This window comes from Cololabis saira, chromosome 21 (genome assembly GCF_033807715.1).
Source record: "Cololabis saira isolate AMF1-May2022 chromosome 21, fColSai1.1, whole genome shotgun sequence".
Classification (NCBI taxonomy): domain Eukaryota; kingdom Metazoa; phylum Chordata; class Actinopteri; order Beloniformes; family Belonidae; genus Cololabis; species Cololabis saira.
The window spans coordinates 5,717,546-5,789,634 of record NC_084607.1 but is presented as its reverse complement, the minus strand read 5'-3'; the positions used below and the strand labels follow the sequence as shown (position 1 = coordinate 5,789,634).

Sequence of the window (72,089 nt, the reverse complement as noted above, 5' to 3'; positions counted from 1 at the left end):
TTATAAAATAGCAGTTCAAATGTGTTTAGCAGCTTCATCAGCCAACCGGACTGAGAACGGCCCTCTTGTTGTGTCGTCTGCCCTCTCACCCGATTCACCTGGATACTCCTCGTTGCACATTTCCCGGAGAGAACCACAACTGCACAGTTTGAGCCTCCTTGGTCAAATATTTCAAACAAAAGCTCTCGGGTCCGACCCGGAACCACCGGCCGTCGCTGGAAAAGTTCTGAAAGTTTGGCCCTGCAGGCAGTACTCGAGTTGTAAAATAAATTCAGGGGGGATGGTGGATTTTATCATATGGGGACAGATAATTTGTGCTGATTACAAATAATATAATATATTACAAATAATAGCAGTGACCAAAACACCTGCAGAAATACTGCAGGAATGACATAGCAGCAGTTAAATGCAGCCTTCTGTAAGCTTTAAATATCCACTGGGCTTACATCAAATACATCAAAACACCACAATAAAAAACACTTTTCTGAACTTATCAATATGACTCTGTCCTTCACAGGATAAGTAAAATGGATCACTGCAAAAACTCAAAATCTTAACAAGAATATTTGTCTTATTTCTAGTTAAAATGTCTCACTTTAGTAAAAAAAATCTCATTACACTTAAAACAAGACTCATCACTGGAAAAAAACAACAATTTTCACCTGTTTCAAGTAGATTTTCACTTGAAATAAGTAGAAAAATCTGCCAGTGGAACAAGATTTTTTTGCTTGTAATGAGAAGATAAATCTTGTCCCACTGGCAGATTTTTCTACTTATTTCAAGTGAAAATTTACTTGAAACAAGTGAAAATTGTCAAATAAGTTATTTTTCTGGTGTTATTTTTCTGGTGATGACTCTAAATGTTGAAATAGCAGTAAAACCACATTCATTGATGAAATGACATAAGGGATGGAAAGGAGGGATGGCAGTTTTACAGGGGGGATGATTTTGACTGTTTTTATTTCAGGGGGGGATGCCATCCCCCCTCATCCCCCTCAACTCCAGTACTGCCTGTAGGACCGACCCAACTAGAGTTGGTTATGTGTTTATTCTTTAACGCTCCTGTGATTATCATAATGAAAATGAGTGTTTTTGATGCAATAAAAAGCTGTTTAACTTCCCTGTTGGCAGCAGTTCTGCTCCAGACTCGCCTGAGGACGTGTTTTATGTTTATTTAGTTCTTCTGTCATCCTTCCTCACAAAAGAGCTGCTTTTGTGTCATAAAACAGACGACACAGCGGTGTCTTTTTCTGTTTGTTTTTATTGTTTACAACTCTACTTTTCCACTTTTCTCTGAATATTGAGTCTGAATCCAGAAACGACACAAAAGCGTTTCCTCGGACGTTTCAGGATCATTATCCGGTTTTTCCTACGGGCTTCATTTTCTTCCCAGCTGACAAGGAGAGGAGAAACTGCAAGTCATGTTTGCTGTTTGCTGTCAAAGCAAGAGCCGCGCCGGTCGGACTGGTTTTCACGTAGTGGCGTGTTTCAACACACGTGAAGCTCCTCAAACACAACGCTGTGTGTCTGCAGAGGAAACGCTAATAAAGCTGAACCTGATACATGTACGGATGCTACAGTCCAAGCGTCTGACGGTGGTGATGCACGCTGCAAACATCGTCTCCTGGAATAGTCAGGGCTGATTGACGGACAGAGGTGTCAAGTAACGAAGTACAAATACTTTGTTACCTTACTTAAGTAGAAATTTTGGTTATCTATACTTCACTGGAGTAATTATTTTTCAGACGACTTTTTACTTTTACTCCTTACATTTCCACGCAATTATCTGTACTTTTTACTCCTTACATTTTAAAAACAGCCTTGTTACTCTATTTCATTTCGGCCTTTAAAAAAAAATCCTAAACACACCCGAAAATAAACCCGAAAAAAAAAACAGAAAATAAACCCGAAAATAATCCCGAAAAAAAACGAAACACACCCGAAAAAACCCGAAAAAACCCGAAGAAATCTCAAAAATAAACCCGAAACACACCCGAAAAAAACCCGAAAAAATCCCGAACATAAACCCGAAACACACCCGAAAAAAACAGAAAAAAAACAGAAAAAAAACAGAAAAAATCCCGAACATAATCCCGAAACACACCCGAAAAAAACCCGAAAAAACCCGAAAAGATCCCGAAAATAAACCCGAAACACACCCGAAAATAAACCCGAAACACCCCGAAAATAAACCCGAAAAAACCCGAAAATAATCCCGAAAAAACCCGAAACACACCCGAAAAACCCGAAAAAAACCAGAAAAAATCCCGAACATAAACACGAAAAAACCCGAAACACACCCGAAAATAAACCCGAAAAAACCCGAAAAAATCCCGAACATAAACCCGAAACACACCCAAAAAAAAACAGAAAAAACCCGAAAAAACCCTCTCGAAATCCAAATCCACCAAATCCAGTTAAATTGCTCCATCCGGATAGAGTGAATTTGGTTGTGGTTGTTTCAGATGTTCTTGTCCAGTTTTGTTCTTACATCCGTTCCCTCAGATTCCTGCAACTAAACTTGGATGTACATTCCAATAAAGGTTAGGATAAAGATTCAGTTTAAATAACGAAGATAGTCGCAGAAAATTTAATTTTAAACATTTATTTGCCCGAACAACCTTAAAGCAGATGAGCACTTCAATTGTTGGAATTAAGTTATGGAATTCATTAAATTATGATTTGAAGTGCTGTATAAACATATTTCAGTTTAAATATAAATTTAAAGAGAAGAAAATAGCAATGTATGTATGAAATAGTCTAAATATATAATATATGCGTATGGAGACAGACAATTTATTTTCTTGTTTTTCTTTTCTTTTCTTGTGATATTAATTAAGTAATTGTGCAGACCATCTGTTATTATTGTTCAGTTTTGTTTTGAGGGAGGGGCAGGTATAATAAGATTTTCTTCTTCCTGCTCCTTTCTGGTTCTGGAATATGTTTTTGATTGTGTTGTCATTTTACTTGCTTGCTTTTTTCTTTGCATATTTCCATGACCAGAATAAATAAAAATGAAATGAAATGAAATGAAATGAAATAAATGATAACATGCCTCTGAAGTTTGACTTTTTGCACCATTACAATACTTATAGGCAACTAGTCATCATATCTCCTGCTCTCTGAAACACATGTTAATGCTCAATAGTACACATATATGGTTCTTTAATATATTTGCATTATACTAAGATGCATTCATTTTCAATGGCTTTTGTCCTTAATGGCTTTTTTCCCCCTTACATTACTTTTACCTTTATACTTTAAGTAGTTTTGAAACCAGTACTTTTATACTTTTACTTGAGTAAAAAACTTGAGTTGATACTTCAACGTCTACATGAGTATTTTTAAACTCTAGTATCTATACTTCTACCTGAGTAATGAATGTAAATACTGAAGACACCTCTGTTACGGCTCATTTACATCAAAGACTAAACAAAATTGCAGCCGGAGAAGCCGCGTCGTCCTCCACCGTGAACTATTATGTCATGAAAAACCAGGACGGGCGGAGAGGATAAATACTGGCGGCTCAGCTGGTCAAACAAGATGCTCGTGGAGGAGTTTCCATTACGTCTGTTTCCTCTCTGCAACTTCACAATAGATGATGTTATTGTGGCGCCTGAGCGGTGAATTATCAGCCTCTGGGGAACAAATACAAACCTCAAAAGCAAAATCCTCCCTTTGTGCTGAACTCACGCTGATGTCAAAGATAAATATGACAAGAAAACCCAATGAATAAAAGGTTTAGTGGTTTAGAGCTACTTTGATTAATGAATGACCCCCCAATAATCTCTGAAGACGTACGATCAACAGGAGAGAGATATAACATCGTCTCGGGGCGTTGAAGCGTCCACCGGTGTAAAATTAAACTGTCTAGAAATACAGATGGTTTAGTTCTGTAACCAGTACTCGAGTTGTAAAAAAAAAATCAGGGGGGATGGTGGATTTGATCATATGGGGACAGATAATTTGTGCTGATTACAAATAATATAATATATTACAAATAATAGCAGTGACCAAAACACCTGCAGAAATACTGCAGGAATGACATAGCAGCAGTTAAATGCAGCCTTCTGTAAGCTTTAAATATCCACTGGGCTTACATCAAATACATCAAAACACAACAATAAAAAACACTTTTCTGAACTTATCAATATGACTCTGTCCTTCACAGGATAAGTAAAATGGATCACTGCAAAAACTCAAAATCTTAACAAGAATATTTGTCTTATTTCTAGTTAAAATGTCTCGTTTTAGTAAAAAAATCTCATTATACAAGACTCATCACTGGAAAAAACAACAATTTTCACCTGTTTCAAGTAGATTTTCACTTAAAATAAGTAGAAAAATCTGGATGTGGAACAAGATTTTTTTGCTTGTAATAAGAAGATAAACTTGCAGAAAACTGGCAGATTTTCCTACTTATTTCAAGTGAAAATGTACTTGAAACAGGTGAAAATTGTCAAATAAGTTATTTTTCTAGTGTTATTTTTCTGGTGATGACCCTAAATGTTGAAATAGCAGTAAAACCACATTCATTGATGAAATGACATAAGGGATGGAAAGGAGGGATGGCAGTTTTACAGGGGGGATGATTTGGACCGTTTTTATTTCAGGGGGGATGCCATCCCCCTCATCCCCAAAACTGTTGTTGTCTCCATCGATGGACTCCACATCACTGACAGCTGTGCAGGGGAGAACTTTAGGGTCAAATTAAATAGACCCAGAAAGCCACAAATAAGGCAACCGGGCTACTCTATGGTCACCTAGGCTACTATATGGTCCGCTAGGCTACTATAATATAGTAGCCTAGCGGCTAGGCTACTATATTGTCCACTGGCTGCTATATGGTCACCTAGGCTACTATATTGTCAGTTAGGCTACTATATGGTCACCTAGGCTACTATATGGTCCGCTAGGCATTCAGAATTCAATTTAAAATTGTATTACTTGCGTATAAAGCCCAAAACGGTTTAGCTCCGCAGTATTTACAAGATTTGATAGTGCCTTATGTTCCTGGCAGAGCTCTCCGTTCTCAGAGTGCAGGTTTACTCGTAGTTCCTAGAGTATCTAAATGTAGATTTGGAGGGCGGGCGTTCTGCTATCAGGCACCATTACTATGGAACCAACTTCCAATCTGGGTTAAGGAGGCTGACACCACCTCCACCTTTAAAACTAAACTTAAAACATTTCTGTTTAGTAAAGCCTATAGTTAGTGTTTAGTAAACCTCTAGCTGGTGTTGGTAAATCTCTAGGTAGTGTAAACTTTAGTGTGTCAGAGTCAGTAGTCATAGTTGCAGCTATAGAACAAGACTATAATAGTTAGTCTCAAATATAGCTTCGTGGTAGATATGCTGCTATAGGCTTATGCTGCAGGGGGGACCGACATGATCCGCTGGGCGGTGCCTCTCACCCTTCTTCTCCTCTCCTTTTTCCCTGCCTCTCTTCTCCATTTCCATTTTTATTTATTATAAATATCTCATAGCTATCAAGTTTGTCCATTGCTCCTGTAGTTTCTTGGGCCGGCCCCCCTTTTTTCTCTTTTGTGCATGTTTGCAGGCCGGAGCCTCAGGAGCTGCGTTCTGGCCTGTGTTCCCGGCCCCCTCCCCCCCATCCCCGGTCATCCCGTTGCTGCTTCCACCTGCCTACGTGGATGTCTGCTGTTGCTGCTTCCACCTGCCTGCAACCCCAACTGTGGGAGCAATTATTAGAAAATAGAAGACATACAAGACACTGATAATCTCCCTCCATCTGGGGCTCCAAGCAAGATCTCAGCCCGGGGGGTAAAAATGATCAAGAACGGTGAGTAAAGATCCCAGAACCACACAGGGGGGGGGACTAGTGAATGAAAGGTGTGGGCAGGTTTAGGTTCAAGTATGAGGTGGGTTTAGGTTTAAGTATGAGGTGGGTGCTGAACCTCCAGAACTCCCGGCTGAGTAAACACCACCAGCTAATAATAACCTGCTTCAATCTGCCACGCTGCTCTCAGACAATGAGGCCGGGTTGCGTCACACTGACGACCAGAAAAAGGTGTCAAACAAGTCGGTCCTGTGCAGGAATGAGGTTGGACCTCCAGCTGAGGGAAGCTCAGCCCTCTGGTCCGACACCAGTCCTGCCGAGACTTCAGCTACGAAGGAAATGTGAGGCGCGCTGCGGTTGGAAAAGCCTTTCTGCAGGAACCAGGTCCCCCGGTCCCCAGATCCATGGCCAAGGCCACGGAGCAGGGGAGGTGCACCATCATCTTCCTGTCCATCGCCGTCATCCTGGACGTCCTGGGCATCCTGCTCTTCCTGGTCGGGATCTTCGCCCCGCTGAGTTTCTGGGACTTCTTCGTCCTGTCGGGGCCCCTGCTCATCTTCCTCAGCCTGGTGCCCTGGATCTTCTGGTACATGGGGAACCTCACGGTGTCGGAGGACGAGCTCAACCTGCCCAGCCACGACTATCTCTGACCACCGTCCGGACCCAAGCGGGATTAGAGGCGCCGGACTCCCTGGAAATGGAAATTGAAGTGGCGGATATTACGACTGGAACCCTTAAATCTGTCACCCTGCGTGATGAATCCCTGTCCAGACCCAGAACCAGGAGCACCAGTGACGAATCCTTGGGCCGGAGGTTTAAAGGTCACCTGGATCTGGTTTGTTGTGGTTCCCAAGAACCAGAACCAAGCAAGGTGAGCAGGGGCGTCAATTGGGTACGGCAAGGTATGGCAGCCGCCACATCTTTGCTTCAAGGGTTAAATGTAAATGTTTGTTTTTTAAATACATTTATGGAATAACTACAATCAGAATCAGAATCAGAATCAGAAAAGGGTTTATTGCCAAGTTTTCACACGAGGAATTTGTTATGGGGATTGATGCAACACAATACAAATATAAAAAACAAATATATAGATATAAAAACAAATATATAAGAGATAAAATAAAATGAAATGTATAAACAATAAAAAGTATAAACAGTAAAATAAAATGTAGACCGGAAATGTACAAAATGAGGTTTTAAAGTGCCGGGTGAGTCTGTACAAGAGTGACTTACAAATGCAAATAAGAGCAACATGATCGATTTCACTAGTTATTATACACTGCAAAAACTCAAAATCTTAACAAGAATATTTGTCTTATTTCTAGTTAAAATGGCTAATTTTTAGTCTCGTTTTTTTTTTTTTTTTTTTTAATCTCATTACATTTAAGACAAGACTCAAAAACAACCATTTTCACCTGTTTCAAGTAGATTTTCACTTAAAATAAGTAGAAAAATCTGCCAATGGAACAAGATTGTTTTGCTTGTAATGAGAAGATTAATCTTGTCCCACTGGCAGATTTTTCTACTTATTTCAAGTGAAAATTTACTTGAAAATGGTCAAATAACAAATTATTTTTCTGGTAATGACTCTTGTTTTAAGTGTAATGAGATTTTTTGACTAAAAATGAGACATTTTAACTAGAAATAAGACAAATATTCCTGGTAAGATTTTGAGTTTTTGCAGTGAGCGAGACTGCATTTGAAAAAGTTCCAGTTTTCTTGACCACACAGATAAGCTACATAAACTTCTGTGAGGAGTATTTGCTGGACGTGTTGATTGATACTCTAGTTAAGTTCTGTGACTCGTAACCTTGCCATACCTTAGCTTCCACTGAATTGCAGTTATTCTGCTCCTCACCGGTGGAACAAACTTCCTGTAGACCTGAGGTCTGCTCCAACTGTAGATCCTTTAAATCAGGATAAAAACATCACTGTTTAATTAAATACTTACCTGCTGGACTCAGAACTCAGACCTGGGTAGAGGAGCCAAAAATTGTACTCAAGTAAAAGTACTGTTCTTCAGAATAATATGACTCAAGTAGAAGTAAAAAGTAGTCATCCAAATAATTACTTGAGTAAAAGTATCTGGTGAAAAAACTACTCAAGTACTGAGTAACTGTTGAGTAACGTCTGATTTATTTTTTTAACACAACCATTCAAACAGACAAAAGTACAAAATAATCATCTTCAGGCAAATTAAATTAATAAAATAATGAAATAAATTAAAATTAATAAAAAATAAAAAAAGCTTTAATTAAAATTAGTAAGTAAATTCAAGTACTTTACTAAATAATAAAATAATAACAGAATAAAAAAATAAATTAAGCACAAGTAGCACAAAATTTCAAGCCTTTGTACTTTTCTTTTTTAACCAGGCAGAACTAGAACAAACATGAACTCATAGAAACTCTGTGTGTGTTTGAGTCTGTGTAAATGTGACAAAACATGCAAAAACAAACATTTTTCCCAAAGAATCACCCAGTGATGTCATGAGATTGACGCGTACGTGGATAAAAGGGATAAAAGAAAAGTAACAGCTCAACGTAGCTTAATGTAGCGGAGTAAGAGGAACAGTTTCTTCTTCACAAATCTACTCAAGTAAAAGGTATAGTGATTCAAAACTACTCCTAAAAGTACAACATTTCCCAAAACTTACTCAAGTAAATGTAATGGAGTAAATGTAACTCGTTACTACCCAACTCTGCCTGGACTCTACTGCCCTTACTGCCTAACAACTTGTGCTTTTTTATTATTTTACCTCTTTTCTCATCGTTTTATTTGTTATTTACTGTTTAATTGTGTCTTGCCGCTTTTAATGTTGATGCAGGGGCGTCAATTGGGTATGAACTGATATGAACTGCCACACCTTTGCTTCAAGGGAAAATGTAAATGTTTGTTTTTTAAATACATTTATGGAATTACTCTGTGTCTATGTGTATTGATTATTCTATTACTTAATACATATAGAATAACTACAAATGCAAATCAGAACAACATGATTTCACTAGTTATTAAACACTGCAAAAACTTAAAATCTTAACAAGAATATTTGTCTTATTTCTAGTTAAAATGTCTCATTTTTAGTTAAAAAAAATCTCATTACATTTAAGACAAGACTCAAAAACAACAATTTTCACCTGTTTCAAGTAGATTTTCACTTAAAATAAGTGGAAAAATCTGCCAGTGGAACAAGATTGTTTTGCTTGTAATGAGAAGATAAATCATGTCCCACTGGCAGATTTTTCTACTTATTTCAAGTGAAAATCTACTTGAAACAGGTGAAAATTGTCAAATAACAAGTTATTTTTCTGGTAATGACTCTTGTTTTAAGTGTAATGAGATTTTTTGACTAAAAATGAGACATTTTAAGTAGAAATAAGACAAATATTCCTGGTAAGATGTTGAGTTTTTGCAGTGAGCGAGACTGCATTTGAAAAAGTTCCAGTTTTCTTGACCACACAGATAAGCTACATAAACTTCTGTGATGAGTATTTGCTGGACGTGTTGATTGATACTCTAGTTAAGTTCTGTGACTCGTAACCTTGCCATACCTTAACTTTGACTGAATTGACGCCACTGTGTTGATGTAAAGCACTTTGGATTACCTTGTGTTGAATTGTGCTTTACAAATAAACTTTCCTTTCCTTGCAGAAAACTGATCAGCACTGATTCCTGGACTTTGGTGGAGGGAAACGTGTCATTTCTCTAAACTTTAACAGGAATTAAGCTGTTTATAAACTCCAGCAGGACTTGTTGTGTTTGGATCTCTCCGTTCTGAGCAACTCGGCATGTTTTTAATGTTGGAGCTTGAGAAATGTGTGACTAAGCATTCCTTTGACGTGACTGCGGCCAGTTCTTTTATGAGGCTTTTCCGCTCCAGACTGAACCAGCCCGGCCGGTACTGTCGGTTTTTGCCGAGGTTATGGGAGCGGGATCCACCGGTGCCTGGAAACGCAGGACTCAAGGACTCAAGGACTCAAGGATCCAAGGATCCAAGGATCCAGGCGGCGGTTTCTGCCTCAGGAGTCGGCAGAGAGGATGAAACCAATCCTCCTCCTCCACACCCAGATCCTCCCGCCTTAATCAGCACTCAAGGCCCCATTAGGACCTGGGGGGGGGGGTTGGTAATGCACCATTTGCCCCAGAGGGAGGAAATGGAGAAGAGGCGTAATGGGTTTCTCTTCAAAGGGATGATGCTGCTCTCTCTGAAGTCGTCTTGATGCGATATGTCATTTCAATCTTAATCACAGTCGCCGTGGAAACGTGAAACTCCGGCTCGTTCACGCGGCCCCGGCTGCAAGAGAGCTGCAGGATCAGATGGGAGATAAATAAACGAGCCTTCCTCTTTTCAAGTGCAAGTGCGCGACTATCTTCAAGGATGCTTTTAATCAACTCGCCATCGCTGTCAGATCATATCAGTGATCAGATTACAGGCCTCTTAGCTCGATTATCGTGCTGATAATCTGCACTCTGCCTCTAATGTGCAGATAAACGCGCCCGTATCGCGGCTGCAGACGGATAAGTGTCCCTTTTGGCAGGTGATGAAGTGATGACACCGACACTCACGCCCTGATCCAGCAGAGAGGCTGAAATGGCCGATGGATTCATGATGTCATCGTGGAGCCTCTGGAAAGGTGGATGTCTCCCTCTAGTGGTGGGAACCAGTTCCCTCCAGTGGTGGGAACCGGGTTCCCCTGCAGCCCCTGCTCTGCTCCGACTTCAGGGGGCAAACTAATGTTTTATTTATCCCCAATTCCAAATATTGTTTTTCCCATCATTCTTCTGAAACCAAAGGGGCCCTAGTACTAGGGATGGGCGGTATGGACTAAAAAATGTATCATGATAATTTCTGGCATTTATCCCGATAACGATAAAAATGACGATAAAAAAAAAATACCAATTCTACTCCACCTTTTTAACTATAAATCTATCACCACATTCAGTCATTGGAACCCCCAAAACAAGTTTTCTTAGCTTATAAAATCACAAAGTAGAAAAAAATACAACTTGATAAATAAAGAAACAGGACAAATAAATAAAATTTCACTGAAAATAAAACCCAATCAGTGATGACCTCTTCTAATATAAATAAAATGTGCAAATTAACCTGTGGTTGGAACATGCCACAGATTAGATACTATTGCAATTTTTTTTCGTAATAGCCAAACGTTATATCAAAATGTAACAACCATTTCCTTCTGTTTTTGCAGACTATGCACATAATAGATGATGTTTGCTCCTCATCTTTCTTTTTAAATCCAAACCAGTTCCAGATAACGGAGCTGGAGCCTCGTTTAACAACGAGCTCCTCGCTCTCAGATCCGCCATGTTTGTTAAGCCTGATTTATGGTTCTGCGTTAAATCAACGCAGAACCATAAATCAGCTTTACACAAAAACATCATCAACAGGAATTTATCCTTTTTACCGCGAGATGACAAATTCTTACCGTGGGGAATTTTTTTGACGGTTTATCGTGAACGGTAAAATATCACCCATTCCTACCTAGTTCACATCCCAGAAGGTTAAGGAGGGGTTACAGTCTAATTTGTTTGTGAGTATATTAAATCCAATTCCTAATATCTTCCTAATCTGATTTATTGCATTACAATTTATATAATAACAATTTGTGAACAAAAGCCAACAGAACTAACTTTTAGTCAGTTCATCTCACAAAAAGGCCCAATTAACAAGATGAAAAAGGTAGTTTTATGTAAAAAGGTGTAATATACAGGACTGTCTCAGAAAATTAGAATATTGTGATAAAGTTCTTTATTTTCTGTAATGCAATTAAAAAAACAAAAATGCCATACATTCTGGATTCATTACAAATCAACTGAAATATTGCAAGTCTTTTATTATTTTAATATTGCTGATTATGGTTTACAGTTTAAGATTAAGATTCCCAGAATATTCACATTTTTTGAGAAAGGATATTTGAGTTTTCTTAAACTGTAAGCCATGATCAGCAATATTAAAATAATAAAAGGCTTGCAATATTTCAGTTGATTTGTAATGAATCCACAATGTATGACATTTTTTTTTGTAATTGCATTACAGAAAATTACAATATTCTAATTTTCTGAGACAGTCCTGTGTGTGTGTGTGTGTGTGTGTGTGTGTGTGTGTGTGTGTGTGTGTGTGTGTGTGTGTGTGTGTGTGTGTGTAAATAGTGCAGTTTGACTCCAGCTGACCCCGTGACCCCGAACAGGAAGCAGCAGGTTCACACCACAGATTACATTTTCCAATTTCTTTTTATAAAGTTTATGGTTAAAATCAAACTGGGTGAAAGGTCTTTCCGTCATTGTGGCCCCCCCTCCTGTTGGAATGAAGCCAACGGAGCTTAAATTGGGTATTTGATTCAATTTAATTGGTGCAGCATCTCATTTATCTGCGTTTAAGATTGTTTTATGAGACGTGCCTGCACATGAATCTAATTAATCATTAATAATAATAATTCATTGCACGATTCTTATTTTTGTTTCCTTGTTTTTTTTTTCTTTTAATATTCAGGGGTAGTTGTTTTCTTGTTTTTAATGCATTTTGAGAGGAGTTCTGACTTGATATGTGCTGCACAAATGAACCGCTTTGGCTTTATATCCATGAAGCAGAAATATGAGCCACATAAAAGAAGTAAACTGTGTAGAACCTGCATGAAGTGGTTGATGTTTTGTATTTTATGTAATTTATAAAATAAAAGGGAACAGAAACAGATTGATTTTTGTTTTATTTTTTATTTTTTTATTGAAACATAGATACAAACAAACAAGGCACATAAACGTCGTATCAGAATTACAAACTTTTGCCTTGGGTTGAGCAACATCAGTATTACAAAATATACACTGAGAATCTAATTATCGTATAAAATAAAATAAAAAAAAATAAATAAATAAAAAACTCACAAGGGCCATCTCATATTAAATCATATCTTTCAAGTAAAGAAAACCAGTTTAAGGCCTTTCTTTTCTTTACCAAGACTCAAGGACTTACTCAAGAGCTTTAGCTCATTTCTCCAATGGGTCAAACACGGTTTGGTCTTAAAACTATATTGTGAATGAAGAACTTTCGCCAATAACATCAAATTATTAAGGACAAGGTCCAAATTCTTGTCTTCAAGAAAAACATGAAATATAACTGTTAAATGTAGCTGAATGTCCCTGGACTGCAGCAGCTCTGCATCTCACTCCACAAATACTGCACTGAATCACAATGAAAGAAAAGATGTTGCAAAGTTTCAATTTCCCTTTCACAAAAAAACACAATTATTCTATTCAAAATTAAATTTGAATCCTAAAAACTCATTTGTTGGGTAAATTTAATTTACAATTCTGAAGTTTACCTCTTTTATTTTCGGTGGAAGTGATTTGATTTTGATTTGAAGATTTTATTTCGAACATGTAAATACAAATATATATATATACAAGTATATATATATATATATATATATATATATATATATATGAGTAGATATGCTATATATACATTGGTTCATATATTTATCTCCAATTATATACATAGAAATGACTATAAATCTATATATCGACGTATCTACATGTAACTATAAATCAATTAACAGAGATATAGATATATAAATACTGTACGTATAATACAACTCAATATATCCATATACTTACATATAACATATCTATATGTATAATATAAATCTATATATCTACGTATATTAATAAATATACATATCTACATGTTTATTCGCATTTGCATTTTGAATAAAATGTTTCTTTGTATCTTTTTTTAAATTGTGATATGTTTTGACTTTGTTTTAGCTCCGTGTTCAGGCTGTTCCACAGTTTCACTCCGCAGGTCGACACACAGAAGCTCTTCAGTGTTGAGAACTTTAAAATTAAACTGACCCTTGAGGTTGTAGCTCCCTCTCTTCCAAAAAATATCCCCTGTATACAGGACTGTCTGAGAAAATTAGAATATTGTGATAAAGTTCTTTATTTTCTGTAATGCAATTAAAAAAACTAAAATGTCATACATTCTGGATTCATTACAAATCAACTGAAATATTGCAAGCCTTTTATTATTTTAATATTGCTGATTATGGTTTACAGTTTAAGATTAAGATTCCCAGAATATTCTAATTTTTTGAGATATGATATTTGAGTTTTCTTAAGCTGTAAGCCATGATCAGCAATATTAAAATAATAAAAGACTTGCAATATGAGTTTTGATTCCTGGTGAAATAAAGGTTAAATAAAAATATATATATATATATAATTTCAGTTGATTTGTAATGAATCCAGAATGTATGACATTTTTGTTTTTGTAATTGCATTACAGAAAATCACAATATTCTAATTTTCTGAGACAGTCCTGTATGTCCCGTAATGAATTATTCTTTTTTTTGAACATTCGTTGTGCTGTATTGACACTGACAAGATCCAGAAATGTTAGTGATTTGGATTGTAGAAATAATTGATTAGTGGAAATGAAATATAATTTTTTCTTATTTTCCTAATCTTTTCCATTTCTAATTCCTTTAGGATATGCCATCTTTTTCTTGGTTTTAGGGGATTTTGGTTGTATTTATCTTAAAGAGCTGCACAATAGTGCGTCTGTCACTAACGTGGTAAGAGAAGCCGGAAGAAGCTGGCTGCACGTGTGCGCATGCGCAGTCACGCCACTGGGACAAGGACGGTCCCTCCGTGTTTACAAACAAGCGGCCCACTGATGGTGGACCCTGCGGGTCCAGGGGGCCCGGGGTCCGGCCCAGGGGCCAGCGGGGCCCGGTGCGTCCCCTTCAGGGCGCGAGGGGGGTCCCAACACCCGAAACTGTTCATAAAGGTCACGGAAAAGATATCTAAAAACATAATTACAAAGTAAAAACCCTGCTGCAAAGAAAGCAGCGTGGAAAACCCGGACTGGATTCCGTAGTGGAGCCGGAGCAGGCGCTGCAGCGGCCCCACGTGGCCCCCCCGGATCATCTTTTTATTCTTTATTTGAGCTAAACTGAACAAGTTTACAAACAGTAATGGAATGGTACAATGTAGAAAGGATGTACATGACTGTCTCCGAAAATTAGAATATTGTGATAAAGTCCTTTATTTTCTGTAATGCAAAAATGTCATACATTCTGGATGCATTACAAATCAACTGAAATATTGCAAGCCTTTTATTATTTTAATATTGCTGATCATGGCTTACAGCTTAAGAAAACTCAAATATCCTATCTCAAAAAATTAGAATATTCTGGGAATCTTAATCTTAAACTGTAAACCATAATCAGCAATATTTTTGTTTTTTCAATTGCATTACAGAAAATAAAGAACTTTATCACAATATTCTAATTTTCTGAGACAGTCCTGTAGGTAGCCAACAGACAGTACACAAAGTAAGCTAGAGAGTGAAAGGAAATATGGATATTAAATGATGAAATTAAATAATACAAATTAAAAGAAAATGTTATTTTATTTTTTATTGTTTTTGTATATTTAAAAGACAACAATTAAAGAGAAGATAAGAAAACAAAACAAAGCAAACAAACAACAAAACAAAGAATGTCATACTTTAACCCTTAATATCTTAATTTACATGTGCAAAAATGAGTAGGAAGAAGTGTAAACTTATTTAATCCTACCCCCATTCACTACTCATTTATAAATATTTATAATAACCAACTATACTATAATTATACTCACACACTTACCTATACATACATACACATAGTTGAGTATTTCTACATATTTGTACACACATGCCCATGTAAATATTTATATAAATATACTTATTTACACCATATTATTTCTATATTAACTCCCTCTGCTCTATATCTATATATATCTACATACACACATATATACATATACATACACCCATACACATATATATATATATATATATATATATATATATATATATACACACACATACACATATATATACACACATGCATACATACACATAATTAGCTGTCCATTTCAGTACATAAATAAAAGCAAATCTACCCATACACCCAAATACATTAAAGGGGTACTTTGCAAGATTAAGTTCCTCTTCTAAATTGCAAAAGTTTCACAGCTTTCTTCTTCTCCATACACTTTGAAGATGAAAAATAGTGACATAGCTCCTTATGAAAAATATAACAGTTTGTTTTTTTTCAATTTCAATTCAATTCTATTTATATAGCGTCTATTACACCAGTTGTCTCTAGGCGCTTTCCAGAGACCCAGAACGTGACCCCCAAGCAATTATTACATAAACATTACATAAACAATGAATAAATATGAATTTATTTTTATTTATAAAAAATATAAAATAAAAAACTTCCCAATAATTATTTTCGTGTTAATTGCCAAATCACGTGTTTGGTCTTCCACAAATATACCGAATTAAACATTTCCTTTTGTTAGATTAGAGAAATTGACACATTTAGGGAATAACCAGTCATACAAATCTTCCCAAAAAGCATTAGAAAATTTACAAATCATAAAATAAACGTTTAGTTGTTTCAATATGTTTCATCACACAAAGAACAGTTGTTGTCGTCAAAATTAAAAATTCAGCAGAGGGGTATATTCATCCAAAATATCCATTTAGAATTTGTTGAGTTTGTTTTAGTTTAATTTTGTTTAAATTGTTATTTTATTTAGCCTACTCTATACATATCATTATTATTATGGCACTGCACTTTTTATTTCTATTTTTATCTTTATTTTTTTTATCTTTTTATCTTCATATGGGTGTTTTGGCTTTTGGGGCGTTTGATTTGTAAATGACAGTGCTGTGTGAGTGAGATGGAGATGTCCATTTCCCTGAGGGAACCTCCCAAAAGGATTAATAAAGTCATCTGAATCTGAATCTGTTGTGCTATGCATTGATTGAGTATGATCTTGGCATTGTTTTTACTTTGATATTTACAGATTTATTTATTTGCTTTTTAAGTGTTGAAGTGAATCTCCCAACGTTTTAATGTATCCAGGGAAAATTCAATAAAAATAATTATATTTAATATATTATTATTATTATTATTATTATTATTATATATAATGTATTTAATTATATTTCTTTCAAATGGTTATTTTATTTAGCCTACATTGTTCTGGTATGATTTGATTCTGTATGATCTTGGCATTTGTTTTTATATTTACAGATTGATTTATTTATTTACTTTTTAAGTGTTGAAGTGAATCTCCCACTGTTGTAATGCATCCAGGGAAAATTCAATAAAAATAATTATATTATATAATATTAGATTAGATTCAACTTTATTATCATTGCACATGTTAAGGTACAGGGCAACGGAATGCAGTTAGCATTGAATATATATATATATATATATATATATATATATATATATATATATATATATATATATATATATATATATATTTTTTATATTATGTTATGTTATGTTATTATATATAATGTATTTAATTATATTTCTTTTAATTGTTCTGGTATGATTTGATTCCGTATGATCTTGATTTAGCCTACTTTATTTATTCACTGTTGTAATGCAATCAGGGAAAAATCAATTAAAATAATTAAAAATAAAGAATCTTAAATTGAATCCCGGTCATCTTTACCGGCGCTGATCCGCGTTCCTGTCGCCGGGTCTTCCGTCCTCCCGGGCCGCATCGTGCGCGTCCTGCTACCGGGGCAACCGACCTTGATTGTGTCCTCTGCTCGACTCTCGCTCCCCATTGGCCAACACGCCTCGTCGCCGTAACCAACGCGGCCGCTGATTGGCCCTCAGCAGCCGTCACTCTCATCCTTGGCCCCGCCCCCCTCGCTGCTCAGCTCCCCGCTCCTCTTTCTGTCGGCGGCGGCGGCGACGGGTGAATCTCCCCCTCATCTCCTTCCGACGGGCTCCAAAACCCCCCGTTTTTCCACCAGTTCCCCCCCCTGTATTTATCATTTCCAGCATGGCCGCGGTCGCCCGGCTCGAGGGCCGGGAGTTCGAGTACCTGATGAAGAAGCGGGCGGTGACGGTGGGCCGGAACTCGTCGCAGGGCTCGGTGGACGTCAGCATGGGCCACTCCAGCTTCATCTCCCGGCGGCACCTGGAGATCTTCACCACCGGGGACGACGGCGCGGCCGGCGCGGGCGGTGCCGGCGGGGGGGACTTCTACCTGCGCTGCCTGGGCAAAAACGGCGTGTTCGTGGACGGCGTGTTCCTGCGCCGGGGCGCCGCTCCTCTGCAGCTGCCGCGGGTGTGAGTGGACCACGCGGCCGCCGGCCCGAGCAGTCTCCGCCCGCCTAGCGGGACCACGTGTTGTAGCATGTTAGCGGAGAAAGATCCGCATCCGCATGGGGTTTTTCGGTTTTTTAAATACAAATGTGGCTTTTTTTGTTGATATTGTTGTGATTGTTTATGGGGGTGTAAATAGTGTCGGTATTTTTGTGAATGAAGCCGTTCCTCGACCCCCACACGAACGTAAACAAACCGACGCAATCCCCGCCCTGCTGGCTCACCCGCCGGCACGAGCCGTGACCTCTAATCAAACACCCCCATCAGTGAAGGAGAAGAAGCTTCACTTGATCTGTTGATGAATAATAGTAAACTTGGCCCAGATGTGACCAGGGGCCTGTACTACGAAGCGGGATTTGGGGTTAGCGAGGTAACTTCAGGTTTAACCCTGGGTTTTCAGGACTACGACGGTGGTTCACTTCTTATCGGGGCACATCGCCATGGTAACTTATGCTGAACCGCTAACCTGCTCCGGAGCAGGTTATGTTCGAGATACAGATCGCCGGGTATAAAAGCACCGCCCACTGACCAATCAGCTCTCTTGGAAAATGACATGCCCTTTCGAAGAGAATCCAGTGGAGCTTGGAGCGCGGATCGTGAGAGGATCCCTCCGAAGAGAACGCGTATTCAGGGACCACCAAAACCCCTTTGCTTTCCCTGATGAGTACCTGTATGAACGATCCAGAAAAAAAGGAAAAAAAGAAAAAAGAGGTGGAGGAGAAAATAAAAAATAAATCAATCAATGAATAAATAAAACAAATCATCACCCAAAATCCGATGTACAGTCAATCCAAAACTAATACCAATTAAATAAATAAATCAAGAAGAAATGAAAAAGAAGATGCATTTGTAAGGGGATAGCAAAAAAGGGATTTTCAATTTCGTCCCTCGAACATTCTGAGAAGTCACTTTAAAATACTAAATACCCCCCTCCTGAAAAAATAAAAAATTAAATAAAATAAATAAAAAAACCCAATTCTTTGGTACAGCATCAGCACAAGTTATCGGTCAACAACAATAGTTATAGAACCAATATATACAGGACTGTCTCAGAAAATTAGAATATTGTGATTTTCTGTAATGCAAACACAAAAACAAAAAAAATGTCATACATTCTGGATTCATTACAAATCAACTGAAATATTGCAAGCCTTTTATTATTTTAATATTGCTGATCATGGTTTACAGTTTAAGATTAAGATTCCCAGAATATTCAAATATATGTTTATATCCCTATGAATTTACGCATTTATACAGTCAGCGATCTTTTGCCAGCTGTCTTTCCTGCATTTTGCAGCTGCAACTGTGTTGCTTTTTGCCTGTATTATATGCCTATACTCATCATATTTCCGTAAAATTATTGTTTGCTCTTCGCTACTGAAATAAGCGGCTCTGACAGCGGACTTCTCCATGCTTGCGATTGGTCATGCGCTGAAAACACCGCCCCTTTTATGTGCACGCGCTCATATCCAGATTGGAGAAACCTGGGTTGATATACCGAGTTGATAACCACCGTCGTGTGACCGCTTAGCGTGATTGCAATTGTCCCGCTTAGTGAATCTGGATAAGGAAAAGATATCCTGGATATGTTGAACTTGCTTCGTAGTACAGGCCCCTGGTTTTGCTCTCTAGACGAGTTTGTGACACATTAGTCCGTCATCAATGATAGTAGATGTTGAGTTTTGATGAATAAATAATAGTTAATGAACTATTGATGAATAATAGTAAATAATAATAGTAAAATTGGCTGTGTTTACCCCCAGATGTGACCTGGTTCTGCTCTTTAAATGTATTTGTGACACATTGATGACGTTTTAGTCCGTCATCAAGGATAGTATATGTTGAGTTTTTGGTAAATAAAGAATAATTAATGAACTATTGATAAATAATAGTAAAATTTGATAAATAATAGTAAAATTGGCTGTGTTTCCCCCCAGATGTGACCTGGTTTTGCTCTCTAAATCTATTTGTGACACATTGTTGACATCTTAGTCCGTCATCAAGGATAGTAGATGTTGAGTTTTGGTAAATGAGTAATAGTTAATGATCTATTGATGAATAATAGTAGTAAAATTGGCTGTGTTTCCCCCCCAGATTTGACCTGGTTCTGCTCTCTAGACGTATTTGTGACACATTGATGACGTTTTAGATGTTGAGTTTTGATAAATATATAATAGTTAATGATCTATTGGTAAATAATAGTAAATATTAATAGTAAAATTGGCTTTGTTTCCCCCCCCCAGATGTGACCTGGTTTTGCTTTCTGAACGTGTTTGTGACACATTAATGACACATTAGTCCGTCATCAAGGATAGTACATGTTGAGTTTTGGTGAATAAATAATAGTATGTAAACTTGGCTGTGTTTACCCCCCATATATCAGAATCAGAATCAGCTTTATTGGCCAAGTATGAACATGCCAGACCCAGACATGCTCACTGTACCCAGATTTAAATAGTTACAAACAGTAACCAGATGTGACCTGGTTCTGCTCTTTAAACGTGTTTGTGACACATTAGTCCGTCATCAAGGACAGTAGATGTTGAGTTTTGGTAAATACATAATAGTTAATGAACTATTGATGAATAATAGTAAATAATAATAGTAAAATTGGCTGTGTTTCCCCCCCAGATGTGACCGGGTTCTGCTCTCTAAACGTGTTTGTGACACATTGATGACGTTTTAGTCCGTCATCAAGGATCTTAGATGATGAGTTTTGGTAAATAGATAATAGTTTGTAAACTTGTCTGTGTTTACCCCCCATATATCAGAATCAGAAGAATCAGAATCAGGTTTATTGGCCAAGTATGAACATGCCAGACAGGGAATTTGACTCCGGTTGTTTCGCTCACTGTACCCAGATTTAAATAGTTGCAAACAGTAACCAGATGTGACCTGGTTTTGCTCTCTAAACGTGTTTGTGACACATTGATGACCTCTTAGTCCGTCATCAATGATAGTAGATGTTGAGTTTTGATAAATACATAATAGTTAATGAACTATTGACGAATAATAATTGTAAAATTGGCTGTGTTTCCCCCCTGATTTGACCTGGTTCTGCTCTTTACACGTATTTGTGACACATTGATGACATCTTAGTCCATCAAGGATCTTAGATGTTGAGTTTTGGTAAATAAATAATAGTTAATGAACTATTGATGAATAATAGTAAGTAATAATAGTAAAATTGACTGTTTCCCCCCCAGAAGTGACCTGGTTCTGCTCTCTAAATGTGTTTGTGACAAATTGATGATATATCTGAATCAGAAGAATCAAAATCAGCTTTATTGGCCAAGTATGAACATGCCAGACAGAGAATTTGACTCCGGTTGTTTCGCTCACTGAACCCAGATTTAAATAGTTGCAAACAGTAACCAGATGTGACCCGGATCTGCTCTAAACGGGGGAAAAGGAAGTGGTTTAGGGAGTAAAACACAGTAAAATTGTAGCTCTACAAAGGTAGAAAACCATTAGGGAGCATTTTTTGGCAAAGCAGCAGAAATCAGCACAACACCGGCCCGAACAGCCAGCAGTCTCGCCCGGCTAGCGGCACCACGTGTTGTAGCATGTTAGAAAGATCCGCATCCTGTTGGGTTTTTAGTTTTTTTCCCAAATGTGTCTTTCTTTTGTTGACATTGTTGTGATTGTTTACGGTCCGCCCCGGTCGTGCCGTAAACAGGCTGCCGGTATTTTTGTGAATGAAGCCGTTCCTCGACCCCCACACGAACGTAAACAAACCGACGCAATCCCCGCCCGGCTGGCTCACCCGCCGGCACGAGCCGGGACCTCGAATCAAACATCCCCATCATGTTCCAGACCAGATATCACAACCACTCATGGTGACAGAACTTGCTTTTAATGTTTGAAAAGATCCATGTCTGTAGATTATATTTTGGTATGAAAACCTTCCTGAGTGGCAGCTGGATCATATTTATCAGCTCATGAAGTTCAGAAAATTATATTTCAGATGCTGCTGCATATCCTGGTTTAGACTCATGTAGGAAATCTGTCAATGTTTCACAATATTGTCTTTGGTCTCATTTTAAAGGAGACCTTTTAACCCTTGTGCTTTTTTTGGGTCAAAATGACCCAATTCTTCTATCCTTCTTTCCTCCTGCTCTCTTCTTCCTTTCCTCTTTTCCTCCTTTTTTACCCACTTTTACTCCTTTTTCTTCCTACCTCCCTTTCGTCATTCGTTCCTTTATTACCTTATTTGCTTTTACTTCCTTCTTTCCTTATTTTCTCCATTCCTTCCTTCTTCCCTCCCTTCTTTCTTTCCTTTTCTCCAGTCTTCCCTTCCTTCTAGGGCTGTTCGATTAATCGATTTTAAATCGTAATCGCGATTATGTAATTAGAACGATGTTAAAACGCGAAACTCGTAAAATCGATTTTTCACTTTTTTTTATTTTTTTTTTATTTTATTTTTTTAATTGGAAATATAACTTACTGTATGTTTGCAAGTGCTGATTTGCTGATTTTTTTTTTTCAGAGATAAAACTTTATATTTTATTATATTTTTTAAAACTTTTTTTCAACTTATTTTACAGAGTTTTGCACTTTATTCATTCATTTTGGGGCAAATGTTCAATAAAAAAACAGCATATTTGAAATAATTTCTTTGCTTTTTGTCAATTCACAAAATAATCGTAAACGAAAATCGGATTTTGAGAGAAAAAAATCGAGATTTTATTTTTGGGAAAAATCGAACAGCCCTACTTCCTTCCATCTTTTCTCCCTTTCTTCCTTACTTCCTTCTTTCCTTCATTCCTTCTTTTCTCCCCTCACCCTCCCTTGACCCAAAGAACACAAGGGTTAAGCATTCATTCAAGCTAAGATGTGAATCTTTCTGACCAACATAGAGGTCACTGCAGCTCTTTAAACTATAAACAACACACATTTTTACACCATTTTCACCTAAATTATATACTATCTTTTATCCCTGTGTCATCGAGGAACAATAGAGACACAAAATACAAAAATTGGAATACTCATAGGACCATAAGGATTCAGGAAATGTATCACGTCTTAGCTTGAATGAATGCTTTAAAGGTCCCTTTAAAATGATAGCAAAGACAATATTGTGAAACATTGACAGATTTCCTACATGAGTCTAAACCAGGATGTGCAGCAGCATCTAAAATGTATTTTCTGAAGGGGAAGGGTAAGATCATGAGCTGATAACTATGATCCAGCTGTAGGGATGGGCGGTATGGACTAAAAAATGTATCACGATAATTTCTGGCATTTATCCCGATAACGATAAAAATGACGATTTAAAAAAAAAAAAAAAAAAAATACCAATTCAACTCCACCTTTTAACTATAAATCTATCACCACATTCAGTCTTTGGAGCCAAAACACTGCTCTAAAAAATACTAAATACTAAACTACACCAATTACATGTATCAACAGGAATTCTTTCTTTCTTTCTTTCTTTCTTTCTTTCTTTCTTTCTTTCTTTCTTTCTTTCTTTCTTTCTTTCTTTCTTTCTTTCTTTCTTTCTTTCTTTCTTTCTTTCTTTCTTTCTTTCTTTCTTTCTTTCTTTCTTTCTTTCTTTCTTTCTTTCTTTCTTTCTTTCTTTCTTTCTTTCTTTCTTTCTTTCTTTCTTTCTTTCATATTTTAGGAGATTCTTTCTTTCTTTCTTTCTTTCTTTCTTTCTTTCTTTCATATTTTAGGAGATTCTTTCTTTCTTTCTTTCTTTCTTTCTTTCATATTTTAGGAGATTCTTTCTTTCTTTCTTTCTTTCTTTCTTTCTTTCTTTCTTTCTTTCTTTCATATTTTAGGAGCTTTCTTTCTTTCTTTCTTTCTTTCTTTCTTTCTTTCTTTCTTTCTTTCTTTCTTTCTTTCTTTCTTTAAATCGACGTACCTTGTGCGTGGATTTAACACAGAACCATAAATCAGCTTTACACAAAAACTTAATCAACGGAAATTTATCATTTTTACCGTGAGATACAAATTCTTACCGTGGGGAATTTTTTTGACGGTTTATCGTGAACGGTAAAATATCACCCATTCCTATCCAGCTGCCACTCAGGAAGGTTATCATACCAAAATATCATCTACAGACATGGATCTTTTCAAAAATCATTAGTACGTTTTGTCACCTTGAGTGGAACTGACCAGTGAGATTTTGGGCTCTGGCCCTGGACTAATATAGTTGGTAAACTTGTCTGTTTCCCCCAGATGTGACCTGTTTCTGCTCTCTACACGCGTTTGTGACACATTGATGACGTTTTAGTCCGTCATCAAGGATCTTAGATGATGAGTTTTGGTAAATAAATAATAGTATGTAAACTTGGCTGTGTTTCCCCCCCATATATCAGAATCAGAAGAATCAGAATCATCTTTATTGGCCAAGTATGAACATGCCAGACAGAGAATTTGACTCTGGTTGTTTCGCTCACTGAACCCAGATTTAAATAGTTGCAAACAGTATCCAGATGTGACCTGGTTCTGCTCTTTAAACGTGTTTGTGACACATTGATGACATCTTAGTCCGTCATCAAATAATAGTTTGTAAACTTGGGTGTGTTTTCCCCCAGGTATCAGAATCAGGTTTATTGGCCGAGTTTGAACCTGCCAGACGGGGAATTTGACTCCGGTTGTTTCACTCACTGAACCAGATTTAAATAGTTGCAAACAGTAACCAGATGTGACCTGGTTCTGCTTACTAAACGTATTTGTGCCAAATTGATGACATCTTAAGGCTGAATTATGGTTCTGCGTCAAATCGACGCCATGCCTACGCCGCAGGTTGCGCTGTGTCGCGCAGCCCACGCCGTCACTGACGTGTACCTCCCAAAAATTGTAACTACGCGTCGAGGCGACACAGACCAAACGCAGACGAGAGGGCTGTGATTGGTTGGTTTCCGTGTACTTCCGTGCACTTCGCGGCCATCGGTTTTTTGTTTTGAAATGACAAAATAAAAATAGAGAAATAATCCAAAATAATCTGTTTCCCATCTTTTGTTTTGATAATAAAAAACGGAAAACGGATCGTTATCCGTTATCTGATTTCATTGATGTGTTTGAAAATCAAAATTGGGAATTAAAACAGGAAGTGGAAAACTCTTTTCTCTATTTCCTATTCGTTTCCAACGGGAGGGGGCGGGGGGGCAGTATGTTAGAGTTCAGTTTATGTTATTGATTGGACGCAGTTTTTTTTTTTTTTTTGGACGCTGCAGCTGAACGGACTGTAACAACATCACTGCAGTGAAACATGAGTTTAATCTGTAATCTGTCTTCACTCCGTCATGAAACCGCAGTGATGTTGTGACAGTCCGTTCAGCTGCAGCGTCCAAAAAAAAGCTGCGTCCAATCAATAACATGTACTGAACTCTAACCCCCGCCCCCCCCGTTGGAAAGGAATAGGAAATAGAGAAAAGAGTTTTCCACTCGCTGTTTTGATTCCCAATTTCGATTTTCAAACACATCAATGAAATCAGAAAACGGATAATGGATAACGGATAACGATCAGTTTTCCGTTTTTTATTATCAAAACAAAAGATGGGAAACGGATTATTTTGGATTATTTCTCTATTTTGATTTTGTCATTTCAAAACAAAAAAACGGATGGCCGCGAAGTACACGGACCGGTTTGCTTGGAAGCAATGCATTTCCGGTTTCCGGTTTGAAGCAGTCGTGAACTTTCAGCGCTCTTTTCTTCGTTTATGTGTGATTTTTTATATTTTTTTTTCTCGTTTCGTTTTGTTTTGGTTTTTTGCACAATAGTTGTCCTTATCTCTTTGATTAACTGTGACCGGAAAAGTCGGATAAACCATTCAGGAAAAGATCGCGACATAGCGGTCACGGGGGGTACTGCACCGCGGAGAAATGGAGAGACGGAGAAGTCCGAAGGTTCACGACGGCGTCACGGTGACGGCGTGTGCTCTGCGTTGGTTTGACGCAGAACCATAACTCAGGCTTTAGGCCCACTTCCGTCAGTTTTGGTAAATAAATAATAGTTTTGTAAACTTGGCTGTGTTTCCCCCCCCAGATGTGACCTGGTTCTGCTCTTTAAACGTATTTGTGACACATTGTTGACATCTTAGTCCAACTTCCGTCATCACTGATCGTAGATGTTGAGTTTGGGTAAATAACACCTGCTTGTGTGGGATCGATGCAGCGGCTGGTGAAGATAAATCCATGAGTAAGGTCTTTTAGGGTTTTTCTCATTGCAGTTTTGTAAAGTTTTGTGATTGGATCTGCAAGCTCAGACCCAACATTCACCCTGTGCAGGTTTCTGACGCCGCACGGACCCGTGTGGCGTTAGAAACATCGTCACAGGTGTGTACGGACCTTCTGGACCACAAAACGGCTTATAAAACGAGAAGGTTTCCAGTCACCGTGTTGATAAACGTCACGTCTTTAGGTCGGTTTCCTCTCTGCTCCTCCATAACGGACCTACTGATAAGCTCCCGTTGGTTACTGTTGCCGAGGCAGATGATGCACGGGGGCAGACCGTCGTTATTTACGCTCAGCTACGATGTTAATGTGGTTGTTTTACATCCATCCTGATCAAATCTGTGCTGGAAGGGTTCTGAAGTGACCGTCTCACGCCGGAGGGGCTGCGGCGGCGGTTCCCGTCTCACGCGGCGAAATCAGGAATACCGTTTAGTAGGAATGGGTGATATTTTACCGTTCACGATATACCGTCAAAAAAATTCCCCACGGTAAGAATTTTTCATCTCGCGGTAAAAAGGATAAATTCCCGTTGATGACGTTTTTGTGTAACAAACATGGCGGAAGGCGGATCTGAAAGCGAGGAGCTCGTTGTTAAACGAGGTTCCAGCTCCAGAACTGGTTTGGATTTAAAAAGAGACGAGGAGCAAACATCATCTATTATGTGCAGAGTCTGCAAAAACAGAAGGAAATGGTTGTTACGTTTGACTATTACGAAAAAAAAATTGCAATAGGATCTCATTTGTGGCATGTTCCAACCACAGGTTAATTTGCACATTTTATTTATATTAGAAGAGGTCATCACTGATAGGATTTTATTTTCAGTGAACTTTTATTTATTTGTACCGTTTCTTTATTTATCAGGTTGTATTTTTTTCTACTTTGTGATTTTATAAGCTAAGAAAACTTGTTTTGGGGGCTCCAAAGACTGAATGTGGTGATAGATTTATAGTTAAAAGGGTGGAGTTGAATTGGTATTTTTTTTATCGCAGTTTTTATCGTTATCGGGATAAATGCCAGAAATGATCGTGATACATTTTTTAGTCCATACCATCGTCTTGGAAGTAACTGGAAGTTACTCGTGTCATTTGTTGATGGTTTTTTCCAGGATTCTGATTGCATGACTTTATCTTCTCGTTACACTGCCCCCTGTAGGTTTGGCTGCTCATAGCACCTTAACAGTGTATTCATGCGGGTTCGTGTAAATCAGTGTTTCTCAACCCTGGTCCTCGTGGGCCCCTGTCCTGCATGTTTTAGATGCTTCCCTGCTTCAACACAACGTGATACAAGTACCTGTGTCATCAACAGAGCTGTGCAGACCTTGCTGACAATCTAATGAGGACCATTAATTAGAATCAGGTGTGTTGGTGCAGGGAAACATCTAAAACATGCAGGACAGGGGGTCCCAAGGACCAGGATGGAGAAAAACACTGGTGTAAATGATGGTTTTTTTCAAAACGAAGAGGGGGAAATATCCGTTTTTGTAAATACCCGGCTACGTGTAAACGTGGCCTAAGTCGTTTGTTTTGTTAGTTTGTTTGTAGAGGAGAAGGCATTAAGAACATGCAGGACTGGTCTACAGAAGATGAGGAACGGAACTGAAGCAGCTTGTTTACGTTTTTTTACGCCGACGGGTTTTGTTTTGTTTGGGATGTTCAGAATGAAAAGTCTGTGACGCAAACAAACCCGGCGGTTGTTCCAGCGGTTGTGCAATCCCTCCACATGAATGAACATTTCCTTTCTTCTGCTCGGAGGACCGCTGGACTTGTTTTGACTTGACAAAGTTTCCCGACCGGGTCCCGAGTTCACAGCACGAGCCTGCAGCTGCAGGCGGCTGCACTGGGGTCGGTTGGTTGCTTGTTTGTTTGATTGTAAAAGCCTGAGGCGTCTGAGCCCGTGAGCAGACGTGGGTTGAGGTGGTCGTGGTTTTAGCGTCTCTGGGACGTGGAGGTCCAGGATCAGGATCAGGGGTCCGATTCACAAAACATTCTTAAGAAAAAAAATCTTCTGAAGTGTCATTTTTTTCTTAAGTTCAGTCTTAAAAAGAAAAAAGAGAAGAAGTCATATTCTCCAAAAAAGTTCTAAGTATTTTCTCAGAATCAGAAAAGGGTTTATTGCCAAGTTTGTTAACACACACAAGGAATTTGTTGTGGTGATTGGTGCAATACAGTAAAAATAAAAATAAAAATATAAAAGCAAACAAGTATATGGAGATAAAAAAGATAGAATAAAGTAAAATGTATAAACAGAAATGTACAATATGAGGATTAAAAAGTGCTGGATATGAATCTTTACAAAAAGTGACGTAGGATGACAGATAAAATGTATAATGAACAATGAACAATATAGACAGAAACTTTCTCAACTTTCTTCTTAAGTTTCTTCTTAAGAAAAAACTTAAGAATAAATTGTATTCTTGAAATAAAAGTTCTCAAATTTGTTCTTGATTTTTTTCTCAACTTTAAGACAACCTTGACCTGTCTTAAAATTTCTTCTGTGAAAAGGTAATAATAATAATAATAATAATAATAAGCCTCTAATATCACCTTTTTCAACACATTTTAGACAAGTTTAGATTAGTAGGTCATAGTTTGAGGATATACTTTGTAATTAATTACACAAAGAGCCTGTTAACTGTTTGTTAGCATGTTAGTTAGCGTGGTAGTTAATTATTATTCATTTTCACCAATTTTTTTCACACATTAATCTCATCCACCATAACCTTGAAAAGTTCCTGCATCTTTTTCTCCTTCTCCATGTTTAGTGAGTGACTGACGGTTAAGACCAAACTACCTATAAATGTTGTTTTTTGGCGCGTGCAATGCAATGACATATTTTAAGAAGTTCTTAAGTAGGAAAAATAAGAAATTCGTAAGAAATGACTTTGACTTAAAATGACTGATTTTAGATCTTAAGACATTTCTTAAGATCATATTGGTGAATCCGGCCCCCGGGTCTGGGACGAGCGGAGGATCAGGATCTGGGGTCGGATTCACCAATATGTTCTTAAGAAATGTCTTAAGATCTAAAATTAAGAAGTTCATAAGAAAGTTCTTAAGTGCAATTCCTCAATATTTTCTTAAGAATTGTCTTAAGAACTGTCATTTCTTACGAATTTCTTATTTTTCCTACTTAAGAACTTCTTAAAAAATGTCATTGCACGCGCCAAAAAAACATTTATAGGTAGTTTGCGTCTTAACCGTCAGTCACTCACTAAACATGGAGAAGGAGAAAAAGAGATGCAGGAACTTTTCAAGGTTATGGTGGATGAGATTAATGTGCGAAAAAAAAATACTATTGGGGAAAATTAATAATAATTAACTACCACGCTAACTAACATGCTAACAAACAGTTAACAGGCTCTTTGTGTAATTAATTACAAAGTATATCCCCAAACTATGACCTAAACTTGTCTAAAATGTGTTGAAAAAGGTGATATTAGAGTCTTACTTTTCACAGAAGAAATTTTAAGACAGGTCAAGGTTGTCTTAAAGTTAAGAAAAAAGTCAAGAACAAATTTGAGAACTTTTATTTCAAGAATACCATTTATTCTTAAGTTTTCTTAAGAAGAAAGTTGAGAAAGCACTTAAGAACTTTTTTGGAGAATAGGACTTCTTCTCTTTTTTTCTTCTTAAGACTGAACTTAAGAAAAAAATGACACTTAAGAAGATTTTTTTTCTTGAGAATGTTTTGTGAATCCGGCCCCAGGTTCTGGTTCTGGGACGTGGAGGTCCAGGATCAGGATCAGGTTCTGGGACGAGTGGAGCGGCAGAGCGGCAGAGCGACGGCCTGGGAGAGTTCAGGTCGCTGGTATTCCAGGGATTCCTCTGTGGTGATGTAAACAGAAAACATCCCCCTCCCTCCCGTCCTCTTCCACACCCTCAGACTCTCCAAGTTGTTGCCCTTCCTATCACTCCGTCCTCTTTTGTGTGTTTCTTTTTCACAGGTCGGGGTTGGGGGAGTCGGAGGGGGTTGGGGTTGGAGTCGGGAGTGAAAGCTTTAAGTTGAACAAGCTCTGTTTGTTTCCGTCCTCGCAGATTAGCAACATAGCAACTGCGTTTTTTGTTTTTTTTTTCCTCCCCGAGTTCAGGCCTCATTGTTCTTTCAAGAGAAAAATGAGGTTATAAAGGAGGCTTCTGTAAGTGTAAGCTGGGGGGGGGGTTACCACGGCAACGTAAACACAGCTCCCACCCCACGGCACTAACACCGACCAGCAGGGGTTAAAGGAGGACCGTCTCCGGAGCTGGATCTGCTTAGAAACGGGTTTACAAAGATATTTAACCTCCTCCGCTTCTCTGATCAACATTGATTCATTATTTGGTCTGAGACTCTTTAAATGGAGGCTGTGAAATTTAGAGTTGATGAATGCAACAAGCTTCAGACGTCCGTGGATGGTAATTTACAGGACTGTCTTAGAAAATTTGAATATTGTGCTAAAGTTCTTTATTTTTCTGTAATGCAATTTAAAAAAAAAAAAAAAAAAAAAAAAAAAAAAAAAAAAAAAAAAATACATTCTGGATTCATTACAATCAGCTGAAATATTGCAAGCCTTTTATTATTTTAATATTGCTGATTATGGTTTACAGTTTAAGATTAAGATTCCCAGAATATTCTAATTTTTTGAGATAGAATATTTGAGTTTTCTTAAGCTGTAAACCATGATCATATTAAAAATAATAAAAGGCTTGCAATATTTCAGTTGATTTGTAATGAATCCAGAATGTGACATTTTTGTTTTTTGTAATTGCATTACAGAAAATCACAATATTCAAATTTTCTGGGACAGTCCTGTATAGTAATAGTTTTAGGCCCTGTTTACACGGAGCAAAAACGGTGGTGTTTTCATGCGTTTTGGCCGTTCGTTTACACGAAAACGGAGCTCAAAGTCACCAAAAACGATAATTTCTGAAAACTCCGGCCAAAGTGGAGATTTTCAAAAACTCAGTTTTCACGTTTGCGTCTAAACAGAGAGAAACGGTCATTTAGGCTTCAGAACGTCACATTATGCAACAGAAACGTCACCAGCGTCATGTGTGCGACCTGTGTTTACAATTAGTTTGGCCACCGTCAATATTTTCTTGTATTTTACCTGTTTTATATTCTAAAGTCACACTTAAAAGTAACTCCACTTCTCTGTCACTCCAAACCAAAGACTCTCGTTCCGTCTTGGAAGTAAAGCCTGAATTATGGTCCCGCGTTAAATCAACGCAGAGCCTACGGCGTAGGGTACGCGGCGATGCGCGCCGTACGGTGTGCGCCGCGTACCCTACGCCGTAGGCTCTGCGTTGGTGTAACGCGGGACCACAAATCAGCCTTAACTGGAAGTTACTCGTGTCGTTTGTTGATGTTTTTTCCAGGATTCTGATTGGCTGGCATGACGTTAACAGCGTATTTATGCGGGTTCGTGTAAACAAAGAGATTTTGAAAACGATCTCGTGTAAACGATGGAATTTTTCAAAACGTAGAGGGGGAAATATCCGTTTTTGTAAATACCCGGCTATGTGTAAACGGGGCCTTAGTGATGTCTTAAGTGAAAGATGGACATTTGGTTCAAAAATGCATCTCTTAACCAACTTTGCTGCCGGTCGCCGTGGTGATGCATGGGCTGTAGTGTTTACCTGGTGCATGTGCAACTATCAGCAGAGATAGGGAGGGAAGGAGATGCCCCACTCTGTTGGGAAACCCTGTGGTGACTGTCAGGATGGGAATGAAGATGATGCATCACTCTGTTAGTTTTTTCATCAACTAGTGTTGTTTTTGTCAGCCTTGTTTTAGTTTGAGTCTAGTCTTTAGGTCAAGCTATCATTTTAGTTTTTATTAGTTTTAGTCACGTTCATTCTCCTTTTAGTCGAGTGAAGTTTCAGTCCACTAAAAGTCTGAGCATTTTAGTTTTATTTTAGTCAGAATTGTCCATTTTAGTCTAAGATTGTATTGATCCAAACCCATTTTACAATTCAAACAAGGTTATCTTATTATTATTTTATTGTTACCTTATAGACTCAAGAATACATTCATTCCAGATACAGAAGACTCTGATTTGAGTTTACAACATATTTATTTTTCCGCATTTCTCCCCGTCTTTCTCTTTTTCGACGACACATTGGGTTTTCTTTTCCACATCTATGTAGGAAAGTGGATCCAAAGATGGATCTTCTTCTTCTCCAGCCCCAGAGAAGAAAGTGAAGGCACATTTTAGCAGAGTTTTTACTTTGTAATCTACATTTTTGTCTCGTTTTTATTCCTCTACGATATTGCATTATATATAATATATTATATTAGGGCTGGGCGATATGGACCAAAAGTCATATCTCGATATTTTCTAGCTGAATGGCGATACTCTACATATATCGATATTTTTTCTGTGCCATAATTGGGGTTTCCCCCAAAGCATTATAGCATAGCATCTCTGTTAGCATCTCTGTTAGCTTCATTTTTTTCTGAGGCAAACCCTTAAAAAAACAGTCCGTTTTAATACAAAGCCTCGTGCCAAATGTCACACAGGTTCCTTTATTAACAGAGGTCTGCACAATATCAAAATGTATAAAACAAATGAAATAAAAATAAACTGCCTGCATATATAGAATAAAAATGCTTCTTGAATAAAATAAAACAAATATCCCTTTCCTGCATAACAATTAAATTAAAATACACTGTACAATTAATACAATGTAGACAGTGACAGGCAGACTTTTCCACTGAGGTTGACAGTTGTGCAAATAACAAAACATTTGTGCAAATCTCAAATAAAACATTCAAGTCAATTTGTCACAAAATAAGCTATATCAAAATCCTTAAAAAAAAAACTTTTTTTTTTAAATCGATATAAACGATATTGTCTCTTACCATATCGTGTTTCAAAATATATCGATATATATTAAAGTCTCGATATATCGCCCAGCCCTATATTGTATTGTATTATAATATATTATATTATACATTGCGTTATCGTCACATGACCAGCATTTTCGTTGCGTCTCGTCTCATTTTCCTCAGGTGATAAAGGTTCGTTGACGACGATGTTTAGTCATAATTTTCGTTGACGAGAGCAGCTTTACTCTCCGGGCTTCTCTTCTTGTGTTTTCATGAAAAACCGACCAGTTTGAACGGGAGTTAACACATTCACGATAAAGCACGGCCGTTATAATCAAAAGGTCTTTCTGAATCAGTGGTGAAGGTTTTTTTGACAGCAGGGGGGAAGATGAAGCAGCGAGCGGCTTTGATGCTCGGCTGCTGATATATATTTAGATTCTGTCGGCCGTCAGACGGATCTGATGCCACGACTCTGTCACAGCTACAGAAAAGACTTCCTGGGAAGCGTCTCCCTTTTCAGCATCCGACCCCCCCTCCTCGCTGAGACGTAACCGTCGGCGACGCGGTTCTGTCGGCAGATGCCAGCTCTGAGAGTGTCTGGCAGCCGGAGAAAAGGAGCAACGAGAGAAAAGGCGCTGGTTCTGGCTCGTTCCTGCCCCGTCTCTGTGGCGCCGGGAGGTCCAGTCAGCCCTGTAAGAGGTCCGGTCCAGTCAGCCCTGTAACAGGTCCGGTCCAGTCAGCCCTGTAAGAGGTCCGGTCCGTCTCCCCCGAGCCGCCGGCCACGTTTGTTTCACCTCCGATCATCAAACGAAGTCGTGGAGGGATGAATGTCCCCGTTTCCTCCGTCGTGTCAAAGCAGAAACACGATTACACTCTCGGCTCTGCAACGACCCGTGAAACTCAGAGTTGGAGCTAGTGTTGTTTCTGTCAGCCTGTTTAAGTTTTATTTTTAGGGCCAATCCCAATACACCCCCTACTTTCTACCACTACCCCTAAAAAAGAAGCTGCAGATTTTAGGGCACTTGTAATCTTCCCAGGGCCCTGTCCCAATACTCCCACTACTCCTACTTTTCAGCACTACCTCTAAATTTTGCGTGCTACGTCACTGCGTGGTTTACGTTCGGGTACGTAAGCGACTGCATAGTTACGTTTGCACATACGTCACACCATATCAGGAAGCCCAGAGCTAAAAGCTGTTTTAATTTCCGCTGTATCGCTGTTAATATGCCACTTTATTAAGTTTTAATATTTTTTCGGGCGTAAAAGTAACCGTTAAGATCCTCAACCTGGGCTCAGTTTATCCAAATAACGCCTGTTGAGAAATTTGATCCGATGTTTTGGGAGAAGAGCTGCCGGTCCGGGGAGCAACAGCAGCCGGAGTACAGACGTGATCACCAGGTCAACCTGCGCCGTCATCCCGGGGAGAAACCTGCAGCTCTGGAAAATTACCACTGGCTGAAATAAATCATTTAGGAAGATAAATGTTTGTTTAATAGATGAAATCTAACAGTTGTAGCTACGCCTGTTAAGAAATTTGCTCCTAAAATTTCAGGATGAGAACAGCCTGCCGGATCGGGAGCTGATTTATGGGTCCGCGTTAAATCGGCGCAGAGCCTACGGTGTAGGGGACGGCGCGTGTCGTTGCGTAACCTACTTTTTTTTATTCAGTCCACAAATGACAACGAAAAGTCTTGTATCAGCCTTAGAATGAAGACAACACATGCTGCATCTAGCTATATTAGTTATAACTGGGGGAGATTTATTTTTTCATTATGCACTTCAAGAAAAAAGTGGAAATCTAAAAAAAAAAGTGGAAATGTTGAGAAAAAAGTAAAAATGTTGAGAAAAAAGTAAAAATGTTGAGAAAAAAGTTGAAATGTTGAGAAAAAAGTAAAAATGTCAGAAAAAAGTCAAAATGTCGATAAAAAAGTTGAAATGTTGAGAAAAAAGTAAAAATGTCGAGACAAAAGTAAAAATGTCGAGAAAAAAGTTGAAATGTTGAGGAAAAAGTAAAAATGTTGAGAAAAAAGTAAAAATGTTGAGAAAAAAGTAAAAATGTTGAGAAAAAAGTCGTAATGTCGAGGAAAAAGTCGAAATGTCGAGATTAAAAAGGAAAGGAAAAAGAGAAAAAAAAAAGAAAAAAAAAGAAGAAAAAAAGGTCCAACATTTTTGAAAAAGCTCCAGGAGCCACTAGGGCGGCGCTAAAGAGCCGCATGCGGCTCTAGAGCTGCGGGTTGCCGACCCCTGAACTAGATCAACTAGTGAGGATCGGAAATCCCTCGATCCGTAGGGACAGATTCATAGCCACTACACTAGTTTTCTCCACTCCCCCTAGGTGAAAAGAGGAATTGGGACACCACTACCCTCACGGGAACGTGCAAAATTTAGGGGTAGTGATGAAAAGTAGGGGTAGTGGGGGGATTGGGGCTGGGCCTTAGTCACGTTCATCCTCCTAGTCGTGTCAAGTTTCAGTCGACTAAAAGTCTGAGCATTTTAGTCTCATTTTAGTCAGAATTGTCCAGGACCATTTTAGTCTAGTTTTAGTCAAAGATTGTATTTAGCCAAACCCATTTTACAATTCAAACAAGGTTATCTTATTATTATATTATTGTTACCTTATAGACTCAAGAATACATTCATTCCAGATACAGAAGACTCTAGTTTGAGTTTACAACATATTTATTTTTCCGCATTTCTCCCCATCTTTTTCTTTTTCGACGAAACATTGGGTTTTCTTTTCAGAGGAAACTACTGAAAACATGGACATTAAGGATCTTTGGTAGAACATTTCGTCTCGTTTTGGTCAACGAAAATGAAGACACATTTTAGCAAATGTTTTTATTTTGTAATCTAAATTTTAGTCTCGTTTTTATCCGTCTACTACATTGCATTATATATTTAATTATCGTTATCGTCACATGACCAGCATTTTCGTCTCGTCTTGTTTTCCTCAGGTGATAAAGGTTCGTTAACGAAAGCAACTTTAGTTGGAGGGTGAAGATGAGACTGCAGATCTTTAGTTGCTCGTTAATTAAAAAAAACAAAACAAACAACAAACGGCTCTTTATTTGGAATATTTATACGTGAATGGGAAAAGTTGGCACCGTAAGTCTTCTCTCCGTCGGGCTGAAGCGACGCCAGAGTTTACTGGGTGAACTTTCATCGACCCCCGGGGAGTTTCCTGAAGGAAACATGAGCAGAAAACTCCTGAGGGAGGAGAGGAGGATGGAGACAAAGGGATATGTGTGTGCAGTAATAGTCTCAGTGGAGGTGATGCAGGTGTGAAGAATAGATCCGTCTGTAAGTCCTTTGAGTCCAGATGTGGGTGTGGATCAGAATCACATTTATCACGTTAATCACGATGGGGGACAGTTTATTTGTCCTCAGCAGCTGTAACTTTTCCATATTGCACAAAATATTGAAAATGTCTCCTGATATCAACACGTAGAGAAACAAAGTACCGTATTTTCTGCACTATAAGACTTAAAATTCTTAAATTATCTCAAAAATCACTAAAATCCAGGATGCCTTATGTATGAATGTTGTTGTGTTTACTGACCCCAGACCAGTTGAGAAATCTGTCAACATGTTTCAGTTACTTTAGTAGCGACGAAGCCGCTCCGCTTGATGTCGGTCCTTGGTTGGATACGGGTTGTAACATCAGACATTGTTAGATAACTAATTATGCAGCGCTGCAAGCAACCATCATCCAACATCTAGTCCACGTTACTTTACTGTAATTAGACGTCAACGTCAGGTTTTTAGAGGAAATCCAGTTTTCAAATCTACATCATAATCAGTTTTAATCAAATGTTGGAATACAACGTGGTTCCAACCTCACACTAACTTCAGGTGTCTGATATCGCAGGCAACGATGAACCAATCAGAAAACAGGACTCTTAGCTTCTCCTCTTTTTATTGGTGGATTCGTGGAAGACGAATGATTTAAAATGTGGAAGTATTTTTCTGTTTTAGTTACAACTGAACCATATTATTGTATTATGAATGAGTTCGACTAACCAGCTTTATATATGTTTTATCGTGCGCCTTATAACCCGGTGTGCCTTATGGTCCATAAAATATGGTACAACATAAATAACCACCAGTTTCTGGCATGTGCAGCATTTATTTATGTTATTTATTTGGTTGCTTTTTTTTAAATTTCTGTGTTTTTATTCTAAGAAACCATTTTATTGTCGTACAAATACATTTCCGGTTATTCAATGACCTAAATCAGGGGTGTCAAATGTGTGGCCCGCATGCGGCCCGAGAGAGGTTTTCATGCGGCCCGCGAGAAGTTTCCAACACAAAATAACCGAAATGTTAATTTACTAAAAAGGAAGGCATAAATAATTGCCATGAATCGCAGCATATCCGATAATATATTTCTTCTACAAATCCATCGTTTTTTGCTTTTTTGCTGACCAAGATTTTGCTTTTGATTAAATTTCCTATAAAAAAGCTAAATATTAAAAAAAACATACTTGTTTCTGTTTATCTTTGTAAAATGATATTAAAAGTATCTTACATAATTGGAAAAAAAACGAGAAATTTCAAGAAAAGATCCTGAAGAAATATATTCTACATAATTAGAGTGTAAACAAAGTGCATATTTCCTTTAAAATTAACTAAACTGATATTGGATTAGATAACAATAGTAAAAAAAAAGAATTAGAGAAAACATTTTCCACACCGTTTTTGTTATTTTGAGCATGCGGCCCGCGAGAAAAAAATTGGTCAAATCCGGCCCGCCAAGCAAAATGAGTTTGACACCCCTGACCTAAATGGTTTCGCCCTAAACCGGCGTGACGCCGAGCGTCTTGTTCTGCTCCTCTGTTTTAGTTACAACTGAACGATATTCTGAGTTAATGTGAACGAGTTGAATGTAGATGGACTTACAAGACTGTTTTGTTTGGCTTTATAAATGTTTTATCATGTGCCTTATGGTCCATAAAATATGGTATGACATAAATAACCACCATTTTCTGGCATGTTTAGCATTTATTTATTTATTTATTTATTTTGTTGTTTTTATTCTATGAAACCATTTTGGTGTTGTACAAATACCTTTCCGTTTATTCCATGACCTAAATGGTTCCCGCTGTCCCGTCTTCTCTGCAGCTGCACGTTCCGGTTCCCCAGCACCAACATCAAGATCGCCTTCACGGCTCTGTCCAGCGGGAAGAAGCTGAAGCGCGAGGCGCCCGAGTCGCCGGTGAAGGCGGTGCAGCCGAACATCTCCCCCCTCACCATCAACATTCCCGACAACATCGCCCACCTCATGAGCCCGCTGCCGTCGCCGACCGGCACCATCAGGTACCGGTTCCCGGGCCCGCGGGGTTTAAACCAACTTTATAAAATATAGTCCTGTATTGATCCCCAGAGGGGAAATTCAATCCGTGTATCATTCGTTCTTTCCATTTTCAATTGGCAATTAAAAATCAAAACATGAAAAAGTGACAAACGAAAAAAATAACTGAAAAACGTCTGGTTTTTCATATTTCAACTTTAGGCACAGATCAAAAATACGAAATAGAAAAACGGGCCACAGGACTGAATTTGATTTTAATATTTAATTGGTCGGGTTTACGTGACCCGGCGGTTCTACATCCATGGTACGCGGCAGTTCGGGTAACCATGGCTACCATGGCGGCGCTGGAACAACAGATTAAGGATTATTTTTTAAAGATTGATTAAGGACTTGTTCCACAGCGGTTTGATGTACAAACACATTTCCTGCACGTTGCAGCAGATGTGTCTCCTGCAATGCTCAGAAATGAGCGTCAGAAGATTCTGTGCTCGGCATGATCTGAGGAGAAAAAGACATATCAGACGCAGAGCTGGAGAGCGCTTTGATTCAATCTATTTATGAGGTACGTTTTTATTCAGATGTCCACAGTATATTGCAAATATTATATAGCAACCCGACCTTCTCCATCATGCACCCCCAGTGAAGACAGATAGTCATGAACTTTCAGCCACATGATGGTTCTGTCTGACACGGGATTACACATTTACTGTCAGTGTTTGCTATATAATATATAATATTTGCAATATACTGTGGACATCTGAATAAAAACGTACCTCATAAATAGATTGAATCAAAGCTCTCCAGCTCTGCGTCTGATATACGTCTTTTTCTCCTCAGATCATGCCGAGCACAGAATCTTCTGACGCTCATTTCTGAGCATTGCATGAGACACATCTGCTGCAACGTGCAGGAAATGTGTTTGTGCGTCAAACCGCTGTGGAACAAGTCCTTAATCAATCTTTAAAAAAGAATGCTTAATCTGTTGTTCCAGCGCCACCATGGTAGCCATGGTTACCCGAACTGCCGCGTACCATGGATGTAGAACCGCGCACAGAGCCATTTCCGGGTCACGTAAACCCGACCACTAAATATAAAAATCAAATTCAGTCCTGTGGCCTGGGTCCGTGTATCTTTTGGTCATTTGATTTTTCCATCATGAGTGGGAATCAAAAAACAAAAAACGATTGGTTTATTTGATTTTCCTTTTAAAACAAAAAACAAATATTGAATTACACTGCATTTTTTCTTTTTCTGTGTTAATATGATTTAACAAAGATTCAAAATACGCTTTTGAAAAAACGAACCAAAAACAACCGTTTATTCATATTCAGTGCAGTGTTTGGCGGGTGTGCTTGTGAGAACTGGGGTCCCTGGAGGTCCAAGAGGCAAAGGGAAAGCCCAAGTAGCCTATCCCCCGTACCGGGACGTGGTCCCGGTCTTGGCCGGGTGCAGTGCAGCGTTTGGCGGGCTGGGTGTGAGTGTCTGGGGTCTCTGGGTGCCTGGGTCCGGTCCAGGGTCTCCCTGGATCCTGGCCACTTTTGCCCGATTTTCAGACACTTTGGCCGGCTACCGAGAGGGAGGCGCGGCAACCCCCCGGTGGTCGGGGGGAGCAGCGCCGCAGAGGCGGGCCTGAAGGACGGGGGAACCGCCCGACCGCGAGCCGGCCGTGAAGCCGGGAGCGGCGGGGGCCCTCGATGTCAGGCCGCGGTTGCCAGTCGGTCTGGAGGTGGTTCGGAGGTGGTTCGGAGGCGGGGGGGGGGGGGGTCGCAGCGTGACGCCCGGGGCCGAGGGGGAGCCCGGGGAGCGGACACAGGCGGCTGGAAGAAGCCCGGAAGCATCACAGAAAAACCGGCGTTTCTGTCTTAAAAGCCGGCCAAAGTGTCTGAAAATTGGGCGAAAGTGGCCAGGACCCAGGCACCCAGGAGTCCCGGGACCCGACCCAGGCACCCAGAGACCCCAGACACTCACACCCAGCCCGCCAAACGCTGCACTGAACCTGGCCAGGACCGGGGACAGCTCTCGGTACGGGGACTTGTGCTCTTCAGGACCTCCAGGGACCCCCAGGACACAGACAGCCCGCCAAACACTGCAGCTCGCCGGGGACACCTCGCGCTACGGGGACATTGGCTCTCCAGGACCTCCAGGGACCCCAGTTCTCACAAGCACACCGCCAAACACTGCACTGAATATGAATAAACGGTTGTTTTTGGTTCGTTTTTTCAAAAGCGTATTTTGAATCTTTGTTAAATCATATTAACACAGAAAAAGAAAAAATGCAGTGTAATTCAATATTTGTTTTTTGTTTTAAAAGGAAAATCAAATAAACCAATCGTTTTTTGTTTTTTGATTCCCACTCATGATGGAAAAATCAAATGACCAAAAGATACACGGACCGGCCTGTTTTTCTATTTCGTATTTTTGATCTGTGCCTAAAATTGAAATATGAAAAACCAGACGTTTTTCCGTTTTTTGTGTTATAATAAAAAACAAAAAACAAAAAGTCACTTTTTCATGTTTTGATTTTTGATTGCCAATTGAAAATGGAAAGAACGAATGATACACGGATTGAAATTCAGTTGTTACAGCAGCTCAAAGTCAGAATCAAGTTCAGGACAACATGAACTCAGACTAAATAAACAATAAATATGAATTATAAGTATGAAAAATAAAAAAATACAGTAAAAAGAAACTGAAACTGAACAAGTGTACTGTTAACTGAATAAATGTACTATAAACATAGTAAGTACAATATAATAAATAGCGTGTTAATGTAGATTTAGTGGTTTAAAAGTGGTAAACAGCAGCGATCTGAGGTCCGTTTGTGGGAATCTTTACTAAATAGATGAAATAGGGAGTCAAATCAAGAAAATAAAATACCTGCAGCCTCTGAGACGTTTCCACTAGGGATGTTCCGATCCGATCACGTTGTTTCAGACTCTAATGTAAATCAAACGTTGCATCCCGATCAGGGACAGAAATATATTTTATTCTCATTATTTTGATCAAACAGAAGATGGAAAAAATGCCAAACCACTGGTGTATTTGTGGCCTGTTTCACATAAAGTGAGTTCAATAAAGGTGATTATTTTTGGTGATCTGCACAAAGCAGCGTTGCAGCGGAGGCAAATAAATACAAGTTAAGTTACAACGTTGACTGAAAACCAAACGAAGTATCGTCACTTCAAACCCAAACATTTTATCCTTTCAGCCAGAAAAGGACGGTAAGAAGTTAAGAGTCTAAAAAGCACATTACTGCCTTACTTTTACGACACTGTTGCACTTTTATTTGCTTATTTGTTTACATGTGTGCTGGGTATTTTAAGTTGAGCTGCTGTTTTTATTGAATTCAAATTCATGTTTAAATCTGCACTACTTTTACTATTTAGTAGTTGCACTATTATTACTTGATTGTTCCAGCTATCTCCTAGAGAACTGCTCTGTTTAAGAGCGAAATGATGAAATAAGGTGAATAAAATAAAAGATAAGGGATGTTGTGGAATTTATCAAACCAGTTCAGAAGTCCGCTTTGTGGTTTTTATGAGGTTTTATTGAGCCGGCGGTGAGCGTGTCTACACAGGCCAGAGGTCTGGTAGAAATGCTGACCTCGAGTGAGGTTGTAATCAGATTCTTATACAACAAGGAGTTTAACAAATGCAGGAATACACTAATCAGGCAAGAGACAAAAAGTAATTTACAGTCGGATGTGAATCGGGCCAAATGTCATTATCAGACATTTGGCATGACTGACACAGACCTCCAAATCACCCCATGGGGTGCTCTCTTGATTCCTGTCTGTTTGAACCAACTTCCAGGTGTCGGGATCTGCCCGGGGGGTAGGAAGTTGAGTAGCAAGTTGTAGCTTCCTCAAAAGGTCTTGAGTCCAGTTCAAAGCCCTGCAGGAGGTAGGACTGGGGCGACCTCCCCCTGCAGGGGGCCAAGCTGTCAAAATTCTTCATCAATTCACAATTTTTTTTTTTTTTTTTTCTTTTTGTTGAATTACAGTGGAGTATTTTGCAAGTGAACCTTAAACATGTGATCAGAAGTCAAATAACAACAAGCCAACAAAACAAATTCAAATATCAAGTAACCAACGTGTCCTAACTGTTCTTTAAAGCAATCAAAAAACTAGTTGCGACAGTTGTATGTAACGTTTTAGCAATGTCTTTCAAGTGATGCGTTATTTCTTGGACTGTGGCATTGCGGGTATAAATGTACAACATTCAGTTTTAATGACAGCACAAGTTCCCCCTTGAGAAGCTAATAAATCCATCATCCCTAAAGCAGTCATTTCTTGTGAGAGCATAGGCATGTCTTTTGCAGTGGTGTTGGCTAATCTTCAACTGCATGGGATAAATATCTTATCTGTTCCAAAGCTGCCATGACTCCGTAATTTGGAACGAGGGCACCAAAAAATCTTGTCCATGGTGTTTGTGTGTGTGTGTACAATTCTCTTCTAACAATGTGAACGATTCTCATGGCTGGTACCGCATGGCCCAGACCACATATTCCAGACCAACCGTTTGGAAGATATTCACAAGCCTTCACGCCACAAATCCAGTAAACATCCTTTGGTAGAGGTATGGAACAGCGATTAACCATTGTAGCAAGGTAGCTATAATAGTGGATTTTGGCTGGTTTTAGGCTTAACAAGCGGTTCTTCAGAAGGAGAGCATGTGGAGTCACAGTTTGGCCTGTGCTGCTCCTTTGCTCCCCTGCTCCCCTGCTCCCCTGCTCCTCTGCAGAGGTCCCAGGTGCTGGAGCTCAGCTACTTCCGGGCAGGAAGAAGAAGGAATCGGCTGGTTTCCGCTGCATGGTCGAGGAGTTGTGTTCTTGCAGTGGGATGCGTGGAACCAGGTTAGACGCCCCTCACACTTGACGGCGGTGTTGGTGGTGAGCAGGACGTGTTGAGGTTTAGACCAGCGAGGTTTCAGGGCGTTTTTCCGTCGGAACTCCCTGACACAGACCCAGTTGCCGGGTTGGAGGTTATGGCACGGTTTGTGACTAGGAGGAGACTGGACAGCTTTTACTTGTCTGTGGATTGACTGGACAGCAAAAGTTTAGAGTACAACAGAATGATATCATGGATTCATCCATGGCATGGAAGTCCATCTTCTTCATATATACAGAACTGAATTGCTTGGTATGGTCATAGGTCTACCCATAATCCTTTCATGAAGCGTGAGTTTTGTGCTTCCTAATGGGTGTTAACAGGTGTCAACATTGTCCATTTAAGTCCAGTTTAAAATTCTCTGCACATACAAAAACATTTTCATACATGAACATTTTCATACAAGAATAATTTCATATCCCTCACATAATGTCTATTTGCAGAGCTTCAAAAAAAATCACGGTGGGGGGAAGTGTTGATAATGTTTGCAATATTTTTATAGGATGCAAATCTTGGAGCTTATCAGTCTTTCAACACTATCTGACACATTCCCCCTTTTTCTCATCTGTGATTGCCAACTGTGATCAACTATTCACGTGTACAAGGATGTTGGTGCAACAACGCGGCCGTCGTTGCTGACCCACAAATTATTTACATTTTTACAACCATGGGAATGCTACAATCCGTTTTTCCTTCACCTCAGTAGTCTTCTTGTAGGAGAGCTACATCATTAGGAGAAACCAGGTCGTTAGCGGGTATAGAAGGGCAAAGTTTTACATAGACAGGTAAGCCAAATTTGGCAGTTTCTTTTGCTGCATGGTCAGCTGAAGCATTGCCTAGTGAAAACAGGGTTGGACTGGGTGTGGGCTTCACATTTAACAAAGCAATAGATGAAGGTAGTTGACAGGCTTGTAACAGTTCACCAATCAATTAACCACATTTATCTCCGAGGATGCGATAAATGCTCGGTTCGCCCACAATATATAAAATCTATAAGATACAATATACACAACCAAAAGCATATCTGGAATCTGTATAGATTGTAACAGTTTTACCTTTTGATCAGTATATAGTTTCATCTACTTGGGTGGAGCTGGAGAGGGGGGCGCTTTCAACAATTAAGAATTATCACAAATTGTATAACCTGCGTATGGTATTCCATTTTTATAAGCAGAGCCGTCAGTGAGGAAAACAGGAAAAGTCAGGACGAGTGTTAAAGACAGAGGTGTCAAAAGTATTCTCATTCATTACTCAGGTAGAGGTATAGATATTAGAGTTCAAAAATACTCCTGTAGAAGTTGAAGTATCAACTCAAAATTTATTTATTTTTATTTTTCTCAAGTAAAAGTATAAAGTACTGGTTTCAAAAGTACTTAAAGTATAAAAGTAAAAGTAATATAAGCGGGGAAAAACCATTAAGGCTAAAAGCCATTGAAAATGAATGCATCTTAGTATAATGCAAATATATTAAAGAACCATATATGTGCATTATTGAGCATTAACATGTGTTTCAGAGACCAGACACGTACAAACCAAATATGTTTATACTTCTCATCCAACCACAACCAAATTCACTCTATCCGGATGGCACAATTTAACTGGATAGTTTTTTTAAAGGCCGAAATGAAGTAGAGTAAGGAGGCTGTTTTTAAAACGTAAGGAGTAAAAAGTAAAGATAATTGCGTGAAAATGTAAGGAGTAAAAGTAAAAACCGTCTAAAAAATAATTACTCCTGTGAAGCATACACAACCAAAAGTTCTACTTAAGTAAGGTAATGAGGTATTTGTACTTCGTTACTTGACACCTCTAGTTAGAGATTAGTTATACATGCATTCAGAGACGTTATAGTAGGCCACAGACAGATTTCCATGCACTTCCATGATGAAGTTACCATAGGCAGGATACGATTATGTAAATTGGGATGCTCTGATTTGGCTCACCCCAATGGGAGCCGATCATTGGCTGTTTCCTCTGCGCCTCCTCTCAGCGCTCAACCTGTGTAGGAAACACTTTTGAAAAAGACATTAGTATTTTCATACATTTCAGATTCTTTTTTTGCGTTATCCAGGCCTACCCTTTGTGGAGGGCAATTAGCAAATATATATTTTGCATGTACCCTGGAGGGAATCCATCAATCTGATCTCGTGACAGACCACAATTCTCTTTTGCTGTCAAAATTGTTTTAGCATAAAGTTCCCTGGGATTATCAATTTTCCCTTTGAACTGTTAAGGCAATAAATACTGTGAAAAAAAGTCTGAGCTTGCTCTGGTGTGATTTTGGCAACAGCTGTGGGATTAAAAGGGAATTCTACAAGTATCAAGTACTTTGCGCATCAAGTACTTTACTTTTCAAATCATGTGGCAAAGTTAGTTTAACCGCTGTTTCCTCTAGCCATTTTGTTTATTAATTTAAAATCTCTTACCATTATTTGGCTCCAAATTTTGTAGGCAACAGATCTTGGATTTTTGTAAAATCCAGTCGTCATCAGAAGTGTCATCGTCATTTGATTCTTTAATCAGTTTCATCGGATAAAGGTTTTGATTTTATCATTTAACTGGTTCTCTAATTTCTTTTTCGTCTGCGTTGTGTTTTTAAATCCTTCTAGCCATCAGCTTTTTATTTTGATCAGTAAGCGAAGCTATTTGAGATTCTGCATTACGGCGTCTACCTTCATCCCTCCAAAAATCTGAGGGAGTTTGAAGTGCTTTTTAGTTATTTTAACAATATTTAATACTAACTGAGTAACAAACAAAACTAACAAATAAAACTATCGGTACCGGGATTACCATACATGTATTTAAAGAACTGAAAAACTTCACTTGACAGAGCATACAAATCATTCCTGTTGGTGCAAGAAGAGCAAGTCGATTCTTGCAGAAATGAAATATACCTCATTTTGGGAGAGCGTGTCATCCCGACTTATAAAATAAAACAGTTTCTCTACATACATTATGTCTATTTCTCACAAATATATCAGTGTTCCAACACTTACGGACCCCACGTCCTGCATATGCATAAGAATAGTCCCCCTGGACTATCTTTTTATTGGTACCAGACCAACCATGGCGCTCTTGGCCATTTCTCTCTTTAATGTTACCTGAGATATTAAACCTTTTTTAGAAGAGCGAGTCAGATTCTTAAGGCAGGAGAAGCAGAACATTCTCACAACACAATCAAATTCAAGTGTTATGAAATTGCCAGCGTTCCTAAAAACATCTCTACAATAACGTTCCCAATAACACAAAATAATAAAATAACCTTCACAACCACACAGCGGACTTACCTAAAATCTCAGGATGACGTCAACCATTCTCCGGCACTCCAATTCACAGACTTTCGACAACAACTCAGCAACAATAATTTGGGATTTTGTAAGTGGATCCCTTAACCTCTAAAATTTTAGATAGAGTCGCTGATTGCGCCGTTGTTCTGGAACAGGAGTTTCCATCGAAGGTCTATTGTCATCCGGGTCACGGCGCCAAATTGTTGTGGAATTTATCAAACCAGTTCAGAAGTCCGCTTTGTGGTTTTTATGAGGTTTTATTGAGCCGGCGGTGAGCGTGTCTACACAGGCCAGAGGTCTGGTAGAAATGCTGACCTCGAGTGAGGTTGTAATCAGATTCTTATACAACAAGGAGTTTAACAAATGCAGGAATACACTAATCAGGCAAGAGACAAAAAGTAATTTACAGTCGGATGTGAATCGGGCCAAATGTCATTATCAGACATTTGGCATGACTGACACAGACCTCCAAATCACCCCATGGGGTGCTCTCTTGATTCATGTCTGTTTGAACCAACTTCCAGGTGTCGGGATCTGCCCGGGGGGTAGGAAGTTGAGTAGCAAGTTGTAGCTTCCTCAAAAGGTCTTGAGTCCAGTTCAAAGCCCTGCAGGAGGTAGGACTGGGGCGACCTCCCCCTGCAGGGGGCCAAGCTGTCAAAATTCTTCATCAGGGACAACCTGGATCTGTTTGTTTTGCATTTGTTAATTTTTTTTTTTAAGTGTAACGAAAATATGGACTCTGTATCGGCAGATACTCAAAATCAGATGAGTCGGAATCAGATCGGGGCCAAAAAAACCTTATCAGGACGTCCCTAAAGAAAATAGAGATACCTGCAGCCTCTGAAACCATAGATATATAAACGTAGACGCCGCATCGAGTGGTTTTGCAACGCTGCTGCGATACGTCAACGTCGCCGCCATATTGGATGTGGCAATACTGCGCTGTAAAGCTTTTCATAAAGCGCCTTTCTACAAAGAAATTTACGTTTTACGTCTCATTTATTTATTCACACACGCACTAATATAATTGGGAAACAGTTAGACACCAAATATAATATATCTAATTTTTTCAGATGGCAAAAATAAGAACTTTATTGATCCCACATAGGAGTAATTCATGTTATATCAGCTATTGAGAACAAGGTAGTGCCGAAAAACTATATATATCCCCCCTCACAAAAATAGAGAAAAATAGAACAATACACAAAACAAATTAAAAAATTTTCAAATAACATATTTGAACAATTTTTCAGACAATAAAATAACGTTTGAATCATTTTTCAGACAATAAAATAATTGAAAAAATCTGAAAAATGGTTAAAATATGTTATTTTGTTACTTGAAAATTTAAAAATATGTTTTGTTGATGAGAAAATATGTTTCTCTATTTTTATTAGATTTTCCCCAAAGAATCACCCAGTGATGTCATGAGATTGACGCGTACGCGGAGGATTAAAAGAAAAGTAACAGCTCAACGTAGCCTAATGTAGCGGAGTAAGAGGAACAGTTTCTTCTTCACAAATCTACTCAAGTAAAAGTAAAAAGTATAGTGATTCAAAACTACTCCTAAAAGTACAAAATTTCCCAAAACTTACTCAAGTAAATGTAACGGAGTAAATATGACTCGTTACTACCACCTCTGGTTGTCACGCAACATTACGTTGCTTGTTGAGATTCAGATTCAGACGACTTTATTAATCCCTTTGGGAGGTTCCCTCAGGGAAATGGACATCTCCATCTCACTCACACAAACACTCCAAAAAAGCAATAGTCACTCGTAGGACCGGCCTGTCAGTCCGTGGCTGCATCGTTGATGCCAAACCTCAGCGTTCTTAACTTGGTTATCATCAAGAAAGGTCGTTAACTTCACACGTGGGAGTTTGATATTAATGGGGGGTGGGTATAATTGTTGGGTTGGTGTTTTCATGTAATGGAACATCTGAAAATGTATGAACGGCACACGATGAGACCCTTTTTAATTGTTTGGTATTCATTAAGGGGGGACAGTGTGTGCAAGAGGAACTGTGGAACTGCTAACCAGATGCGACCAGACTTGAAAGTGGATGGTTGAACTGAATTGTTCTCTCATTTGTGTTGTACTTTTTTTTTCTTGAATTTGTAATTGTACAGGACTGTCTCAGAAAATGAATGTCATACATTCTGGATTCATTACAAATCAACTGAAATATTGCAAGCCTTTTATTATTTTAATATTGCTGATCATGGCTTACAGTTTAAGAAAACTCAAATATCCTATTTAAAAAAATTTGAATATTCTGGGAATCTTAATCTTAAACTGTAAACCATAATCAGCAATATTAAAATAATAAAAGGCTTGCAATTTTTCAGTTGATTTGTAATGAATCCAGAATGTATGACTTTTTTTTTTTTTTTAAATTGCATTACAGAAAATAAAGAACTTTATCACAATATTCTAATTTTCTGAGACAGTCCTGTATATCCGATCCCTGATCGGGATGCATCGCTGATTCAGATCAAGTCTGAAACGTGATCGTATCGGGACGTCCCTAGCAGTCACGGTGTGATCTAATGGTGTTTTCTCCCCCTCTCTCCTGCAGCGCCGCTAACTCGTGCCCCTCCAGCCCGCGGGGCGCCGGCTCCTCCGGCTACAGGATGGGCGGGCGGATGGTCAGCTCTGCAGAGCTGCAGCTCATCAACGACAACTCGCAGCCGGAGAACGACAAGGACGCGTCCGGAGGAGACAGTCCCAAGGTGGGAAATCACGCACCGCACGCCTCGCCGGGGGGGGGGACATCACCACTGATTAGATCTGGATCATCGGGGGGTTGATCCCTCCATCCACTAGATCTGTGTCTTATTGCAGGGGTGTCAAATGTGCGAGAAGTTTCCAACGCAAAAAAACGAAATGTTAATTTACTAAAAAGGAAGGCATAAATAATTGCCATGAATCGCAGCATGTCAAATAATATATTTCTTCTACAAATCCATCGTTATTCCACAAAGAGAGCAGTTTTCGACATTTTTTTAGTTTTCTAGAATGCATTTGCCGATTTTATTTCTTTGTAGACGGTCGTTTATTTTTATTAAATGACTACTATTATATATTTTCGCAGGAAAAATCTCACTGCTAAAAAAGATGATAGAAGATATTTATTCGGAGAATTTCAGTTTTGAATACGAGGATAGTGACAAAGTAAAACAGTTAAAAGAGAAGTGCTGACTTTTTCGGCACACTGGGGTAAATATCCGCGCCAATTTTTAAAAATAAATACACTTAATTGTACTGGAAAAATCTCTAAATCACAAAGAAACACTCTCGGATGTAATAAGAAAGATTTTGCTTTTAATTAAATTTCCTATAAAAAAGCGAAATATAAAAAAAACATACTTGTTTCTGTTTATCTTTGTAAAATGATATTAAAAGTATCTTACATAATTTGAAAAAACTGAGAAATTTCAAGAAAAGATCCTGAAGAAATATATTTTACATAATTTGTGTAAACAAAGTATGCAAAGTATTAGAACATTTTTTTTTTTTTTGTTATTTTGACTGTGCGGCCCGCAAGAAAGAAATTGGTCAAATCCGGCCCGCCAAGCAAAATGAGTTTGACACCCCTGTCTTATTCTATTTCATCAGAAGAATCAAAATCAGCTTTATTGGCCAAGTCAGGTCAAACAGGGAATTTGACTCTGTTATTTTCGCTCACTGTACAGTAAATAGGCAAATGTGGCTCTTAGTAACGTTTATACAATTTAAAAAAAAAAAAGTGAAAGGTGCAGCAGTATGAGGTAGACATGGTTATTGGAAGGTGCATTGTTACAGCAGATGATTATGGTTATTATTGCACAGTGATGAGAGTTCATCAGAGCAACAGCTTGGGGGAAGAAACTGTCTGAGTCTGGAGGTTTTTGGTGTAATTTACTAATTATTCTACTTTTTTACTTTTAAACACCAAAAACACCCTGAGTCTTGTTTTCCAAGCTTCTGTCAGTTTGTGTTGTTTGCTTTTACACAGCGGTTTAGTGTCTGGGGTGATAAACTTCACAGAAACGCACTGAGGATGAGGGGAGATGAGCGTTGCTATGGTTACCCCCATCTGTCTGCGGCAGGGTCCTGCTCACATGTATCATGTGGCCGTTTTATTTATGAGAAAAAAGATTTTCTGACCAGAAAAGTGCACTGTATTTTTCACACCATAAGGTGCATCGCATTATTAGGTGCACCTTCAATAAATGGCCTATTTTAAAACCCTCTTCATATATCCATATTCCATCCCTTATGTCATTTCATCAATGAATGTGGTTTTACTGCTATTTCAACATTTAGAGTCATCACCAGAAAAATAACTTATTTGACAATTTTCACCTGTTTCAAGAAAATCTGCCAGTGGGACAAGATTTATCTTCTTATTACAAGCCAGTTCCACTGGCAGATTTTTCTACTTATTTCAAGGGAAAATTACTTCAAACAGGTGAAAATTGTTGTTTTTTCCAGTGATGAGTCTTGTTTTAAGTGTAATGAGATTTTTTTACTAAAATGAGACATTTTAAAGGAGCCTTCTGTAAGAAATGTCCAAAACTGGTACTGCAGTCACTTTCAAAATATTGTTGAGCGGCGTGTCCCCTCCCCCTCCTCCCCCCGACCAGAGGTTGCCAGGTAGGCTGCAGAATGCAGCAGGAACGTAGGCTGCCATGGCTGCCATAATTAGAGCCGAGCTGGCAACCCGGATGCCGAAACAATACTGACTTGGTGATTGGGAGATAGGTGGAGGGTGGAGCTTCAGAAACAATACTGACTTGGTGATTGGGAGATAGGTGGAGGGTGGAGCTTCAGAAACAATACTGACTTGGTGATTGGGAGATAGGTGGAGGGTGGAGCTTCAGGAACAATACTGACTTGGTGATTGGGAGATAGGTGGAGGGTGGAGCTTCAGAAACAATACTGACTTGGTGATTGGGAGATAGGTGGAGGGTGGAGCTTCAGAAACAATACTGACTTGGTGATTGGGAGATAGGTGGAGGGTGGAGCTTCAGAAACAATACTGACTTGGTGATTGGGAGATAGGTGGAGGGTGGAGCCTCAGAAACAATACTGACTTGGTGATTGGGAGATAGGTGGAGGGTGGAGCTTCAGAAACAATACTGACTTGGTGATTGGGAGATAGGTGGAGGGTGGAGCTTCAGAAACAATACTGACTTGGTGATTGGGAGATAGGTGGAGGGTGGAGCTTCAGAAACAATACTGACTTGGTGATTGGGAGATAGGTGGAGGGTGGAGCTTCAGAAACAATACTGACTTGGTGATTGGGAGATAGGTGGAGGGTGGAGCTTCAGAAACAATACTGACTTGGTGATTGGGAGATAGGTGGAGGGTGGAGCTTCAACATAAACATCAGTTGAGGGCTGCAACTCCTCTTTTTAAACTGGAATATCCTGGCTTGAGTGCTGTTGTCAGTGACATAAGTATTTGAAATGAACATGATTTTTAAATGTCTGTTGACATATCGGGGTCATTTTATGATTCTTTTTATTATTGCTCTTACATACAGCTCCTTTAACTAGAAATAAGACAAATATTCTTGTTAGGATTGTGAGTTTTTGCAGTGATCCATGTTACTTATCCTGTGAAGGACAGAGTCATATTGATAAGTTCAGAAAAGTGTTTTTTATTGTTGTGTTTTGATGTATTTGATGTAAGCCCAGTGGATATTTAAAGCTTACAGAAGGCTGCATTTAACTGCTGCTATGTCATTCCTGCAGTATTTCTGCAGCTGTTTTGGTCACTGCTATTATTTGTAATATATTATTATTTGTAATCAGCACAAATTATCTGTCCCCATATGATCAAATCCACCATCCCCCCTGATTTATTTTTTACAACTCGAGTACTGATTATAAGGTGCACAGAATATCCGGTAAGATACCGTACTATAGTACCAGGGGTTGAGTTAGCATCTACCTGATGGAGCTGCGCTACAGGAAATGCTACAAAATGCTACAGCAAATGCAAAAAAACAAAAAGAAAAGTACCATAAGTCAAACTTTATTAACAAAATAGAAAGCAGCTTTCTGAAAACCTTGTTCACTCCCAAAACAAACACGGAGGGAAACCTTTCCAGTTCATTTCCCGTCCCTGAATCCCTGGAAATCTACTTCTTCCATGTCGGAATAGAGCAGCCGGGCGAGTGCAGCATCCAATGTTCCCGTCTCGTCACAGTCTCCATGATGCTAGTCAGCGTCGCTACCGTTATTGTATTTAATTTTAATTCTGAATTAAAGAGGAATTAAACTTCCCATGTAAACGCACTCAGTCAATCCGATTTAAAATTAGTAAAAATTACCACGTAAACACCTAATTCCGAATGAAAATGGCCATTCCTAATTAGACTTAATTCCAAAGTAAGTTGCTGCTTTATTCTGATTTTAAATCCAAATAGAATAATTCCACGATCATGTATTCACTCATTCCTCTTTAAATTAATCCCGGTCTTTCTTTCTGCTCGTTCCCTCGCCCGTCTGTCTCCATGACGCTTATATTCCGCGCTGGGCTTGTTTTCCAAACAAAGTTTCAAGATGGCAGCACGCAGTAAACGCTGGTCAAGAGCAGAGAGCATTTATTTAATAAATAGCTTGGAGGACCTGGAAATAATTAAAAGAACTGATGGAAACAGGAAACATCAAAACTGTGAGCTTTTCAAAGTTGTAGCGTTGTAACATAAGTTAGTTTTTCTTCCGGTAGTTTAACTCCCGGTCCCCCCCCTATCCAATCAGAACCTTCCCAACCCCCAGACCTGTAGAGGAATTGGATAAAGCCGATCAAACGTGTTTTCCATGTAAACCTCAATTCAGAATTACTATTTCCATGTAAACTCGAAGGAAAATAGTTTAATTCGGAATTATTTAATTGGAAATAATTAATTCCGAATCAAAAAACAATGTAACCGTGGCCAGTGTGTTCATAAAGAGAATATGTGGTTCAGGTTGTATTTCGGAATAATTATTACTCAATACACACGAGTGAAGACGAGAGCTGTGTTTGTCTCTTCATACCTATTCCCTCATTGACTGTGTTTCCATGCATCAATAACCCTTTTAAAACCCGAATATTGGCAATAACCCGAATTTGCACGGCCATGTAAACACCAATAACCCCTTTGAATAACCCGAATTTGCTCATATTGGGGTTTTTAAAAACCCCAATATGAGCCCTGGGTTACTCCTTTTAAAACCCGAATATTCAGTCATGTAAACGCCAAACGGAATATCCCCATCAAACGGAACATTAATTTGTTTTCTGCACATGTTCTGTTCACAAGGAATCCTGGTCTTTTGAGTCCAGGAAGTTCTTATAAACACGGAGAAACCAAGACCAGGAGGAGACTAATCACTTCATAAATGTAATGAAGGATATGAACATTTCTGCATTTGTAGACGGTAGAAAGTACCGGGATAGAAGATTTACAAGAAGGTGAGAGAAAAGTTGCGCGAAGCAGCATTTGTTTTGAATTTGGATACAGGAAGAAGAAGCAGAAATGACGGGAATTGCGTCATGATGTTCTGCGTGTGTCGCTGGTTTGATCCAGATATCCCGAATGATTAATTACCGTGTAAACAGAATATTCTGAATGTTTCAGTAACCGGAATATTAGCAATAACACGACTTTTGACTGACTGCATGTAAATGTAGTCACTATTTCCCCTGTTTAAGAGAACAGTGTCCTGTGTTTCAACTCTGTCCCGTCTCTCTCTCTGTGCAGGACGACTCCAAACCTCCGTACTCGTACGCCCAGCTGATCGTCCAGGCCATCACTCTGGCCCAGGACAAGCAGCTCACGCTCAACGGCATCTACAACCACATCACCAAGAACTACCCGTACTACCGCACGGCCGACAAGGGCTGGCAGGTGAGATGAGGCTCCGGGACCGGTGCACCGCTCTAACCCTTCCCCTAGGGCTGGGGATCGATTCAAATGTCAAGAATTCGATTCGATTCCGATTCTTAAGATTCAGAATCGATTATCAAGATTCGATTCCGATATTGATTTGGGTTAGTGTTATTAAAACTGTTTTTTGAACTGTTGCCTGAATTATATGACTGTAGTTCTGCAACATATTAATACTAGTATTATATTGAGATTCAACAGCAAGTATTGCAGCTAATGATGCTGTAAGGACCAATCAGCTCCCAGAATGCTGATAGAACTGCTTTCAGAAACATCGTGGGTCAGAATTACCAAACAGATCCAGGGAGGAAACGGAGACGATGAAATCGGTTTTATTTTTTCCCACATTCCGTTTTTATTTGTTCCATTTTCAGTCTATTTTGGTTTTAAATTTTTGAGCATTTGGTTTTTAGCATTTTTTGCAAATGTAACCCCAATACAGTATATAAAGTAATGAAATATACACAATTTATGCAATTATAACCTAACACTTTAATGTTTTCATACCTTTAAACATATTTAAAGGCAAAAACATGGCACCAGTTATTCTCGTGTCCAACAAAACATTACTTTTTTGGGGATAAACAAAAAAAGAACCAAAAGTTGTAATGTAATGATGAAAAAAAAATACATAAATAAATAAAAAAAACTACAAAAAAAAAACCCTCCCCCAAAAAAAATCAAAAAAAAAATCGGTCTTTATACATATGAATCGATTTTTAGGAATTAATATGAAAATCGATTTAGAATTGGGAAATCGATTTTTTCAACACAGGCCTACCTTCCCCCCCGTTGTCCGTGACCGGTGCACCGCTGTAATCCTTCCCCCCTGTTGTCCGTGACCGGTGCACCGCTCTAATCCTTCCCCCCGTTGTCTGTGACCGGTGCACCGCTCTAACCCTTCCCCCCTCCGTTGCAGAACTCGATCCGCCACAACCTGTCGCTGAACCGCTACTTCATCAAAGTGCCGCGGCTGCAGGAGGAGCCGGGCAAGGGCTCGTTCTGGAGGATAGACGCGTCGTCGGAGGCCAAGCTGGTGGAGCAGGCCTTCAGGAAACGACGGCCGCGGGGCGTCCCCTGCTTCAGGACGCCCCACGGACCCCTGTCCTCCAGGTGAGACACCGGGACACCGGGACTCCGTCTGGTTACTCTGCATCAATGTTTAACCTCTTCTGAACCCGGTGATGAGGATGGTGAGGATGAAGGTGATGAGGCGGGTGATAGGGCTGGGCGATATGGACCAAAAGTCATATCTCGATATTTTCTAGCTGAATGGCGATACTCGATATATATCGATATTTTTTCTGTGACATAATTGGGGTTTCCCCCAAAGCATTATAGCATAGCATCTCTGTTAGCATCTCTGTTAGCTTCATTTTTTCTGAGGCAAACCCTTAAAAAAACAGTCAGTTTTAATACAAAGCCTCGTGCCAAATGTCACACAGGTTCCTTTATTAACAGAGGTCTGCACAATATCAACATGTATAAAACAAATGAAATAAAAATAAACTGCCTGCATATATAGAATAAAAATGCTTCTTGAATAAAACAAAACAAATATCCCTTTCCTGCATAACAATTAAATTAAAATACACTGCAATTAATACAATGTAGACAGTAACAGGCAGACTTTTCCACTGAGGTTGACAGTTGTGCAAATAACAAAACATTTGTGCAAATCTCAAATAAAACATTCAAGTCAATTTGTCACAAAATAAGCTATATCAAAATCATAAAAAAAATTTAAAAAAAAAAACAATTTTAAAAATCGATATAAACGATATTGTCTCGTACCATATCGCGTTTGAAAATATATCGCTATATATTAAAATCTAGATATATCGCCCAGCCCTAATACAACATATGATAAAATATATCAAATTTATAATCCTTAAAAAAAAAAAAACATTTACACCTAAACAAAATCCAAAAAGAAGAGAATGTGCCACGTTATTTTTAAAACTGTTTCTGCATTTTAATTTTCTTTTCTTTGGTAATATGAACTTATTTTTACTCTTCTGTTCCACAAACTTTATTCTTTATTCATCTAAAATGACGTTTATGGGTGAATCCTGGATTTAACGTGGAGGATGAAGCTCCACGTCTGTAAAATAAAACTCTTAAAACCAGAGTTTGTACCAATACCACGCCTGACCACACGGGGGCAGCACGTCAAAATAAAGTGTACTGTTAAGACCTAGTGTGGTATTATACGACGCCCCCCTGTGGACAGAAGCGGTACCGCGGTTTCAGAACCAGCGCCCTAGGAGACTCACGAGCCTCTTGTCTGGTTTCAGGAGCGCGCCGGCGTCCCCCAACCACTCGGGGGTGCTGTCCGCCCACTCCAGCGGCGTCCAGACCCCCGACAGCCTGTCCAGGGAAGGATCGCCGGTCCCCCTAGAGATGGAGACCTCCGCCCCCCCCGCCCCGATCCCCACCGCCACGGTGCAGCCCAAGCTGGCCGTGATCCAGGAAGCTCGCTTTGCACAGAACACAGCAGGTACGATCTCTCTCTTTCTCTACGTTTACATGTAGTCAAAATTGGGGTTATTGCTAATATTCCGGTTACTGAAACATTCAGAATATTCCGTTTACATGGTAATTAATCATTCAGGATATCTGGATCAAACCAGCGACGCGTGGAGAACATCATGACGCAATTCTCGTCATTTCTGCTTCTTCTTCCTGTATCCAAATTCAAAACAAATGCTGCTTCGCGCAATTTTTTCTCTCACCTTCTTGTAAATCTTCTATCCCGGTACTTTCTACCGTCTACAAATGCAGAAATGTTCATTTCCTTCATTACATTTATGAAGTGATTAGTCTCCTCCTGGTCTTGGTTTCTCCGTGTTTATAAGAACTTCCTGGACTCAAAAGACCAGGATTCCTTGTGAACAGAGCATGTGCAGAAAACACATTCTCGTTCCGTTTGATGGGGATATTCTGTTTGGCGTTTACATGACCCAATATTCAGGTTTTAAAAGGAGTAACCAGTGGTGTAAAGTAACACCACTGCGTCGATTTAACGCGGAACCATGAGGCGGACGGGAAGGAAGGGGGGCGCGTGAATATACAGAGAAGGATCCGCAGCTCCCGGGAGAGTTGCGCCGCAGAGGCGGCCGGAAGGCCGGAGGAACCGCCATCGCGTCGAGTACCGATGAGGACTGAAGACTGAAGCCTGATTTATGGTTCCGCGTTAAATCGACGCAGAGCCTCGCCGTAGGGTGCGTTGTTGTAACGCGGAACCATAAATCAGCCTTGAGCGGCAGCCGACGCGTGTCCATGCGCACCATTCTTTGATTCCACCCCTTCTAAGGTGGTTTTGGCATTTAAAAGTTCACAAGTCTCATCCTTTATCAGCTGGGGTTGCTTAATGTTGTCACTGCATACTACAGGCTGGGGGTGGACCTGTCAGCGGGGCCAATGGGGTACAGCAGCAGTGATGAGCAAAGGGAGAAATTAAAATGGGGTAATGGAAACAAACGCTAAGGGGTCAGAATAATATCACCATTATTTAGAGTTGTAAGAAAATTCTTGGATTCTTCATTTCTTTGCAATCCTTTTGAAAATAATTTTGTACTTTGAATTTTGTACTTTGTACTTTGTAATTTTTACTTTTGTACTACACCATGTACTTTTGGTACTTTATTATATTTAAGTTGAGGTACTTTTATACTTTTACTTAAGTAATGTTCTTAATGGGTACTTTTTACTTTTACTTAAGTAATTTTCAATCAGAAAATTTGTACTTTTACTTAAGTACTTAACTTTTTCCACCTCTGGGAGTAACCCAGGGCTCATATTCAGGTTTTTAAAAACCGGAATATGAGCAAATTCGGGTTATTCAAAGGGGTTATTGGTGTTTACATGGCCGTGCAAATTCGGGTTATTGCCAATATTTGGGTTTTAAAAGGGTTATTGATGCATGGAAACAGTCTCTGTCTCTCTGTCTCTCACTGACTGCGTTTCCATGCATCAATAACCGTTTTCTAACAGGAATATTAGCAGTAACCCGGTTTTGCACGGCCATGTAAACACCAATAACCCCTTTGAATAACCCGAATTTGCTCATATTCAGGTTTTTAAAAACCCGAATATTGGGTCATGTAAACACCAAACGGAATTTCCCCATCAAAAGGAACATGAATTTGTTTTCTGCTCATGTTCTGTTCACAAGGAATCCTGGTGTTTTGAGTCCAGGAAGTTCTTATAAACACGGAGAAACACAAGACCAGGAGGAGACTAATCACTTCATAAATGTAATGAAGGATATGAACATTTCTGCATTTGTAGACGGTAGAAAGTACCGGGATAGAAGATTTACAGAAAGGTGACCGAAAAGTTGTGCGAAGCAGCATTTGTAGGAACGCCAGACCAGATCAAGCTCCACTGGAAGACGCTGGAAAAGGCGACTTCTACTGGACTGTTGATTATCCTCCGTGCTGCTGTTATTGTTGTTGTTTTGGATTTGGATACAGGAAGAAGAAGCGGAAATGACGGGAATTGCGTCATGATGTTCTCCGTGCGTCGCTGGTTTGGCCGTGCACAATCGGGTTTTTGCTAATATTCCAGTTAGAAAAGGGTTATTGACACATGTAAACGCAGTCACAGTCTCTCGTCCCGGGTGACCGGCGGGTCCAGAACCGCTCTGACCGGCCCGTCCTCTCCTCTCCTCCTCCAGGCTCGCCTGTGAACAGCCAGCCGGTCCTCATCGCGGTCCAGCGCCAGTTACCTCAGAGCATCAAGCCGGTGACCTACACCATGGCGTCGCCCGTCAGCACCAGCTCGTCCCAGCCGGCCGTCCAGACCGTCCACGTCCTGCAGCAGATCCCGGCCGGCTCCACCGTCATCGCCCAGCCCGCCGCCATCATCAAGAGTGAGGCGCACGAGAACGGAGAGCACACGGAGGTCAAAGGTGAGAGACCGTAATAAGCCCCGCCCCTCCTGGTTTATTCTCATACTGACTACAGTTGCTTTCGTCAACAAAAATTATGACAAAATTTTATCGTCAACGAACCTTTATCACCTGAGGAAAACGAGGCGAGATGCAACGAAAATGCTGGTCATGTGACGATAACGATAATTTGATATACACATATTTATATAGCACCTTTTATGATGTCGTTTTATTTTTTGTGAAGCACCTTGTGACATTCCGTTGTCTGTGAAAAGTGCTATATAAATAAATTTTACTTACTTTTACTTAATTACTTACAAGGCTTCAAATAGCGGAGATCAGCTCCACCCCACCGCGACCCGAGTAACTGGATCTGAACGGGAGAATCGGTGCAGGACGTTTTGTCGATATTATGGGTTTTGGAGAAAATTTGCGAACTTAAATTTGGCAAGATGTTTTACGTTTATGTACATGTACAGTACATATTCAATCATAACGTTATTTAATTGACACAAAGGAAGTGAAGAAGCGGGGAGACTGTTTAGCCAATCAGAATGCAGAACACGTGAAGCAGCGAGACGTGAAAGGTGAACCGCGTTATAGTGAGGGATCACTTTAATGCAATATCGTAGAGGAATAAAAACCATACTAAAATGTAGATTACAAAATAAAAACGAAAGAGGTAACAAAACCAAAAAAACCTTCACGACTGATTCAAAAAAAACCTTTTGATTATAACGGCCGCGCTTTGTCGTGAATGTGTCAAATCTCGTTCAAACTAGTCGGTCTTTCATGACAAGACAAGAAGAGGCCCAGACCTCCCGGGCAGCCAATCAGATCACTCCATCCCTCAGTCTCTGTGGGCGGGGCTTAACCCGATGATGTAAGAGATAGATGCTGCAGCTGAGTAAAGCTGCTTTCGCCATGAAAATTATGACTAAATATCATCGTCAACGAACCTTTATCACCTGAGGAAAACGAGACGAGACGCAACGAAAATGCTGGTCATGTGACGATAACGACAATTAAATATGTAATGCAATATTGTAGAGGAATAAAAACCAGACTAAAATGTAGATTACAAAATAAAAACTCTGCTAAAATGTGTCTTAATTTTCTTCTCTGGGGCTGGGAGAAGAAGAGAACATCTTTGGATACACTTTCCTACATAGACGTGGAAAAGAAAAAGATGGGGAGAAATGCAGAAAAATAAATATGTTGTAAACTCAAATTAGAGTCTTCTGTATCTGGAATGAATGTATTCTTGAGTCTATAAGGTAACAATAATATAATAGGATAACCTTGTTTGAATTGTAAAATGGGTTTGGCTAAATACAATCTTTGACTTTGACTGAAACTTGACACGACTAAAAGGAGAATGAACGTGACTAAAACTAATAAAAACTAAAATGATAGTTTGACCCAAAGACTAGACTGAAACTAAAACTGAACCAGGCTGACAGATTCAGCACTAATGACCTGAACGTTTCCCCCAGTGAAAGTGGAGGCCGTCCCCAGCCTCGCCTCCATAGGAGCCTCCAGTCGGATCTTCCAGAGCGGCTCGGCGGCGCCGCTGCAGACCGTCACCATCGTGCAGCAGGCCCCCCTGGGCCAGCACCAGCTGCCCATCCGGGCCATCGCCCAGAACGGCATCCACAGCGTCACCACGGCCCTGCAGGGGGTCAGCTCAGGTGAGACTCTCGGGATCGGCCGCGGCGGACCCCGGCTCCGCATCGTCACGGCAGCCAAGGGACCCCCGTCAGGTGACTGCCCTCTTCTTCTTCTCTGCTTAAACCCTCCATGTACCCGTCCGACGGCGAGCTGCGACCGATTGTTTTTTTATCCTCGTCTCGGACCTCCGATGTCTAATTCTCAGAAAATAGACGAGCGCGTTGTACTTTCAATGAAAACGTGCTTTCGATTGTTTTCGGGCCGGTGCGATCATAGACATATATACGTAGACGCCCATCGAGCGCTGAGCCGTACGTCAACGTCGCCGCCATATTGGATGTGGCAAGACTGCTCTGTAAACTAATACAAGTAAATAGACTTATTTTCATAAAGCGCCTTTCTACAAAGAAATGTACGTTTTACGTCTCATTTATTAATTCACACACGCACTAATATACTTGGGAAACAGTTAGGAACCAAATATAATATATTTAATTTTCTCAGACGGCAAAAATAAGAACTTTATTGATCCCACATAGGAGTAATTCATGTTATATCAGCTATAGAGAACAAGGTAGTGCCGAAAAACAATATATATCCCCCTCACAAAAATAAGAAAAATAGAGAAACATATTTTCTCATCAACAAAACATATTTTACATAAACATATTTAAAAATTTTCAAGTAACAAAATAACATATTTGAACCATTTTTCAGATTTTTTTCAGTTATTTTATTGTCTGAAAAATGGTTCAAATGTTATTTTATTGTCTGTTGTTTGAAAAATTTTAAATTTGTTTTGTTGATGAGAAAATATGTTTCTCTTTTTTTCTTCGGAGCTCAAAACCCTGCAAGAGTCCCGTGATCGGGACCGCAAAACGGTACTAGTTTCTTCTGAGCGGAGTAAGATTTTGGTCGCGGCGCAGCCGTCACGTGATCCCGCTGCACCAATAGGATGCGCGTTACTAGTAAACACTAGTGATGCACCGATTGTTCGGTAACCGAAATTGTTCGGCCGAAAATGGCTTATTCGGTGGAATAAGTGGGAAAAAAAACGAACAATTAATAACAGCGTTGTAATATAAGGAAATAGACTGGCCGCTCCGTAACTGTTGCGCACCACATAAATAGTTGGCCAACCAAAAACTAACCACATAAGAATTTAACTAACATTCACCAGCAGGTGGAACCAAAACAACATAAATAAATCTATTACAGGTTTAGATGAGGAAATCAAACGTGGAAGAGCGTGGAGTGAAGTGGTGCAAACATGTCAGCAGTGTGGAAGTATTTTAGAGTGGAAAAGAATAATACAAGAATGGCTGTTTGCAATGAATGTTCTGCTCAAATATCTAGAGGGGAAACATCTGCAAAGTCTTTCAGCACAAGTTTGATTTATCATTTGAAATGATAAAAAACCCTGAGCGCTTTAATGCATTTTTATTGTTTTAAGGCCTATGTTACAATGTTCAGTCAGTTAAGCCTAACGTAAGCTCAAAGATGGCCAAAAAATGTAAGTTATTGTTCTTTGCTGGTATAATGTCTGCTGGAATATTTAAGAAATTTAAGAAAAGTTTTTTATGTTCAACCAATGTTTTCTACCTTGTAATTTTGTAAAATATTTTTTTCTTTTAAAAGCATGCCTAAATCAAATTGGCAAAATAAATGAAAAACTGCGAAGAACCATGTTGGGTATTGTTCGGTATTCGGCCAAGTGTTTATTATTATTTTTCGGTTTCGGTTTCGGCCACAAATTTTCAATATATTACTATTAATAACCCAATATCGCGCTACAGTTTGTCACCTCCACGACACGTATCGTGACGTTTTTGTGTCGCGAAATTTCGTGGCACGATATATTGTTACACCCCTAATCTTGAATCAAGAAAAAGTGGTGAATGTGCCTCGTCCTGCAGAAACCCGCCTCCGGTTTGGATCTCGTGGTTCTTACTACACCGTTTAATTCGGATCGCATTGGCGTTTTCGCGGCAGCTCGCATGAACTTCCTGTGCGTGCCGTGTTTCCTCCCGTTTCTGACCCGTCTCTCCCCCCTGCAGCCCCGGCGGCGGCGAGCCCCCTCCACCTGCTGGCGGCCCACGCCTCGGCCTCCGCCTCCCTCCCCACCAAGAGGAGGACCCAGCCGGCCGGCGACGAGCCCGACGCCAAGCGGCAGAAACCGGAGCACGAGGCGGCGCAGGACTCGGAAACGCCGGCGGCCAACGATCAACCCAACTAGCCCCGCCCCCGTCCCCACGACGACCACGCCCTGTAGCTCCCTATCATGTAATAATTCCTGAAAATGTAATAACATTTTCACTTAACTCAATCGAAAATGTAATAAAATCTTATAATGTAATAACTTCACCAATAATGTAATAAAATGTCCTGACTGATATTGTAATAACATTTTTACCAATAATGTAATACCTTATTACATTATTGGGAATTTATTGCATGGTACTCAAAGTCTGCAATTTAACCCAATATTCATTCTGATGTTTCAAATCCAGCGTATATAACATTCTTAGATTCTTAAAACACAAAATGTAGAAGTCTGGACTGAAACTGAACATATATATTACATTATTTGTCAAGTATTACGTTATCAGTTTTGGAAAAAAAAAAAAAAAAGACCCAGCCGAAAATGTAATAAATTCCAATAATGTAATAAGGTATTACATTAGCGGTAAAAAAGTTATTACAATATCAGTCAGGATATTTTATACCTTGTTACATTATTGGGAATTTATTACATTTTCACGTTTTAAGTATCTAAGAATGTTATATACGCTGGATTTGAAACATCAGAATGACTATTGGGTTAAATTGCAGACTTTGAGTACCATGTAATAAATTCACAATAACGTTATAAGGTATTACATTATCGGTAAAAATGTTATTACAATATCAGTCAGGATATTTTATTACATTATTGGTGAAGTTATAACATTATTGGGTTTTATAACATTTTTACGAAGCCCCTCTGGTGACATTTGAAAAAAATAAAATAATGCGTGGCCACGCATTATTTTATTTTTTTCAAATGTCACATGTTATTGCTACACTCGCCATGACAATACTCTTGCTGTTTAATATAAATAGACTATAATTACTGTTATTAATGATGAATAACCATCCCACCAAGGAAGTTGCAAGTCCAGACAGTAGGTTATAATGCATCCACGAGTAAAATAATGCGTGGCCACGCATTAATAACTTGTGGCCACGCATTAATTTATTTTTTTCAAATGTCACCAGAGGGTCTCCGTACATTTTCGATTGAGTTAAGTGCAAATTTTATTACATTTTCAGGCGTTTCAGGAAATTATTACATTATAGGGTTCTACACGCCCCCCCACTCCTCTCATCCCTGTCGTTTGTTTCGTTTCTCCTCCTCCCATCACTCACTCACTCCCCGAGGTGCCAAACAGAAGGTTCTTTTCATTTCCTGGTCCTCCCCCTTTTGGAGACGGTTCTGGTGGGTCGACGACGGACGGACGGAGGGACAGAGGGACGGACGCAGACGGACTCGGGGCGGGGGGAGGAGGGGATGGGGTGTCCCCTGTGGACTGACGGCCCTCGTGGACGGACGCAGCAGCACAGGAAGCCTTAACAACACGGATCCCTTCAGAACCGCCTTTCTGTCACATCTACCTCAGAGCAGGTGGGAGACTCTGGCAGCAGCAGAACCCCCGACCCGGACCGCCCCGACCAACCACAGTAGTTACACAAACATTCGATGTTTTTCTTGTTTCTCCTAATTAATGAATTAATGAATTAAAAAAAAAAAAACAACCAGAAAGGGATCAACTTGGAGCCACTATTCCTAAACGGGTCCGTGGACTTCGCGGCCATCCGTTTTTTTTGTTTTGAAATGACAAAAAATAGAGATATAATCCAAAATAATCCGTTTGTTTTGATAATAACAAACGGAAAACAGATCGTTATCCATTATCCGATTTCATTGATGTGTTTGAAAATCGAAATTGAGAATTAAAGCGAGTGGAAAACTCTTTTCTCTATTTCCTATTCGTTTCCAGTACGTTAGAGTTCAGTACATGTTATTGATTGGACGCTGCAGGTGAACGGACTGTCACAACATCACTGCAGTTTCATGACGGAGTGAAGACAGATTACAGATTAAACTCATGTTTCACTCCCAGGTTTCATATTTGATTTATTTTCTGTTTCAACATTAAAAAAATCTAAAACTGTTAATTTTTCAATCTGATCAACAAAAGAACCAGAAACAACTTTCTTCATTTATTACTGCGCATGTGCAATCCCCCCATTTGTCCAATCCTTGTTTTCAGTATCCGACGAATAGGAAAAAATACGAATAGGAAATAGAGAAAAGAGTTTTCCACTCGCTGTTTAATCCGTGTATCATTCGTTCTTTCCATTTTCAATTGTCAATCAAAAACCAAAACATGTTATTTTGTTATTTGTTTTTTATTATAACACAAAAAACGGAAAAACGTCTGTTTTTTCATATTTACATTTTTTTTAATTTTTTTTATTTAACCTTTATTTCACCAGGAAACAAAAACTCATTTTAATATTTAATCAGTATTTAATCAGTAATTAATATTAGTCGCGTAAACCCGACCAATTAAATATTAAAATCAAATTCAGTCCTGTGGCCCATTTTTCTATTTCGTATTTTTTTTTTTTTGTTTTTTCGTTTTTCCGTTTTTTGTGTTATAATAAAAAACAAATAACAAAATAACCAGTCACTTTTTCATGTTTTGGTTTTTGATTGACAATTGAAAATGGAAAGAACGAATGATACACGGATTCGGTTTTAATTCCCAATTTGTATTTTCAAACACATCAATTAAATCAGATAATGGATAACGATCCGTTTTCCATTTTCTGTTTTTTATTATCAAAACAAAAGATGGGGAACGGATTATTTTAGATTATTTCTCTATTTTTATTTTGTCATTTCAAAACAAAAAACGGATGGCCGTGAAGTGCACGGACCCTAAACGTCTGGCAGCTAAAGCCTCCCGACACCGACCCGCCTCCTCGCCCCCGGCCAGCGCCGGCCGGCGAGCCAACGGGTTTTTATCTCACTAGAACTTTAACGAAGGAAGCGCCGGACCCGGGAGGACGGAGAACATTCGGGCCACTGAGTCAGAAATCCTTAGATGTGAAAACTTCCGCTTCTGTTCGGTGAGACAGTGTTGACTAGTTTTTGGTAAACTTTCCCCCGCCCATTCCCCTCCCTCTACCGCCTCATCATTTTGACATATCCGTATGAAATTGCTTCGTTATACTTACATATTTTAATACTTGCACAGATATAAGCAAACCTCCTTGTGTAGTTTCCAGATGTTGCATGTATCCGACAACAGAGACGCCGTTAAGTGTAAAACTGAACAGAGGAAAAAAAGAAAAAAGAAGAAGAAGAAGAAGAAGCCCTGCTTTGTCCAAAACCAGACCTGCACTTGATTAAATGTTTGTGTTTTCATTTTCCCTCCTGCTCCTCTTCTTTTGTATTTATCTCACGCCCTCCTCCTCTTCATCCCCTCCGGGCTGCCGTGGCGTCGCCGTGGCGACCCCGGAGGGTCCGTTTCTCTGACTGTACACGTTTCCCATCGATAGTTTAAAAAAAATAAGAAAAAGAAAGAAAAAAAGTTCTGTTTCAGTGGAGAAATGATTTTTTTTTTCTTTTTTTAATAAATTAATTTAAAGCTGTTTTAATTTCCTGCATCAATGTGAGAGTTGTGGCTCAACCTTTTTTTTTTTTCATGCATCACTTTATTATTGTAATTTTGAAGTTGTAATTCCGCCGTCGTCCACCAGATGGCAGAAGAGGAATTTCTTTGAAAGTCCCTGCACGTCCCAGGATGTCCTGATGTCCTGCAGACAAGACCGTCTCGGAGTGTTGTGCAAGTTCCTACTTCTCATGAACTAGTTCAAAGTTCAGTTCACATATTTTAAAAATGAATAGTTCACCATTTTCACTTTGAACTAGTTCAAATTCAGTTTTATTCAATATGTTTATGTGAGAAGTACGAATGATCCCCGAATGATTTGAAGTTGACGAGGCAGATGTTAGGACTTGTTTTCTCAGAGCAGGTGGACATGATTTGCACGGAAAGGTTAGATTTTTACCGTCGGACTCTTTGGGAGACGATGTGTAAAATTCACTCACTCACTCATCTTCTCCCGCTTTTCCGTTCCCGGGTCGCGGGGGCAGCAGCCTCAACAGAGATGCCCAGACTTCCTTCACCCCAGACACTTCCTCCAGCTCTTCCGGGGGGAGTCCGAGACGTTCCCAGGCCAGCCGAGAGACATAGTCTCTCCAGCGTGTCCTGGGTCTTCCCCGGGGTCTCCTCCCGGTGGGACATGCCTGGAACACCTCCCTAGGGAGGAGGGACATGCCTGGAACACCTCCCTAGGGAGGAGGGACATGCCAGGAACACCTCCCTAGGGAGGAGGGACATGCCTGGAACACCTCCCTAGGGAGGAGGGACATGCCTGGAACACCTCCCTAGGGAGGCGTCCAGGAGGCATCCGGTACAGATGTCCAAGCCACCTCAGCTGACTCCTCTCAATGTGAAGGAGCAGCGGCTCGACTCCGAGCTCCTCCCGGGTGACTGAACTCCTCACCCTATCTCTAAGGGAGCGTCCAGCCACCCTGCAGAGGAAACTCATCTCTAAGGGAGCGTCCAGCCACCCTGCGGAGGAAACTCATCTCTAAGGGAGCGTCCAGCCGCCCTGCGTAGGAAACTCATCTCTAAGGGAGCGTCCAGCCGCCCTGCGGAGGAAACTCATCTCTAAGGGAGCGTCCAGCCGCCCTGCGTAGGAAACTCATCTCTAAGGGAGCGTCCAGCCACCCTGCGGAGGAAACTCATCTCTAAGGGAGCGTCCAGCCGCCCTGCGTAGGAAACTCTTCTCTAAGGGAGCGTCCAGCCGCCCTGCGTAGGAAACTCATCTCGGCCGCTTGTATCCGCGATCTTGTCCTTTCGGTCACTACCCAAAGTTCATGACCATAGGTGAGGGTAGGGGCGTAGATTGACCGGTAAATCGAGAGCTTCGCCTTTCGACTCAGCTCCCTCTTCACCACGACGGTCCGGTACATCGACCGCATAACTGCGGACGCTGCACCGATCCGTCTGTCAATCTCACGCTCCATTGTTCCCTCACTCGTGAACAAGATCCCGAGATGTGTAAAATTCCTGCAGATAACGATAAGCTGATGATCATCTGACGTCTCTCTCTTCTCTGGTCATGTAAAGATGCACCGGGCTCGGGCGACCGTTGCCATGGAGCTGGTGCCCATTGTTATGCTAGTGTGCACTGCATTGTGGGTAATGTAGTGTGAAGTCGTCGTCTGGTCGAGTATTTTAAATGTGGTAAAATATATTCCGTAATAATTGGACCTAAACAGTGAAGCTGAAACTCACATAATCTGAACAGTTCAAATTCCAGTTCATATCTGCAGAATGAACAAGTTCACGTTCAAGTTCTTTATTTGCAAATATGTTGCGTTCAGTTCAACGTTCTCACAGAAATGAACGCGTTCATGCACAACGCTGCCGTCCCGGTCCCCCACCAGTTTCCCCCACCAGTGTCCCCCAGGAGGTCAGGATTTTCTTAAAGGACTCTGATGCCCCGGTGTTTCCACGGCTGCAGGAGGACGACACACCAGTCCAGCTGCTCTCTGGGTCTCAGACCGCTGTGGACTAAGACCCACTGGAGGTTCCTGCTCCCCGTGGAGCCGGTGCTGCCAAAGCAGTTGACCGTCCGTGGATCCTCAACCCCTGATCAGCCGTAATGTTGCTCGGAGGAGTGAATCATCGGTTAAGGTTTCGTAACAGACCCTTTTCGGTGGTGAACCGTCACCTGAGGAGGAAAAAAACTCGTAGCAGCTCTGCTGGGAGCAGGTCTGATCTCTTCTCCAGGCTGAAGTTCTCCTGGAGTGTTTTAGGGCGACCTGACGACCCGGTGGAGCTCCCAGCTCCTCCCTGGTGTTGGAGCAGCTAAATCAGTGGTTCCCAAACTTTTTTTGCCAGGCCCCCCTTTTGTACGTAACAGAATTTTCGAGCCCCCCCCCCCGACCACAACACAGACACATCTTTTGCATTCAAATGTGACTGCAATTTATTTCATATATTGAATTATGTGCCAAAAAACTGTCCATCTCTGTAAAAATAGATTTTCAACCTGACTAGCTCACCGAGATTGAAACAACAACAGCAATACAAACAGGAGCCAAAATCTGAACATTTGCTCTACAAAAATTACACCTTTAATCCCCACATCTTTTCAGTGATGTGAGTGGGCTTGTTCATGTTCCAGATCCTCTCAAACTGGTTGCAGGTGAGAGATTACCACATGCATCTACCTCAGTAGCACCGGGTAGTTGTGGGACCTGAAGCAGCAGGTCCCCGGTTAGATTCCCGCCGGCCAGACCATTACTTTGTGTCATTCCCTTCTCTCTTCCCCTTATTTCCTGTCAAAATCTTAAAAAAAAAAAAAAATCTGAGCTGATAAAAGCTCGTATACGCACACAGATGGGGAGCTAGCAGTCTGCAGCGGCGTTGTCACAGCTGGGTCTCCGGAGGTCCGGGGACCGTTGGGAAACCCGGAAGGGTGGTGTTCCTCGAGGACGGCCCGCTTCTCAGTGCCCGTTAGTAGCTGTTAGCGCAGCTAACAATGCCTGTTAGGTCTTTTATTCAATGTTCCCAAGAGTGTTATAATAATAATAATAATAATAATTAAACTTGCAGCGATGAACGGGCCTTCGCACTCATGGCCACCGCCCCCCATAAGCATATCATTCAAAAGTTATAGCAGAAAATAGGAACTATGAAATATCGACCAATCAGAAGAAGGGGCGGGGCTAATTCATGCCAATTATGGTCAAGTACTCAATACCAAGTCCGATGACACCACCCACATTCTCTATCAAACCATTCAAAAGTTATGGCAGAGAAAAGTTTTCTAGGGGGCGCTGTTGAGCCGTTAGGCCACGCCCATTAATGCAAACCATTAAATATCAAATTTATCACCAGGCCTGGCTTGCATGCAAAATTTGGTGACTTTTGGGGAACTATCAAATATGGACCAATCAGATGAAGGGTGGGTGCGCTTTTTAGCGTCAAGCGTCGCCACGGTAACGCTTTTGAAAGAGAAAAGTAATGCGCATAGTCGCAGGATCGAGACTCACATTTTGATGTATAACACACCTGGGTGCACGTTACGGTTCGGGCGAGGAAACGGCCAAAGAAGTGGCATAAATTGCGGAAAAATTACACGATTAATTCAGAATGGCCGACTTCCTCTTCGGTTTCGGCCATGGCTCCAAGAGACTTTTCTTTAAGTTGCGACATGATACAGGTGTGTAGCGATTTTGGTGCATGTACCTCAAACTGTATCGTGGGGCTTGAGGCACAAAGTTTTCTAGGGGGCGCTGTTGAGCCATTAGGCCACGCCCATTAATGCAAACCATTAAATATCAAATTTTTCGCCAGGCCTGGCTTGCGTGCAAAATTTGTTGACTTTTGGGGAACGTTTAGGGGGAAAAAAGGCCCTCATTTTGTCAGAAGAAGAATAACGAAAATAAAGAAAACATTCCTACAGATACAAAAGGGCCTTCGCACAGTAAGTGCTCGGGCCCTAATAAAGATCTCCACTCTGGAATGGAAACTCTTAACCTGCAGTCCAGCTGGAATCTCATGATCTCCAGGTTTCCGTGTCTTACTGTGGAGACGACCTCCCTCGACCTTCAGCAGCAGGTCGGGGTCCGAGGAGGCGACTGCTGCTCAGCCCCCCACCCCCACCCAGAGGTGCTTCCTGGACCTGAAGAGTTTCTCAAGCAACGTGACGGCAGAACCGTCCCTCCTGTTTTTCTCTTCATCATCTTTTCCAGATAATTCTTCACCGAGTTGACCGAGTTCCAGTGAAATTACTCACCAGCTCTCCCGAATCTGAACACTAATATTTACCAGAAAAACCTCCAAACACGGATGAAAAACCTGCTCTTGGATCCAAACTAACTGAAATCATTTCAGGAGGCAGAGAGGAAAGAAAAGAGAATCTTAGTCGGTCCTAACTTTTTATTAGTATAAACCAAATCTACTCCAACTCCAATTTACGTGCCGATACACGTAAATATTTACTGTCATTTTCAGACTTTGCAACTAAAACGTTTTTGTTTGGATCTGACTTATTGCATCTGACTGCATGTTCCTCCTGGGTGATGGTTTATTCCACGGTAAGGCAAGGCAGCTTTATTTGTGCAGCACATTTCAAACACAAAGGCAACTCAAAATACTTTACAGAGATATTGAGATGAAAAAAACAGTGGTCCAGGAATCGACCCCTGAGGAACTCCACAGGTCAGATTTATTCTCACCCAACGAAGCGCCTTCAAGATTTGATCTGAACCGACTGAGAAATGGACCCGACAACCCGACCAGGTCCATCAGGTCAGACCTGAATCCTCCACACTCACAATTCCTCCAGGTTTCTTTAACAGAATAATGATTTTATTTGCCGTAGAAGGTGAAACATGTAAAGTCCTTCCAATCTTCCTTTGAGGAACATTATTCTTAAACATTTTAAACATGAAACTTTGTCCATCTTTGTTCCTCCAAGAGGATGCGTGTATGTGTGTGTATATATATATATATATATATATATATATATATATATATATATATATATATAATTTATTTTATTAGTTTGCACACAATAAAAGTAACACTTACAATCAAAATAGTAGAACAAATGTGACAGGAGAGGTCAAAAAGCCAACAGGCTTATGCAGCGAAACCTCCCCTCAATTTAGGAAGTAAAGCAGTAATTACAAAAACAAAAAAACACAAGACGAAAACTATAAACAAAAAAAGAAAATGTGTGTGTATATACACAGGACTGTCTCAGAAAATTAGAATATTGTGATAAAGTTCTTTATTTTCTGTAATGCAATTAAAAAAACAAAAATGTCATACATTCTGGATTCATTACAAATCAACTGAAATATTGCAAGCCTTTTATTATTTTAATATTGCTGATCATGGCTTACAGTTTAAGATTAGGATTCCCAGAATATTCAAATTTTTTGAGATAGGATATTTGAGTTTTCTTAAGCTGTA

General features: G+C 39.8%; 2 protein-coding genes across 4 annotated transcripts in view; both read left to right on the top strand.

Annotated features, from left to right (window-relative positions):
- Positions 1 to 667, top strand: part of LOC133421809 (transmembrane protein 238-like) — a 6,625-nt gene extending 5,958 nt beyond the window's left edge. Inside the window, exon 2 of the mRNA XM_061711582.1 lies at positions 1 to 667. This exon is cut by the window's left edge and continues 2,190 nt beyond it. The gene's annotated coding sequence lies outside the window, so the exon portion shown is untranslated.
- Positions 668 to 17,547: 16,880 nt separating this feature from the next.
- On the top strand, positions 17,548 to 66,688 carry foxk2b (forkhead box K2b). 3 transcript variants are annotated; one of them, XM_061712746.1, is made up of 10 exons: positions 17,565 to 17,972; positions 38,121 to 38,315; positions 49,062 to 49,215; positions 54,222 to 54,368; positions 55,327 to 55,520; positions 56,705 to 56,907; positions 59,089 to 59,322; positions 60,801 to 61,067; positions 63,033 to 63,258; positions 64,407 to 66,688. In XM_061712746.1, exons 1-9 carry the CDS (start codon positions 17,683 to 17,685, stop codon positions 63,209 to 63,211), a joined length of 1,863 nt encoding a protein of 620 aa, XP_061568730.1. In that variant the 5' UTR covers positions 17,565 to 17,682; the 3' UTR covers positions 63,212 to 63,258; positions 64,407 to 66,688. The 3 variants fall into 3 exon arrangements, with proteins under 3 accessions (XP_061568732.1, XP_061568731.1, XP_061568730.1); XM_061712748.1 differs by having other exon boundaries at positions 17,548 to 17,972; positions 60,801 to 60,995; positions 63,033 to 66,688; XM_061712747.1 differs by having other exon boundaries at positions 17,548 to 17,972; positions 63,033 to 66,688.
- The last annotated feature ends 5,401 nt before the right edge of the window (positions 66,689 to 72,089 follow it).

What these genes read in the sequence shown, in the direction of transcription:
- foxk2b (XM_061712747.1), top strand. Translation starts at nt 17,683, where the DNA reads ATGGCCGCGGTCGCCCGGCTCGAGGGCCGGGAGTTCGAGTACCTGATG. An exon ending in TCGCCGACCGGCACCATCAG is followed by an intron (nt 38,316 to 49,061) that starts GTACCGGTTCCC and finishes TCTCTCCTGCAG; the next exon opens with CGCCGCTAACTCGTGCCCCT. An exon ending in CACGGACCCCTGTCCTCCAG is followed by an intron (nt 55,521 to 56,704) that starts GTGAGACACCGG and finishes GTCTGGTTTCAG; the next exon opens with GAGCGCGCCGGCGTCCCCCA.